Source organism: Chlamydotis macqueenii, chromosome 1, assembly GCF_036417535.1.
Source record: "Chlamydotis macqueenii isolate bChlMac1 chromosome 1, bChlMac1.mat, whole genome shotgun sequence".
NCBI lineage: Eukaryota > Metazoa > Chordata > Aves > Otidiformes > Otididae > Chlamydotis > Chlamydotis macqueenii.
In genome coordinates, this window is record NC_141556.1 from 152,059,184 (window position 1) to 152,130,692 (window position 71,509).

Sequence of the window (71,509 nt, forward strand, 5' to 3'; positions counted from 1 at the left end):
TTTCTAGGGAGCCCCAGCACGTGGCAGAGATGCTGAGATGCTTGTATAGCCCAGTAAAACTGACTGATGGGCTATAACAGAGATTGCTGGAGAGGCTGGGTGGTGTTTAGCAGAAAAAGAGGTCTGTTCTGTTGTGTGACAGAAGTCGGGAGAACCAAAGTTGATTGGCAGAATTGATTTTAAGATAACACAAAAAGCAGTGATCATGCAGGTGTATGAAAATATAAGGATAGTAGAAGGTTGTAAACGGTTTTGTTCTTTTTCTACCTGAGAATAGAGCAAAGAAATATTTGAGAGTGAGACTTTTTTGCAATATTGATGAATGAGAACTAATAATAAATTTGTCCTAAGCTTGTGACTTCACATCATAAAGTTATAAGAACAGCACAGCTGAAAAAAACCTTAAAATCTGAAAAGTCTATTGTAACTGTTCACTTTCAAAGAAATCTTCTCTTTTTCTGGGAGAATCAATGGCCCAGGACTCTTGAATTTCTGATATCTCATAGGAAGCTTGATCTGGGTAGTCTTGTGCTTGCCTACAAAGAAAAGGGGATTCTATTTCCCAGTGAGAAAGCAGAAATTAATTCATCATTCTATCCCCCTATTTGTTAGACCCACTCACTCAGTAATCAACAAGAAACATCCCTGTCTGGCTTGAGGGACTAGTTACTCTGGGAGAGTGGCAAGCAATGAGCAGTGAAGGCACAGCTCCATCGTGCAATAGACTGAAATTGGTTGAAATATGTTCTTGGCAAGTATTTCTCAAATACATATAAATAACAACAAAATACAAAAAATGCCAAACTGTTTCAATCAGTTTGTAAAATAATAATGGCCCGTCATTTGGTGAACATAGTGTTTGCCACCAACAGTTTGTCCGTCGCTCCTGCTGATGGGAGAGAACTCTGGCTGAGTGGACAGATGTTTCTTTCTGCTAACTTTGACAACACTTGGGTCCATAGTTCTTGACCAGAGGAACTAATTAAGCTATAAAATCTGCTCTTTGTAAGACAGGAAGAAAGAAAGGATGGAACCACTGAAGAACTTGAGGCACTGATTAACTCACAAGTGTTTCCTGTATAATGCAAATCACTGATGCTTAATGCTCTCTGAGAGTAGTAAACCAGAATTCTAAGTGTAACAACCACATCACAAATCATGTATGATTCCTACAGGTTCCCAGGACATCTTTCTTTCTTCATGAATTTTTCAATCTCTAAGAAGAATTGTTTTAACTTATTTACTCATCTTTACATTTTGATTCTATACATTGAAACTGAATGTAGCTGGCAGGTTCTTTGTAGCATGAGGAATGGAGAAATAAAATTAGAAAATATCTCTCCTTGAGTACCAAAATGTGGAAAACTTGCCAGAATTAGCACAATACAGACTATGATCAGCCTAATATTAAATGAATACTCACTGTATCTTTCCTCTGCCTATTAAACTACTAATTGATGTGCTACTGATGAATAAAAGGGCTGGTATTTCAGACATGAACTCACTTCACCACTGCAGTTTACTGAAAGCCCCAAGCTGCTGAGCTCATTACAGATCCCTTTGCTGAACTGGCTTTACAGGCAATTTTGTGAAGGGGCAGCATCAGAGCTAGCCCACTGATTGGGACTCCATCGGCTCAGCAGGGCTCCAAGAGTTCAGGGGAGAGAGCACAGCGCTGAGCTAAAAATACGTCTTTGCCTCTGTAGTTCCAAGAAGATTGCCTGGCTGTGCTAATTGGGAGGGACCTAGAGATCTGGGTGGTATTTTAGGCTAATCTCGAGGTGGGACCTCTGCAGCATGTATGCGGCTCTGAATATAATCTCCTTCTGCACTGTCATTTATACCATCGCAAGCATTTACAATCAGAACCATCCCTGATTGACTCGTGGCTGTCGCTGCACCCTAGACTCATCTTGCAGGAGCGAGGGGGGATGAGGGAAGGCAAAATGGCTGTGCACTGAACCAGCTTGTGAAACCTTCTCGCAATTTTAGCGTGGCGTTGAAGTTGTAAAATGGGAGGAATTACGCTGATAGTGCCAGGTCTTAGGGGGACAGCACAAATACCTAGTCCTCCTTCAGAAAAGGACTGCAGAGTCGCACAACAGAGAGAATTTTCTTAACCCCTCCCTTGTCAGTATTTCAGTCCAACCTTCTTTCTCCTTGTAGTCTCATTTTTAATTCTCTGAACAAACACCGTAGCCCTGATCTCAGCCCCTCCCTAGCTCACCTCTATTTAGATCACAAAACCCGCGTGTTCAAAAACCAGGCTGGTCAGAGGAGTCCGTGTTTCTGCTTGTCACAAATGGACTTGGTAAGGCAGAAGGAAATAGGGGAGAGAGAAAAACAGGAGGAGTGTGAGAAACAGTGACAGACTGAAAACCGATAGAAGCGGAAGTCAAAAGCCTAACAGAAAAGGCTAGAAGAAAAACTCAAAAATCGTAGGAAAATTGAACAACTGAGCATTTTTGTTTAAATAACACATCGAATCATTTGTTGGTTTCTTTCTTTCTTTTAATGGATATACAGTTTTACAGGGGTATTGCTTGTGTTACTGATAGGACGTATCTCAGCAAAACAGAGCAAAGGAGAATATTTCACTCCTCCAAATTTGACGGGATTTTATTTTTGTTAGAGCAACTTCATAAAATACCAGTGTGATCGGATGAGAAATGCCAAACGCTCATTGCATGAAATATCTGTGTCACAGACCAGTCTACTGACAGTCAATTATTGGCTGAAATAGCTAAAACAAATTTTATAAGCCTCTCCACATGACGTAGTAGCATTTTCATGAAGCAGTTGCACTGGAGATCTTAGAACAGATATGAATCAAATCAACAGAAATTTCCAAAGAAAATGCAATTATGATAAAGTTTAACATGTTACTTCTGCCACCCAGGCAAGTGCTTTATAAACATTACTGGGGTTGTTGCTTTGCACAGCATCAGTCCTCTGACCGTGTTTCTACAGTCACCTTAGCGTTGGACACAAACATTAGGCAACCTTCCAAGAGCAAGATGAAAAACAATGCCCTCACCCAAAGCAACATGGAAAATTTTGGGATCTTAAACCACATTTACAAATAAATAGAAGAAGCTTTCTAAGTTACGAAATGGCACCTCTCGTCAGGCTCCTACACCTGTATTTAGACACCCAAACAAAGATGCTGATGTTTGTAAGTGAAGGCACAAATACCTTTTCTTTTCCCATTAAGTTCCTGTCCCTAAAGCTCTAACCCTGAAGTACCAGCTGATATGTCACATTTTTTAATACAGCTGTTGCTTTTTATTTCTAATGCCTTTATGACTAACATAATTTTAATAAGAACTTAACTACTACAAGCTACTTAAAATAGTCTTAATTCTGTGTAGCTGCTTGAGAGCATCTTGCTATAAACATAGAGGATGTTGGAAAGATTTCAGAGGAGAGCAAGTAGCATGTTTAAAAGACTGGAAAGCGTTATTGACAGTGTTTGTAGAAGAAAGGGAAGGTACTCAGTCTAGATAAATAATATTAAAGTCTAGATTAAGGGGAGACCTAACCTATACCTTAACCTAGGTTAAGGTATAGGTATGGGGCAACCTTAACTTAGGTTAAGGAGTGACTATAGATACCTAAGTATCTGTACTGGGGCAGAAGGATGTCTGTAGAGGATTCTTTGGTCTAGCAGACAAAGGAATACGTGTTACACTGCACCTGGAAGTTCAGGCTAGACAAATTCTGACTTTAAAAAAAAAGGCCTAAATGGTTAACAGTGATAGCAGCTAACCACTGAAATTGTTTACTGAAGGCTGTGATGGACTTTTTATCCTTGAAAATTCTCCAAATAAAACCTGTTTCTGAAGTACACTCCAGTTTAACCACAGCTTTTTTATTTGAAAGAGGAATTAATTCATGAAAGATCAGAGACATTCGTAGACCTAACACCTATACTACTTGCTACATCAACAAAATGTAATACATAACACAGCAGCGGGCCAATCGTTCCATTTTACTGCTCAGCTAATTCCATCCTGAGAGTCATTGGCAATACTTCATCCAAGGTTTTGCACAAAACCAGCACTGATGCAGAACAACAAAAGAGAGTCGCAGGTATGTCCTGATTTCGGGTCTACGGTAGTCAATAGAGAAGAGCACAGATGACTTCAGTGGGATTCAGTCCAGGGTCTTACTTAGGATTTGAGAAAACAGAAGTGATTTTGTTTTCTGGCTTTATGTGTAAGCAAGTAAAGGCTTAGAATATTTCTAAAGGCTTAGAATCCCTCTAATTACCATGGGTTTTATTGTGCCAGGCAGGTAAATTTTCTGTGGTCTGTCTGGTATAAAGTTGGGATAAACTTACCTTGGGGATTTCAGCAGAAGAGTTTCAGCCCTGTCATCAAAGCTAGAAGATATTTTGTCTCTAGGAAACTATTTCTGGATTAAGTGTAGAAAATGAGTCCTAGAATTTACTTTAAAATGTTAAAAATAATACTGAGTATGGAAATCTTGTCATCATTCTTTACCAAACGAGGTACAGAATGTGCTTCTGCTTCCATTTCTGCTTTCCTGGTCTCATAGGGTGATGCATCAACTTCCAAATTTTGAATATTTTATACTTTTGATTTAATTTTGTCCTGAACTCTAAGTTATTAATAATTAATAATCATAAACTCAAATTTCTAGGCTCTATAAATACATATAATCAATATGTGAAATTAAGGAAAGGAAAAAAAACCACATTTGAAAACAAGATCTCACAAGTTCTTTGATTCCACTGAAACTGTAAACTCTCCTTTTACTGACAAACTCAGAATTTTTTAGATTTCATAGCGTCAACTTTTCTAAGCACAAGAAGACAAGCTGCATTCTTACAGTGAATGACCTGATAAATTCTCTTTAACGTAAAGTCATGCTAAAGTGAGATCTGGACAATAAATGCGAAAGATATCTAGCGTATAGTGGTAGAAAATAGCATCTCGAGTGTATTAGCGTGTACAAAGATCATTTTTTAAAACCAGTTCATTGTCTGCTTATGGGCTCTTGGTGGAATCTAAATGCAAGAAGCATCTTTTATTAATGTTTTCTGGAACAACAAAAAGTATAAAGCTCGATATCTGTTTTACCATCGGGTCCTGCATTTTTCACCCACCTGAAACTTGCATCGCTTATGGAATGCCCAAGAAAGATGGGAAGGAGCCGTAAATATTAAGTCATTGTGTAATGGTGAGCACGCTGCAGTTCATCTGCACAGGTGAAGGCAGGATCTGCACATTAAGTTCCCACTCCTGTGAGTTATGGGTCATTTGCCCATTAGTAAAGTGACTATTCCAGTAGTGAAGAGGATGTATATTGAAAATAAATTGCATTATACTACTGACTGCTGTGATGGATTCTTTATAGGCTCTTTGTGTTATCGTTCAGAGGACCCCTTTTGCCCAACCCTTGGTGTTGCAGCTATGTTATAAGGAATTTTATCAGAGCGAACAGGAGTCTTCGTAAGGCAAGAAACAATGGAACAAGCGGGAAATAAATAATAACTAGATAACCAGGAAACAGCACTAACACAATGGATGTTCAGTCATTAGTTTAAAGTGTCACATTTGTCCTGAAATGATCAGAACAATCACGGTGAAGCTGCAAGAGCTAAGTTTAAAATTAATCCACGCTTATGCATTTTGAAGGCCACTTCAGGAGTGTTAGAGGAATAAATAGGAAAATCAGGGGCTAAACTTGACATTGAAAGTAGATGAGCTGGAAGACATTTTCAAACATTTGCATTCCTTAAAATTTTCAAAGCGCTTACCACTGAAGAGAAACATTACTTCTCTTACCCGTCATTTATGACCTAACATTAATATGATTATCTAGATTGGTTGCTTGATTATGATGGGGTTTCTTCCCCACATATTGTCTTCCCAGATATGCTTTAATGAGGCAAGTCTGTTCTGCCATTTCAGTTCACGTAAGTGGCACAAGGTAGTTTCAACATATGGAAATGTCATTCTGCCATTGTCTAACCACTGCTAAAATTTTACAGATTACAGATAATTTAACCAGACTACATTGATTTTTGATATTATAATTAATAATATTTATGGAAACACTGTAAACTCTGAAAACTAAGGTCATTTAGGACAAGATTTTGTTATCATTCAACCTGTTTGGTGCATACAAGATGAAGAAAACCAATGGGTAGATTCAAGTTGACTTTGTTACCTGTTAACGCTTACTGACACATAAGGCTTTGGCATTATACTTCTAGCATTCTGACTGTTTCTTTTACTTTGATTTCTCTTTTATACCTTTTTTGTTGGAGATGCTTAAAAGCAATTCTACTGGTTTGCAAGTAAAACAACTTCTAATGGTAAGCGACAAAGTTCTGCTTGCTTCGTTTTGCGGCTCTCATAGTTAAAGCTAAGTTTAATTGGCACTAATCTGAGTCATCACCAAAAAAAACCAAACACTTTTTTTTCCACGTACACATCGCCATACAAAGCAGAGAGAGATTTGAGTTTTTAATTGTGGTTGTTTATGACCCTCTTTGCTAAGACTTGCTGAATTTCTAATTACATGCTTAACAACTGGAACAGACTCCATATATTACCACATAAAAAGTCTCCCTTGATCGCTTTCTTCCAGCTTACATAGCAGCCTCCATCAGCGAAGGTGTGGGATTGCTTTCCTGACATTTATTGAATAACGATTATTTAAATTATTTTGCTTGTTTCAATGAATTTGTCATACATTGTATTTCACAAAAGATTCTCTCTTCCCTTGTTATTTACATAAAAATTGCAATCCTGTGTTACCAGAAGTAAGGCAATGAACACACGCACGTAGCAGTAAAGTGTGATTCACCTAAAAATCAAAGATGAGTGGAAATATGCTGGAAAGCGCAAATTTTTATTTTACTATCAATTGTATTTTTAAGAAATATTTCAAACGAAAAGTATTGTCATAGAAAGTAACCTCAAGCATCTCTGTTCAAGCATTTCTAATTCATTCCAAATTTATCTAATTTTACAGGCAAAGAACGACACAGTAAAAATAGCCTTTCTCAGCCTAGCAGCGTGAGGCATAGCGGTGTAGAAGACCTTGATCTGCAGCCCACTTGAAGTCATTACAGTGACATCACTTAGCCTTGGATCAGGGCTTGAGCAAAGGATACCTTGAATTTTAAACAGATGTGAGATGAGAATCTAGCTCAATATACAGATACCGTATCGATTGCACTGAAAAGTCTTCCTCTGTTTTAGCAGGACCAGAGAATGTTTTTTCCACTCTCCATCTGTATCTGTAAAACAACAAGTTGCTTTTCTGAAGAAATCTGAGTAGCTGACAATTTACTCCCAAGCACTATTTTCTTTCACATTTTCATCAAAGCTATCATTCAATTTAGAAAAAAAAAACAACCCAGTCTTTTAAATAGTATTTTTATAGTTTAAAATGGTAGAGAACTCTACTCTGGAAAAAGAAAGAGGAAAAAATGCAATGCTGTATATGCAAACGAAGTGAAAATACCTGAAGGTTTGCTTTTCCGTGGTGTAGACATTACACAATAACCAACGGTAATATAAATTTCCTCATTGTAATGCATTTGTAGGGTTTCTTCAAAAGTTAAGTTGGTAGTTAATTTAAGATTGCTGACTTAGATCACAATACTGTAATTAGACAAAATTAAAGTAAAAATTGAAAGGAAATGAATCAAGTAACACAATACATTGTGTAGTACTTTTTCCACGGGCAACTCCACTGATAATCTCACAGTGCATGAATTGTCAGGGAAGAAAAGCACTTTGATTATACAGGTCTCTTACAAAACTATCTTTGAATTAAGGTAGCAACGCGCTAGGTGCTAGCTTTCACCAAAACGACTATGTATGTTTTTTACATCCCCTCTGCAGACGGATTTTTACATCCCATTTTTAACGTAGCAGTGAAAACAGCAAAGGTCTCCAGGACTGCAGGGTGGCTTGCAGTGCTCTAGTGCTTCGGAGGAGCGTGGTTTCTTACATATCACTTGCTTAAAATATGTCTTACAGTAAAATAATGATCTGAAAGACTAGAACAAATCTTGGGTAAAAAGAGTTAACACAAACATTTTAAAGTAATTCTGTTCCTTATCTGAGCACGATATGAAATGAAATACAGAAGGAGGAAAGGAAGAAACTGTGTTTCAGAAGAAGGGGAGTTCTTGTCCCTTCCTGGCATCACCTCTCTCCTGTAATTTTTAATTTCATGACTGGGGTTTCTGACCATTTTTCATGAGGGTGAATTGCTCAGCTACCCCTTCCACATAATTTTAAGCGGAAACTGGAAGAATAAGAAAAACAAGGCAAAACAAAACCTAAACCCTGTATGCTCCATTTGCTGAATGTATGGTTTTCTTCCCTCCATGTGTGCCTGTGCCAGTTGGCACTAAACTGGGTTGGATGATAATAAACATGAAAAATACAGTCAGTGCACGAGCAGAGATAACTGTGCTTGAATGTACCAGGGCTGGGGCTGGTAGGGGGAAGGGGCAGAAGTTCCAGCTGTAAGAGAAAAGAGAAGTTTAGCTCCTCAAGGGAGGAGCTGCTCTTGTTTCCAATTAGCTCACGCTGGCTGGGGGACGTGGAGCCACTGGGAAAGGAGGTTGGCCCCGGTTATCCCAGTGCCCTGCCAATATTTGGGGGCATTTCCTTCCCAGCAGAGCCCAGTCCATTAACCTGGGGTGATGGGAGCTTGTTTGATTCTGTGGATGGACAGTGGGCCTGAGCGTGGGGTGGCTAACCCGCCTCTGGGCTCTCCATCCCTGGGGTGTGAGGCCAACAGGCTGCTGAGAAGGGGTGAAGTCTTGCTGGCAACATGGGCTGGGAATAGGGCTGCTGGGGGAGAGTGGAGTGTTTGATTAAAGGGCAGTGGGATGATCTTGTAGGCTCCCATCTCCCAGCTGGGGACATGTCTGGGCCCTGGGGACATCATCCATCCCACCATTGAGTGGGAGCTGCAGTTCCTTGCTTTTGCATAGCCCCACGGCAACACCTCAATGGGAGGTGTAAGGAGGAACAGGTCCACTTTGAAAGCCGCTGCCTCCTCCTCCTTCATAACCTCTTTCTGGGAGTACTTCAGCAGAGGTTCAGATGGAGATGCCTCCACTTACAGCAACAAGGCATTTGGCCCCTGCCTGTGTGCATTGCTGGTGTCCTTGTGTAGGCGTTGGCTGCGCAACGCTGCTTTTCCTCTGGGTTTCTGCCTTGAAGTTAGCACATGAGGGGCCCAGAGGGTACCTGAAGCATGCCTGAGACTCCCTGAGATATAGATTTTGGGGGATCCATTTCCCTAGTAGGGAAAACTTTAAGGTGGTGAACTGATAGGGGAAAGAGTCTTGGGGACACCTGTCAGGGAAGGGCACTTACAGCATGCATCGTCTCTGCTGAAATATTTGTGTGAAGCAGGTAATGGTTCGAGTTCCTGCTGCTGTTCGTTTGACCAAGAGGCCGATGTATTTGGAGAGTGGTTTTCTTTTAATGCAGTACTTGTCCTGGGAAAACTCTCTTTGGTGAGGGGGAAAAAACTTCCAGCCAGAAGATGAAATGGCACCTATGCAGTAATTTATTTGCCCCGTTTGCTTCAACCTCTCTTGGCTTTTGTTTGTTACTCTCATCTTTCCCTTCTTACCGAAGGGAAGATCGCATTCTGAAAGGGGCAAACTTAAATTCAGGAAGGTAATCAAATCATAGTGGATAATTATTTAGTTTTAAATAATTCCATCTTTTGCTTCCTTTGTAATTTATGTGGCTTTATTAGGGAATACATCACCCCAGTAAAAGGAAGAGGGCCAGTTTAAGAAGCGGGAAAGAAACACTGAATTATTCTTGGTCCTGCAAAGAATGTCATTAAGAGTTTCTTAGCTCACCTCTCTTAGTCCAATGAAACTTTCTTCTCCATTCCTGCGTGAACGCTAAACATAGCCCGCACTCAAGGGTGACCGCTAAAATGTGTGACCTCTCTGGGTCCGAGCTAGGCAGCATCTGAGGCCGGCTATGGAGTTATCCATCTCTGCAGGCTCATGGTAGTAAGGCTGTTGTTGAAGAAGCAGCTTTGGATTCACTAATTCCTGCAAGAGAAGAGATGAGGAGGAGGGAAAGTTAACCCTCAATATTTTAAGATACAGACCTTTGTTCCTTCAGTGCAGGGTCTTGAGGTGAGGGTGGAAGAGAGGGGAGTTTCCTCTGCTTGCCACATGGTGATCACAAGTGTCACCTGCAGACAAAAGAAAATGAAGAGGAACGATAAGTGAAACACGGGCAATGATTTAGTTGCTTGAAAATGCACATTAATCATCTGACAACCCTCACCTTTGCTGCAACGAAAGTTCATTTCTCATAGCAGGGCTAACTTTGGGACCAGGGCTGGGAAGTGGAGCTGGAGCGGGGCTGGCAGCAGTATTTAGGAGCAGCAACTGCATGAGTGTATTAAGAAACCAAGTATTCCAAAAAACTCCTAACAGACCCGAAAATGTCCAGCTTAGTTGCTGGTTTAATCACTTGCAAAGACACTGCCTGACTCTTTTAAAACTCCACGTATCTGAAGTTTTGGAAGCAGTTGTGAATAATCCTCACAGCAACGTTTCCTCGGCATGAGCTCATTAGAGCACCTGAAAGAGACCCGACAGAAAATAAGTTAAAGGCAATTTAAACAATAATCTGATTCGACTCTAAAAACAAGGAGAAAGGCCAGGCGTTCACCAAACTGTTGCAAAAGGTGTTTGGCATCAGCTGCCCCACAGTTATTAGGAGGGCAGGGAAAGGGACTGAGAGTTGCGAGTGGGCAATGTGGCTAGGGTCCCGGTCCCCAGTTGTTGGCTGAAGGGGGGCTTTTTCCCTTTTCCCCCCCCTTTTTTTTTTTTTTTTCCTAGTGACTCCGAAAGATGTCACGGCCAAGTGAAATCTTTGCGGAGGGCTGCTCAAGCATTCAGACTGTAGAGTTTTCAAAATGTGATGTTTTGCAATGATGACATTAGAGTAGCAACCAAGGGTCCGAGACAGCAACGCCTGCTGCAGCTGGGCTTTGCTTTGAAATGCCCAAAACAATGGGGGCCACTGTTCTCCATCGCTTCGCCTTTCCATTCCATTTGCATAGTCTGTTCTGCCTGATTGACCAGCTTGGGCTGTCCAAGGGACCAGCATTGTTCACAGATCACTTCAAGATGGCACAGATGACAAGATTCAGGTGAGAGATGAAGTGGGATGATTCTCAAATGCCGTAAGAAAAAGCTGCCCTGGGAACTTTTAACGCAAGAGAAACAGCTCGAGAATTGAAGCAGTTAAAGGATTAAAAAAAAAAAAAAAAAAGAAAAAAAGATATATTTTTGTAAGAAACTGATCATATTTGGAAATACGCTGCCTTGACACACAAATTAGTAATAGGAAGTTTGCGTGTTTCATTGCGGTATTTTATCTGGTTTGTGTTTGGCTGTGTTGCAGTTTTTTTGGTTTCCGATTCAGTTTGATTTTTGTTTTCCCCCATTCCCACACCTCACCTTCCCCCGGCTGAGACGGGAGCCGCGCCATCGGAAGCCTTCGCAAATCACAGCTTGCTCACTGAAAAATCATAAGACGACAGTAAATAAATCTCATCACGGAGGCGAGTTTTGAAATTCCTCAGTGCCTGCTCCGTAACTAAGTGCCGGGATTAATTAGTTAATGTTCATAAAGCGCTTTCGACGTGGAAAACCCTCCTAGAAATGCAAAGCGCAAAGAGAGCCGCCAGCCAGCCCCGCACAAGGCGAGGGGAGGCTCGAGCACTCTTCGTTGTCCCCGGAGAAGTTGCAAACTCTCTGCTGGCCCAGATTCCCGACTGAAATGTCATGATTTAGGCTTTTTTCTTTTCTTTTTCTTTTTCTTTTTCTTCTTTCTTTTTTCTTTTTTTTTCTTTTCTTTTTTTTTTTTCCCCAGGTACTAGGGTAAACACACACACTGCAGCGCCCCTAAAATGAATTTCACTTGACACCGGTGTTTTGACTTCATCTCAAAAAGACAAAATCTTTGTCATACAAGTATGTTTTCCCTGGAGGGGTTTCCAGCACAATTTGCTATAATTTCTTTACACCTAACTGATGGGATCTGAGCAGTAAAAAGTATTCCCACAGTAGTTTTCCCTCTCTCGCGCGCTCTCTGTTCCCCTCCTGGGGTTCGGATCACTCTCTGGTATAAATATTGCCAATAATTGTGCTAACGCGGTGATTCTCAGAAGGCGAAGCGGAACTCTCTCCTCCTCGCACCGCAGACCTAAAGCCCTGCCACCTCTGCTTCATCTCCCTCCCGGCTCATCCCTCTCCTAGCAGCTCGCCTTTCCCCTGCAGCCACTAAAACACTTCATCACGCAGGATTTACAAGCATCTCCCCGCAAGGTCCCGGGGGTTGCCAGAGGCCGACCCCCGCCCGGCGAGCAGGGAGAGGTCGGGGGAGTGGTGAGGTGCGAGCCCGACACGGGCGCCTCGAAGGGAAGGAGCGTTGAGCGGGGATCGGCTCTGCAAAATTATCCCAAAATTCAGGCCCTTCTCCACTTCTTCGCACATCCCCCCCCGCCCCCAACCCCTTCATCTTGTGCCCCGCTCTCAGGTCGGTTTGGGTGGGTTGTTTCGGGGTTTTTTTCCCCCTCAAAGAAGGGTGTTAAAAGCTGCCGAGGAAACTCGAGTGGCTGTGGAGTTTGTTTAATTTCCCTCCAGTGTTTACTGATAATTCGGGAGACGCTTATCTCGGGGAATATAACGATTAATACAACCGCAGGTTTCCAGATAAGTGATTGTGATGGAGATTGTTGGCGAGAAAATAGACAATTATCCGCTGTTAGCTTTACATAAAGATCGCATTAACTTGAATTAGTTATCAGACAAAAGAACATCAGAAAGCTGCACCTTTCTGCCAAGGCAACCGCTTGCAGGCGGTGCGCTCCGCGCAAGCGGGGGCACCCCGGCCCCCCACCCCCCCCCGCCACCCCCAGCATCTCGCAAGGATGAAAGGGGTGTGGAGGATCGGGCTGGGAGGGGGGAAGTGGGTCACGGCAGCGACACGCCACGCTCACGCGAAGGCACGGGGATCGCTTTAATATCAGCTGCCCGGCCGGGCCGCTTGCGTTTCCATGGGGTGAAATGAAGAGGGGGGGGGGGGGGCGCGGGCGGTGGACGGGGGCGGGGGTCGGGGGCGAGGGGGACGTGGGGGGAGCAGAGGGCCCGGGGAAGAAGCGGCGTGGCTGATGGCCAGGGAAACCTTCCCCACAGGCAAGGGGAGAGCACGCGGCTAGCAAAACCCACACACAATGATCACATTTAACAAAAAAAATAATAATAAAACCATAATGATAACTGGGAGGCACAGGAAGCCAGCGGCCAGGAGCGCGGCAGTGCCCTCGCCTGCATTATGCGCTCAGGCGTCCGGGGTTGTCGTGTGTGTGTCCCGTGTCATTCCTTCTCCCACGACTGAAAAGCCTCGTGATTATTTCTCCTCTCCCTAGGAAAGGCTGATTCCTCCGTAATTGATAGCGGGGAAGGGCCATAATTAATTTTACGGCCAAGTAAAGTGCGGCTTCTTCTCCCAGGCTAGAGGGGAAGGGCTAAGAAGAGAGGGAGGCGAGGCGAGCAACTCCCCCCCACCCCCGAAAACCCCCAATTAAAGGAAATCACGCCTCATCCTCTCTCCGGCACTGAGCCCCCCTCCTCGCCACCCCCTCGCTTCCCGGGGAGGGTAGGGGCCGTGGGCTCCTTTCAGCGAGTCAGAAAGCATTCCCCAGGCGTGCGTGTCGCGGGAGGTTTCTGTGGGAATCGGGTGGTAATTGGGGGAGGGGGGGGTGCACTCTCGGCTGTTTTCTTGCTGGAATTAAAGGCAGTCTTCAAAATAGGGTGTTTGTTAGAGGACTTCAGTCGGGGGGAAACCTGCCATTTCGGATCAGTGCGTTTTCCGTGCTGGGTTTCCAGACAGACCCCTAAGCACCGTGTTTGTGTGGGGAAGGGAAGATGGGATGGTTGGGGGGGGGGGGGACGGGACACACGAGCTTTCCGTGTCTGGTGGGGCAATACGGGGGGGGGAAACAAAAAACGGCGAGGAACTTCAGGCACCGGGCTGAAGCCTAACAAATGATGGGGGAGAAATCATATCCACAAAGGGAGCAGGGGTGGGGACGCCGGGTGAAGTGGGAAGGCTCCCATCCAGGACCCAGAGCCCCTATTCCCATTCCCATCCCCATTCTCATTCCCGTCCCCATACTCCCCATACTCGTCCCCATACTCATCCCCACCCCCATCCCCATTTCCATCCCCACACCCATCCTCATCCCCAGCCCCATCCCCGGGACGTGCCGCTGGGGTCCCCGCTGAATGGAGCGGATAATGATCCCCAGTTCCCAAGGCAGGCTTGCCGCTGCCTGGTGAGCCTTGGATTTGTGTGGTCCCAGCCTTTCCCAGCTTGTCCCATTCTGTCACCGGGATAAGGGGCTCCCTCGGCTCGTTTGCACCTGCGTCGCTTTTGGCTCCTTCAGGAATGCGCTGAAGCTTGTAATCAGCTTTGTGAAGCCATTGAGTGCACGGCTGAGTGAAACTTCCAAAGCTCGCAGAAAACTGGCCCGCTGAATAGGAGTCAGCATGGGGCTTCTCTCCAAGCCCCTGGCCTGCCAAATTCCAGCAGAGCCCCTCACAATCGGTCCACACAAGCTTTACTGCTCTCCCCGCGCTGAGAGGAGCGAGAAAAGAAAAGCTAAAATACCAGTCACCGAGGTTAGCGGTTTGTTCCCAGATTAACAGCAAACTCCTCTCTCTCCGATGCGGCCTACCAATTCCCTCAGGAGATGTGTTTCTACATATATATGCGTGTGTGTGTATGTATATAGATATACATGCATATGAATCGTGTATAACAAGAAAAGGAAGAAGGAAATAAGGAAGCAGTATTAATTTTTTACTTTATGTGACCGCAAGCATTCAAAGGCTCTTGTGTCATCAACAAACACGTAGCGGGGCTGTCTTGCTGTCTCACAATGTCCCGCTTGTATCATTTCAGTATTTTCTGCAATGGTATGGTTTTAAGGCTCAGGATGAAGGTGACCCTCAACTGCAGTCTGGTTTTTCCATCTGGAGGTGACTGAGTAGCAGGCAAAACTCCACGGGAGAGTAAGAGAAAGGTAACGGGTAGGTTAAAAAAAAATCACCACCACCAGCAAACCCACTTTATAGTATCTCAGAGGGCCCAGGAGTGAAGTTTTCATGCTCTAAGGTACTCACAGGACAGGTTTGCCATATCCAAGGGTCCCAGCTGCCACGCTTCCCCTGAGCTGGGGACTGCCAGGATTCTCCGCTGCTTCCTGAATCACTTCCACCCTGGGGAAAAGCACCCAGGGAAGTTCTCACTCGTGGGAACCCCCTTATTTTGAGCATCTTTAACACTTGTGTCACGTACCACTTCATTGCTATGTTAAAACTTTCCCAGCATCTGATTGCACAGACAGGTGCAACGCTAAGCATCTCCGAGATACGTAGCAAGGTTTCATCATACTTTTCATCTGGGTTCTGAAAGTCTGTACATGGTTGAAGATTCACAGTTATTAGGGGAAACAATTACTTGAGTTGTACAAACACCTTGCTTTCTAAAGCAGTCTTTTCACAGTAATAAACGCTGTAAAATATCCTTAGTTCTGCTAAAACTGTAAGACAAGTGCACTGCAGCATCAAATCTATGAGTATAGATCAACCAACCAAGATTTTATCTTCAGTTCTTGGGACTTTTTATTCCATTTATATTCTCTTTCTTCTGCACATATCTAAAACAATGAAAATGACATTATCATAACGTTAATATTTTTTGCAAATCCCCTTCCTGGGCTAGTATAAGGGGCAAAATGGAGACTTCCAGCACTTCCAGAGATGATGTCTCCTCAAGGGTCTCCTCTTAATTACGTCATGGAAATAATGGGGGTTTGGACATCCACACTGAAATAAAATCGGGAGAACGGACAAAACTAACTCCACAAAGTTAGGTAGATGTTCCTTGTGACTTCTGCAGGATTTTGTCTCACTCTTCTGTCATGCTTTTGACATCTTTGCAATTATCGCCTTTTCGGGAATGTCCCAGAAATCTATGACAGCAGTGGGTGCTTTCACAATTGCTGTCTAACGAGTTTGTAAGGGCTTGGCGGTGACAGTTGAGTGCACAGCAGAGGATCACGTAAGATAGTTTAGCAGTGTCAGCACACCATGTTCTGATCCCCAAGCCCCTCTAAAGGATAACGCAATGCCCAATGGAAAGAGTTAGGGACCAAAAGCGACTGGTGTTGAAGTCTTGACCCTTCAAGCTGTGGCGGCACGAAAACTTGTCCATGTGCCCACAAACGGTTTAAAGCCCCACCTCTCTCTGTCTGTAAAGTTTCTTTTCTGTTTGGAAGCTGGATGTGCTATTTTCGACCGTGTTGCTTCTTCCAACCATTCTCAGTGACAAGTCATGAGGATATGCAGTAATTCAGAAATTAGTGAAATTTTATTCTTGGTGGGGGCGTTGGATTAAGAGGCTGGGAGAGTGTGAAACAAGTCAACGTGTAATTGTATGATAAGGCTCTCACGAGGAATTTATTGGCCAAGTTGCTATTTCTATTCCTTCCTAATCTCGTTTAGCACATTCATTCTCTGCAATCTGTCTCCATAATCTTCTGTGACAGAATGGCAGCCAATAGAAGCATGCATGTTTGGAGAGAAGAGAAAATATGCAGAGGCGTGATAAACTGATGCTAATTATCCATATTTAGGACACCGAGTGCAGAAGATCAAGGTTTACAAATAACAAACCAGAGCCAATGATGATGGCTTCCTAGTGTGGAATATATTGGAGGGGACAAGATAAGGGTTTCACATGCAGAAGAGATTTATTGGTCAAAGGGTTCACCTTCCACTTTTCCACTTTTATATAGCAGTAAATTATTTAGGCTAAATTCACCAGAACATTACTCTTTTATTTGGCAATGTGCCATGACTTGCTCTTTCTTTGTGTCCTTTCAATGCAAATCCTTGTAGTGTAACATCAGTTGATAAGAAACAAATAATTGAAGTAATAGATAATTCCCTTTAAATTGTGCATATAGGACAGTAAGGTAATCATCTCGTGTAGAATGAGACCGGAGCGTAGAGCAGATAGCTGAAAGTGAAACAATATCCACCTCGGCTATTAAATTATGTTTGTATCAGAGAAAAATAACCTGCAGAAGACTTGTGGGTGGGACAAGAGACAACACGAATCTGGTCAGCTTTAGACCATTTTCCTACAGACTTCTCAATTTTCTTTCACTTTAAAAGACAGCTTTTCCTCGTTTTTTCTTGCCTTTTTTTTTTTCTCCAGGAAAACTAACATTTAAATTAGGAATGCTGCATTGTCCTTTTAACAAATGCTGGCTCTGAGAAATAATAAGGGAATTCCGTTTGGCAATATCCATGCAGTATGGTTGAGGGTCAGTGGAGTGATCTTAGTAGTCTGCAGTAATTGTACGGTAAAGTTTCCAAAACGAGGATAATATTTGTCGAGTTTATGTTTATTTACAAGTTCAGAAAGTATTCTGCACAGTGGCAAAATCCTTCCTGTTATTTTCTATTAACATCTGGCTGTCAGGTGGAGACAACCTATTCTTTGGGGAAGTCACTAACTATTAAATTGTATGTCAGTGCTCCTCCTCGCTTCTCTAGCTGTATTTTTCCTGCGTTGGTGGCACGACGATACTCAGCAAAACACAGAACTCTGCTGTTGAAGCAGAAAATACACCTCTCTGGGGCATTTTGTTTAGGAAAACTCTTCAAAATATCTCTCATTGATACAAGGAAATATATTTCTTTAGTGACTACTCATTTAAGATGAGAGAATTTGCTGGCCTTTTGTTTTACTGCAGAATTGCTTTATTTCTAGGATTTATTTCTCTCCCCCGTCCCCCTCTGAACTATTCCTTGAAATTGGTCCATATTTTGCATCTTGTTCATGGGCAAAAAATACTGCTGCCCCAAGCTTAACAGTTTCACAGGTTTCCTAAAAAGGTTTCTAAGAGCAGTCATGCTACTTCAAATTCCCAGAATTAGCTGGCTTCACCCAAAATGACCCAACAAAAAGCATGGCAGGAGGAAGAAGGTAGACAAGCAGACAGGCTTAAACTTAGGTCACAGAAGTTGCCATTCGGTCACCAGTGGACAAAAAAAAAAAAAAAAATAGCGGAATCAGGAGTAAGTCTAGGGCGCACGACAACCTCTGGGGCACAGCTGGATCTAGGGCTGCCAGATGCAGTTGGTGCCAGCTCTGGGCTCCCCGGGGGCCAGATCCCACCCCTACTAAAATCAGCCAGGGACTAGAGCCGTCTCTCCCACTCGGGAAAGTGGGGCGTGGAGGCCCCGGCTGCTACCGGTTCCCTGGCCTGGGCCCGGGGCACGGCTCTGCCCCTCCACCTCCCCCCCGCCTCAGCCTGCCCCCGGAGCGGCTCCCCGGGGATGCGGAGCTCCCCGCCCCGCCTCCCCCTCACTCCCGCACCCCTCCGCATGCCCCTAGCCCGCTGGGGTCCCCCCAGGGTGATAGGGAAAACGCAGCCCTCCTCCACAGCAAACTCGAAAAGTTGGGGGTTTTTTTTGTTTTTTGATGGGGTTTTTTGGGTTTTTTTTTTGTTTGTTTGTTTGTTGGGTTTTTTTTTTTTCTTGTTGTTGTTTTTATAGCGACGTTTACACAGTCCCATTTGTCACCCCTAGAGAGACGCCGGGAACCCCACTAAGACAGGTGTCCCTGCTAACCGGGGCGGGGGCGGGCGGGGGCGGGGGGGGATGTCGAAGTTTCCTCTTCCAGTGTTTTGTGCCTGTGCTGGCTGTATGGTGTCCGATGGGGGACAGTGCTCCATCCCAGATGTTGCCCAGCTGTTTCACAGAATAGGAACAGAGCTTCTGTAGTACATTTTTTGCTCTTTCTTCAAAATTTTTATTATTATTATTATTATGTCTCGTGCCACAAAAGCCAAACCCGATCCTCTGTGAATTTTAGCTCCGATTTTCCCCTTTCGTACCTTCATCCATCCTTCGAATTTCACGTCTGAAGTGAGTCTGCTACCTGTTGGGCAATGGGTACGTGATATTAAAACTAGGAGGTGAGACGAGACCCCTCGGCTTGCCTGTATCTGAACCTGGTGTGTGTGCAGAGAGACATTTGCGTTCTCCAGCAAACGCCAGGGGATTATGATGGGGTGTTCCCAAGTAAATGACACCGTAACTTCTATTTATGAAGCAGTTGCTATCCACACCCTGGTAGATTTCTAATAAATATGAATGGCTTTTCTTTTTGTTTATTTATTTTGTGTTTTGTGTATTAACTTCTGCTGGTTAAAGGAGGTCAGCAAGAGAAGGACCTGAGGAGCAGAGATCGTGTTCAAGGAATTCCGAGTTTGGTCTTTCCCATGAAAATAAGTTTACCTTTCTCTTATTCAACATCTAAGGTTACTCTAAGATAGATGATAAATACAGCCCATGATAAATGGGACCCCGTTGTAACTGTGAATACAAGAACATGTGATTTAGGAATTACAAATAATTTTAAATATGTCTGAAACGCGTGAGCACATTTAGTTTGTCTACCCGGAACCACTCGCTAAATAATACAGCTAAATAGGAAGCTCCCACCAAGTTGTTCCAAGTAGCTCATTTGGTCGCCCAAGGATGTCTTTTGCAATAATGCCATCCCACCACTTCCCTTAGCTTAAACATCTGGATCTGTGGCACTTTTATCATGATGAGGTTGTCCCACTTATCTGGAGGTCTTTGGTCTGTGACTCTTAGAATTGAGAAGATGTCACTATATTTGGGAAAAATCATGCAGGGCTTTTCCCTGTAGCTGCCTAGTCAACACAAAACAATGAGAAGTCTATGGCTCCCTACCTCATGACCCGAAAGTTGGTCTGCTGCATGGGCCTTTTGGATGGAGGGTCAGCAGAAACCTCCTCAGCCTTGCTAGAAAAGTTAGAAAGTGAGAGGGACATTAACAGATAAAGTGCTTTTGGGGGGAGAAATGCCTGTTCTGCTCTCATTTCTTCATTCTTTCATCTGTTCCATAAGACATAGAAGTAATGATGGGACACCAGAGCATGGAAAGCCCCAGAAAATGCATGGCTTCCTCTTCACCCTTATGGCAGTTAGAGACACACTGCTGAGAAGTTCGTTAGGTTAAACTCCACGCTTCCTTTGTTCGGCTCTTCATTTCTTTTTTGTCTTTTTTTTTTTTTTTTCTGAAATTTTCATCTCCCTAAACTGTTTTCTGGAATCTGAGATTAACAGTTCTCCTCCAGACCTCTCCATTCCGAAACACACAGGCTTCAGCTCCCCTACTGCCGTGTATTTTAAAAGGCGTTCCTCACCTAGTTTTCTTTTATTTTTTTTTCCTGCCCTTCAAGGTAGGAAATGAACGAGCTCTCAGCGATACGGTTGTACAAGCATCTTGGTTTTCGCACTATTTTCTACACTCTAACATCGAGGACGGACGGGGGAAACACGCAGCCCTCACCTGCTCTGTGGCTGAAAAGCAATTTAGAGGAAGGTAGGACTGACAATGCACGAAGGCACAGATTATATATATATATATATAAAAACCACAAACAAACAAAAAAAAAACAAACAAAACCCCAAAAAAACCTAAACCAAAACAAACCCCTTTCTGTCTTCTGCTACATACAAGTAAAACGAAAGGTAGTGTGGAAAGCTAATCCGATAGCTTGATCAAGTGATCATTCAGGATTTTTCCAAAATTTGGAGGTATCAACCTGTGTGTAAGGCAGGAGGGTGGGACCAGGGTTGGGGTGCCTGCAGCCCTGAGGCACTACTCTGGGGCTGTTTCAAAGCCCCCGGCTTTCCGCACTGGGTCAGAATTGCCTTTTCATGTGGATATTTCGTTTCTGCCTCCCGTGCCAGGAGTTTTAGGTCTCTCATCCCGTTTTGGGTGTTTGCAGCTCCAAGTTTGCGGAGCCTGTCACCTCGTTGTGCCCATCTGATGAGGACTGAACCGTCCACCCACTGACACTTTTTTTTTTTAGACAGTCTTCCTCTACAGTTTGTTTATTTGTTTGTTTGTTTTTTCTGTCCTGGAATCAGCAGTACTTTGCAAATTCGTGCGAGACAATTTTGGGGTAGGAAATAAACGTCTCCCTACAGTCCCCGCAACCTTTCCGCACCCGCGTGGATAAATTATACTCCCCAAAATGTACGGTGCCTTTGTTCAGCGCCAGGTCCTGGTTGCGATGGAGAGTTTTACGCCTTGGTAAACTATATTTCACCTCCTCCCGGTGGAAGCTACCCTTCTCCTAAATACACACCTTGCGGACTTCGCTCCTTCCCCACCCGCGTCAGCGGACACTTCCTCAGCCCACGCTGGTCTGCCCCGGGTTGGAGCCGCCTTTTCCCCACTCGGCGGAGCTCAGCTCGCCCTCTGGCACTCGCTCAATTGTTTGACCACCGCCAGATGCTCTCCTGCTTCTCCTGGGTTTCATTGTCCCCCCTTTTTTTTTTTTTTTTTCTTTCCTGGAGGATAGTCACTCTATCCGAGAGCCGCAGTTAACCGTGGCACACGTCTTCTCCAAATCCATGAGAGGTGCCCGGGTTGAAAGCGTGGACAATGGGATTTGACCGAGCATGAAGGATATTTACCCCCAAACCCGTCCTGACAGGCCGTGCTAAAGCACTTGAATGACTTTCTTGAAACGAAGATCTTTCTGAAGGCTCCTCCCTCCAGGGAATTGCACCGTCGGGGAAAGAGGGGCATGAAACTGCCCAGGGGCACCCCAAGGTTTTGTAAAGAGGACTCAGGGGGTGTTCTTTGTCGCAAGGCCCCATTGGTGCCTCCAGACTTTTTGACAGCGGTGCTATCTGAGTTCAGCCAGCTCCTGCTGGCTTCTGGCATATCCTGCACAGGCATCGCCAGGGGTGTCTTGATTTTGGGCAGGAGGACTAGGGAAGGTTACCTCGGGCATGGGGCCGTAGGAGCGGGCCCCATACACCGCACCGCCCCGATAGCCTCTGAACTTTGGTGTGCTAATCCTGGCTTTCGCAAAGCTTCCCCCGTCGGCAGAATGTAAAAGGCAAGGGGCTTTCCCTTCGGCCTCTGTTACCGAAAACCTCCCGCTCCAGCCACACCTGCCCGTCGGGAGAAATCCCTGCTTCCCCTCCTGCCGCCCTGGTGCGGGGTTAGAGGCTGGGGGTGGGGGGAGCTGTGTTTTCTGGAAGAGAAGGGGCCAAAATGCCGAGAGGTGGAGGGACGGCTTGCTCCCCCCTCAAAAAAAAAAAAAAAAAAAAAAAAAAAAAAAAAAAAGTTAGCTTGTGTCGTCTACCGCTCCCTGTGCCATGTCTGTGTGAGTGGGCTGTGGGCGGCTGGGCAGAGCCGGTGCCCCCCGGGGCCCCTACTCGTCGCTGCCGGCCCGTCGAAGGGCAGCTCCCCGCTCCCCATCCGCCCCCAGTAGCCGTGCAGCAGATGGTCTGCGGCCCAGGAGGGCGGTCGGTCTGTGCACACACCCCCCCACCCCCCCCAACCCTCCCGCCCGCTGAACGCTTGGCTGGAGCAGGGCTGCGGTGCAGGCGGGAGCCCCGCGGCCCGGGGAGGTCCTGTGTGGAGTTCGAGGGCGGCCTTTCCCGGCTGGCAGCACCGCGCTTGGTTTGCCCAGATATTTCGCCCCGCTACCACCACTTCGTCTCTCACGCCTGCATGCCCCCCTTCCCCCCTGCTCGTCCATGAGGGGCCAGAAAAGGCTGCGGTGGGAGAACGGGGCGCCCCGCAGCATCCTCCCCACAGTACCCACTGTAGCCCCCTGCCCTCCCCGGGACACTTTTTCCCAGCCCCGCTCCCGAAAGGCTCTGGAGTCTCCCTTCTCCCCGGAGTCGGGCCGGGGCCTCCCCCACCAGCCTCCCACTCCGCGGGGGACTCCAGACTCGCTGCCTGCCCGGCCGGCCGCTGCCTTGCAGCGGGAGCCGTCGGTGTTCTGCTGGGTGATTGTAAACGGGTTTGACTGGCCGTTCATCTCGGGGTCAGGACTCTCCTCTCTAATCCCTCGCTCTCCAAACACCGGCCCCCCTCCTCCCTCCCTCGCTCCCTCTCCACCCACCCACCCCCCCCCCCCCGCTCATTTCACCCCCATCTTCCTCTTGCATAATTCATCTGCAGCCCCTCCGATGCCACGAGGTGGGGGCCACCTCGCTTCTTGGGGCTGCAGCTTGCAGATCCCCCCACAGGCCCCGGGGGAGACCCTCTTGCTTAGCGGGGAGGGCTCTTCCCGGAACATCAGCCCCCTGCACACTCACACGGACACGCAGACAGACAGACACACTGGGACGCTGCCCGCCCCCACGGGGCTGCCCCTTCCCGGCGCTCCCCCACGTGTTGCTGAGCGTGGGAGGAAAGGGGAGAGCCGCAGCCTGCCGAGGGGAGCGGGGCAGAAAAGGGCTCGGTGAGTCCCTGCGAAAGGAGTGGGGGGGGGGGGGGGGGGGGGGGCGTAGGCCCCCTGCCCAGGAGCGCGTCTCCTCCGGCGAGCGCGTCAAACCCACGGGCAGCTGCCAGCTCGCGTGTTTCAGCTGCGTTTTACTCTACGGCAGGGCTCAGATGAGCTGTTTGATTTGGTTTATCGGCGTTGCGGAGTGGTGTTTTGTGGAATTTTTAATTTTTTTTTTTCTCCCTTTCGTGACAGTTTACGCGTGATAATAAAAAAAAAAAGCCCCTGCAACCGCGTTTCGCGTTCCGGTCCCTCCGGCCTGATGCTGCCTGCGTGTGGCGCAGCTGGGAAGGAACATCCTCCCCACCCCCATACCTTTCCAAGGGGCATCGAGAGGGGAGGCTTCTTGCCCCGCTGTGGCCCCCCGAGGGCGTTGGGGCTGCATCCTCACGACCCCCTGCTCGGATTTCTAGAGCCGTTCCTGATTTTATCTTCATGGGTAATTTCATGTCTCCCCCTCCTTCTCCGCTCCCAGAGGCCCGGAATCGCGTCCCGTGGATGTCCCACCCCTGTCCCGTCCCCCCCTCCCCGCCCCGGGCTTGCCACGGTGTGACTCCGGTGGAGGGGGCGGAGGAGTGGAGCTGGAGGGAAAGAGGGAAAGGTTTTTCCCCCGGGCCCAGCGGCACTCCTACGAGCTCAGCGAGCCACGCACGGGAAAAGGAGGGAGGTGGGGAAGGAGGAGGGGGAAAAAAAAAAAAAAAAGAAAGAAAAAAAATAAAAGGAAAAGAGTTGTGGAGTTCAGGCCAAGTTTGCGTTTTGGCTCGCAGTTTGGAGCGGGTCAAACCCGTTATCGCCCTGTGCCTCCTGTCCTCCTGGATCCTCCGCCACCGCCCCCCTCCCAGGGCAGGGGGACTCGCCGGTGGAGCGGTGACCGGGGAGAAGGGGGATGGGGAAAGGGGGTCGAACCCGCGGGGGGCCCTGACCCCAAGCGCCCCACGCTACAGCCTAACTCCGCATAGAGGGCACCTGCGCCCCGCTCCCCTTTCCCTTGCTGCCTGGATTTTCCTTCCTTTTCCTGAAAAAGAGATGACTTTTTTTTTTTTTAAATTCTTCCACATAGGTGATTTTAATAGCTCTGTCAATCACATTATAGGGGGAACATTTCACACAATTTTAGATGCAATGTACTTAAACCACAAATCGCTTAAACCTATTCTTAGTTTTGCATATTCAATTATTCTCTTATATATAGCCCGCACAGTAAAAAGCCCGAAAATCGAAATCTTTTACCGTCCCTAAACCCAACAAGCAAACTTGTTTTAACTCTGTTCGCATACCCAAACGCGAAATGCAACTCTACTTAAACTAAACCACCAAACCAGTAAACCACGAACAGCAATAAATTCTACCCTTACGGTGTTTGGGGGGCTGGTTTTTGACGGGTGGTGGGTTTTGGTTTTTGCTTTGTTACATTTTGGGTTGGTTTTTTTTTGTTTGTTTGGGGGGGGGCATTCGCAGAGGGGATTGTATTTATTCGAAAGGTGGGCTGAGAATATGGGAAACTTATTTGAATATAGCCGAGATGGGGTCTGTTTAATCCCCTTGCGCTGGAAGTGCAGGTATTCCTATTATTCTAGGCATAAGGCCATTGAGCCGCTAAATTGTGAGGGGAGGAGGGAAGGCTCGTTAAAAGGAGCTGATTTCCAGAGCCGTAATATTTCTCTTTTAAGCGCTTCCCCCTATAGCATTCCTGTTGTCTGGACGTTGTACAGATGTTTTATTTGCTTTTCTCCCCGGTTCCGCCAGCCGCGTCCAGCGACGCGGGAGCGCCTAGCCGGGATTTTTCTTTTCCCCATTGTCAGTAAATGTGACTTTTTTTTTTTTTTTTCAATAGCTGAGACCCTGAAAGAAAAGCCACGTAACAAGGTTGCATCAGATGTATATGCGTCTGCATGTGCACACGTACACACACACACACTTCCCTTTGGTCCCTATCTATAGCGCATATAGATACGTGCAGGAGCCTATAGACACGATGGATAAAGCATCTCAAACAGGAGTTCAACAGGTACTCAGCTTATTCCGCGGATTTAAAACTACGCCTAGTAATATTTTAAATATTTTAGATGACACATAGGGCCGCGCTTAGCTGGAGGTAGCCGACGGGTGCTGTTTGTACGCTGAGTGTCTCCAAAACCTGCGCACACCTCTCTTTAATAAGAGACTCAAATAGTAAAAAAAATTTTAAAAAAATCATAAAAGAGAAAAAGAGAAGGGGGGATTGTCTTGCCTGGTTTGAAATCAATAGACAGCTTCCGTGAAAATTTGAAAATCTGGCGTTTGCCTTGACCAAGGAGCTATTTACATGAAATTATCGCAATGAGTCCGAAGAGTTACAAACTGGGGGTACAGTGCCGCCCCTGACAGCGGCCGAAGCGGCTCCCCGCTAACCAGCTACGGCCTCCCCGCCCCAGGATGGGTGAAGCACTCACTCCCCAGCGCTAATAAATGGTTTTCAAAAAGCCCTGCAGCCTGCTGCGACCCTGAAAGTTAATTTTTTTTTTTCCTTTTGCTCCAGCAGCTATGACGAATTTCAACATTTATTTGCTACGGTACGATTTTAAAATGCAACGCTAAATGCTGTTATTTCTATCCGACGAAGTTTACAGCAAACTTTTAATTCCAGCATACCGAAAGGTACCGATCAACAGCTAGAGGGGGGGAAAAAAAAAAAAAAAAAAGAAAAAAAAAATTTCAAGCATCGAACGACATTCCGCAAAGAGCAGGCGCACGCACCGCTTTGCCCGGCAGCTTTCGCAGCAGCAGCTGGAACCAGTGCCCCAGTTCGGGTGGAGTGGCAGCGTGGGACGCTGCTCGTCCCCCTGGGACGCTCGGGAGGGCCGGGGCTGCTTTTGGGGCTTGGGGTTTAGAGGTCGCTTTTATTTTCGGGACGCTCGAAGCGCTTTTGGTTTTTCATGGCGTTAATGAGAGGGAGAAGCCGGGCGCTGGCCGTTGCCTCCGCGTCCCCTGAGGAGGGGGCGGGGACCCCCTGGCCGGCGGAGACCCCCGGCGGGGCGCGGAGGGAGGGGGGCAGCCCTCCCTCAACGGCCCCAGCCCCCGACCTCCCCCTCGGGGCGGGGGGGAGGACAGTTAGGGCCCCGGGCGAGGTCCGCACCGCCGACCCAGACGAAAAAGAACCACAAAATGAACGCTGACGGCTGGGCAGAGCGATTCAGCAGGTCGCTAAAATAAATCTGCCCTCACCCCTCCGGATTCACACGCACGATAGAGACATCGACATTTACTGCGGGATTGCTCTGCGTTCTGTCTGCCGCACGTCCTAGGTTTACCTGCCGTATTGGCAGGCACAGCGTGGTGAAAACAGTCCTATCTTCTCCGCTTAGGGTTTTTTTTTTTTCATTAAAAAAAAAAACAGGTGACTTTTTCCGCTTCGAAATTTATTTAACTCAAAATGGAACGCATCCTTAGGATTTCTGTTTAGCAGAAAGGCTTTTTAGTAAACTATATACACAATCTGAATTCCCTCGCAGCGCCTAAATAAAAATTATTTCACAATGCATTTACAAGAAATTATACAAAAAGAAAACAAAACCAAAAAGGAAACGAACCAACAAAAAAAGATCCTGATACAATAAAGTTTTACAAAACCCAGAAAAAAAAAACCAAAACATTGCAGTCACAAAAAAAAAAGTTTTATAAATAAACAAATTAAAAAAAAACAAACAAAAACCTCAAAACGCGAGAACATCTACAAAAAAAAAAAAACAAACCAAAAACTTGAAAGCGTTGGTTTGGATTTGCCTTAGTACATGAGTAATAAATGAGAACTGTTTCCCCATCGACTTGGAGTTAATTAGGCAATAAAAAGCCTTCGCAATAAGCGATCCGTGACCGAAATCGTAGCGGTTCCGCGCGGTATAAAAGTTGGCATCGCCTACAGCTTGGTGTGGTTATTATCGATATTTTTGTTGTTGTTGTTGTCTTTTCGACGTAGTTTGTTTTTGTTTTTGTTTTTGTTTTTTTTTCCCTTTCTCTCCCTCTCTCCTCTTTCGCAAATAAACGCTCTATGTCTCTCGGGTGAACGATAAATACTGTACAAAAAGTCTTGATAAAACACAGAAGTTCAGTCTAAAACTAGTTTCGTAAACTAGTCCTTCTAAAAAAAAAAGGTAAGTAAAGCAACCGTTACCTTTTTTCTCTCTCGTTATTATTATTATTATTTATTATTATTATTATTACAAGAACATCAAAACATTTCTGTACAAAAAGTAAGGAAGAAAGAAACGGAGGGGGAAAAAAAAAGAGAGGCGGGAGAGGGAGGGAGGGAAGGGGAGCGAGGGGCGAAAATAAGAGAGGAGGAAGGCGGGAGCGGGGCAGGAGCGGCGGGCGGCGGCGGGGCGCGCAGTCCTGCGAGGCGGCCCGGGGCCGGGGCCAGGGCCGGTACCGGCGGCGGCAGCCGAGCCGGTGGCGGTGCCCTCGCCCGCGCCTGCCGGTGCCGTCGGGGGCTCAGATGTGCGTCAAGGGGACGGTGCCGTTCACCCCGGTGCTGGCGCTCTGATAGTGCTGGGGCAGGGAGTGGAGCCGGCTCTGGGCGGCGGCGGCGGCCGCCGGGTCCCCGCCTTCCCCCGCCGGTAAGTACATGCTGATCATCTCCCGCAGGTCCCCGGGGCAGGGGGCCCGCGAGTGCGAGGAGACGGGCGGGCTGACGCTGGGCTCCGACTTCACCAGTGAGCCCAGGGCCCCCAGAGCCCCCGAGGAGGCGGCGGCCGCCGCCGCCGCCGCCGCTGCCGCCGCCGCCGAGTTCTGGTGGGGCTGGGAGCCGTAGGGCAGGGCGCCGTAGCCCGAGGGCGAGGCGCTCATGTAGCCCTGCGAGTTGGAGATGGGGCTGTACTGCAGGGCGCCCATGTCGTAGCGGTGCATGGGCTGCGGGTTGTGCGGGTGGTGGGGGTGGTGGGGGTGCGGGTGGTGGGGGTGCCCGCCGCCACCCGGGTGCTGGCCGTAGGCGAGCTGCGCCTCCTGCATCATCGCCGCCGCCGCCGCTGCCGCCGCCACCGAGCCCGGGTAGGCGCCGTTGGCCCAGCCGTTCATGTGCGCGTAGCCGCCGCCGGCCGTGCCGCCGGGGCTCTCCAGCCGCTGCCCGACGCCGCCGCCGGGGCTGACGCCGACCCCCATGCCCACGCCGACGCCGGCCGGGCCGCCCCCGGCCGAGCCGGCGCTCAGCAACCCGCCGGCCAGCGAGTACTTGTCCTTCTTCAGCAGGGTCTTGGTCTTCCGCCGGGGCCGGTATTTATAATCCGGGTGCTCCTTCATGTGCAGCGCCCGCAGCCGCTTCGCCTCGTCGATGAAGGGTCGCTTCTCGGCCTCCGACATGACCTTCCACTCGGCCCCCAGGCGCTTGCTGATCTCCGAGTTGTGCATTTTGGGGTTCTCCTGGGCCATCTTCCGCCGCTGGCCCCGCGACCACACCATGAAGGCGTTCATGGGTCTCTTGACCCGGTCCTGGTTCGCTTTGTTCCCCCCGCCGCCGCCGCCGCCGCCACCTCCTCCTCCGCCGCCGCCGCCGCCTCCCGCTCCGGTTTGCCCCGAGAGGTTCGTGGGAGCCTGGGCTCCGCCGGGGGAGTGCAAGTCCGTCTCCATCATCATGCTGTACATTCAAGTAGCTTTTTTATTTTCCACCGGCGCCAGGCGTGAAAAAAGAAACAAACATAGAGGAGCCCGGGAGGACGGGGAGCGAGCAAGGCAAAACTCGTTTGTATCTCGGTAGCGACCGCCGTGCGAAAAAAAAAAAAAAAAAAAAAAAGAAAAAAAAAAAAAGAGGAGGAGGGAGGAGAAAACCGCGAGGAGAGCAGAGCGATCGGCGACCCCGCCGGCGGAAAAAAAAAAAAAAACCCAAAACCAAAAAACAACAACAACAAAAAAAACTTTCTCCCCTTTTCGCAAAGCACTTGGCCGGGCTCGGCGGCGAGGCGGGGATGCTGCGGGGCTGCTCAAACAGGTGCGCGGCCAAACTTGCGGCGGCAGCTTCTCTTGGCGCGGAGGGAGGAGCGCGCGGAGCCGTCGGCGGTGTCCTCCGCTCCCGGCGCTCCCCGGCAGGCGCGCGCACACCCCTCCGCTCCCGCTCTTATCCGTAACCCAGCTATTTTTTTTTTTTTTTTTTTTGTTCTTTGCTAACTTGGAGAGAGAGAGGGAGGGAGGGAGGGAAGGAAGGAGGGAGCGTGTGTGACTTGCATCCGCCGATCGCAGGTGAACGGAGCAGAAGAGAGAGGAGAACCCACCGCCACGCAAAAAGGAGGCGGAAAAAAAAAAAAAAGTATTTAAACGTTAGCTATCCCCCCCCCCCCCCCAAAAAAAAAAAAAAAAGCGGGAGGAGGATCGGGGGAGGGGGATGGGGGGATGGAACCCAACCACAACCAGCGCCGAGCCGAGCGGCCCGGGGCGCAGCGATGCGCGGGCGGTGCTCTCCCTCACGCGGCCCGGGTGACACCAGGCGTGGACCGGACCGGACAGGATCGGACGGGATGAGGTGGGACGGGATGGGATGGGACCGGACGGGACGGGACGGGCGAGGAGGAGGAGCCGGGCGCGCGGCGCCGCAGCCATACAGGGGGCGCCGGTCCCGCCTTAAATCGCCCGGCGGTGGCCAATGGGGGCGCGCCGGCGGGCGGCGATTTGCATGGCGCGCGGGCTGCGCAGTGACGTCCGGCGGGGCGCGCCGCGCCCGGCGAAAAGTGAAGGCGAACGGCGGGCGGACGAGGGGGGGGAGTCACGGAGGGGGCGGACACGGACGGACGGACGGGACATACCGGCCACCCCCGCCCCGCCGGGCATAGCTGGACGGGAGGCCTCGCGCCGCCGCCTGCCCCCTTCCGCGCCGGACGCGCCCCGGCACTTCGACGGTCGCAGGGGGGGTTTTGGAGGGGAGTGGAGGTGGCCCGGACTGCCCGCCCTTGGCCGGGCAGCCCTCGTGGCTACCTCACCGGTGCGAGCGGCACCTAAACACGCCTGTTCCCCAGGGCTTCATCTGTCCTGGAGATTTCCCTGGGCGGGGGGGTGGGACAGGGGGGGCATTCGGCTCTCCCCACCGTTAAAACTGCTCCCAGGCCTAAACTCTGGCACGAGGCAGGGGCTGGAGGCCGACATTATGCACTTAGTCCTGGGGAAGTCAAAAGCATCTGAGGCTAACGGAGGTACGCAGAAACACGTTATATTTGTACAGAGTAAGCACAGGCGTGTGACTTTTTTTCCCCTGAAAATACTAAAAAACTGTCTTTGTGCCATGGCTGTCTAGTGACGCTGCTCATAGTTGTTTTATAGATGGGAGAAAATGGTCCCTGCTGAAATTCACACTACGATCTTTAATGGCAGCCAGAGGAATGGCCAGTCCGTCGCACAAACCCCCATGTGCGCAAACCACCACCCCCGTCTCTTTCACCAGGCATAGAGAGGGCCACGCAGCATCCTTGCCCTTTCCCCGCTCCGCTGGTGTGAATGTTCCCAACCCTCGTGGCCACCCAAGGCTGGGACCACGCCACCGCTCCCCTGATCCCTGTTATTACCGCCACAAGTTTTCTGTGAGAGGAGCATGCACCACGCACAAAGCCTCAGCCTTTGGCGCTGGGCTAGGATTTGACAACTTTTTTTTTTTTTTCCTATTTTTTCAACAATTTGTCATGAAATAGCGATCTCATCACGATGATCTGGGTTTGCCCGGGAGAGGAAAGCACCTCTCTCTTCATTTCCCATGGCTGAGGCCTCAGCCTGCTTCTGGGCCTTTCGAGCTCAGCCAGGGTGTTGCTGTTGGCTTGTGTGGCGGTGGGCTGGCAGAGATGCTTTCAGGGTGACCGTTCCCTTCCAGTCACCCCTAAGGGTGCAAAAAGCCAGGAATATGGCGGGAAGGCCGGAGACACGGGATCAGGCCCGCGCTGCTCCGGCCAATGTTTTCCCAAGTTGATGGGTTGCTACATCTGTAGGGGCAAAACAAGCAAGGCTGCTGTGGCCACTAGATGATGAAATACATCATTTGTACAAATACAAATACAAATTGTGAAAATTATAATTGTCTGGGGTAGGCAAGGTGGAGGAGGGGAGAGAAGGTGGTGGCAGAAAGGCGCATTTCCACCCGGATGGCCAAAGGAAGATATTAGGAGTAAAAACTGCAAGATAAATGACATGGCTGGCGCATTGTCCACCCGAAGCCCTGGTGGTATTTTTTTTTCTCTGAAATTTGGTATAAAGCTACCTGAAAGCCTCCCAACAAATAAACAGGGCGAACTGGTGCAGGCCAACCTTTTTCAGATGTGCCCCATGCGCCCTTGCCAACCGGCAGACCATATGGGAACACGCTCATCTCTGGGAATTGGGGATACACCCTCCCTTCCTATCCCCCCAGATGCAGGGAAACCACAGCCCATGTTGACCCTGCCCTTTCCAGGTGCGGGGGACAGTCCCCCTCCTGGGCTTTCCCTCGGTGCGGGGCTCTATGTGCCCCTCCCCCCCAGCAAATAAACACTGAGCGCCCCTTCCCTTACCTAAAAGCAGCCGAACCGCCGTGAGCCCTGTCCTTTAGGGAGGATACAGGTGTGCAGGGAGTAGGGGGGCGAGAAGATGCTGCATCCGTGAGCTCCCCCTCTGCCCCTGCCCTGGGCGCATCCTGCTCCCCGACGGCCGGGGGCTGTATATCGACCGGGGAAGGGCGGGGAGGGGGGTGTGAAAAAACCGTCTCGGGAGGCAGACAGGCGCTTTTCTTCCATCGTAAAGGTGGGGTGCAGGTCCCGACTGGCGGGAGGGGGACGAGGTCAAGCACTTTGGCTAGCGCCGTCTGACAGAAGCGACAAGCCAGGGGTGGTCTAGAGGGTTGGGGTGGTGCGGGCGGGGGGCTGCGCCCGAGATCCTCGAAGTGCCCACGGGGGAAAGCGGAGCTGCAAACAATCAGGAGTGAGGACGGGAACGGGGGGGCGGAACACGACACACGAGGGGGTGTGTGCGTGGGTGAAGGCTGCAGGGCATCCAGGGGGGAGGCGATCCTGCACAGGGAGACCCAAAGCTCCGGCAGTAGCCTTTGTCGCCCCCTGGCCCCGGCCACCGTTCCCCCGACGCGGGGGCCGCTCGCGGCGAACTCGGTCGGGTCTATGCCCCTCTGGCCGTGCATGGGCCCCGAGGGCGAGGAAGGGGCAAGGTGGGGCGGCGGGGCCGAGCCGGGAGCCCCGGAGCAGGCGGCGATCGCCGTCTGCTGGCTGCCGCCGCGCCGCCCTCGCCCCGGGCCGGCGAATGGCTAGTGGCGAGGGCCAGCCCCCGCCGGGCAGGTGATGCCATGGGGAGATGCTATGGGGAGATGCCATGGGGAGATGCTGACTGACCCCTCGCCAGCCCCGTCTGGGGTGGGAATCCCTTGCAGCTCCACCGAAATGCGAACGGGGCGTCGTTACCTGGGCCAAAGCGAGGAACCGGGAGGGAGCAGGGAAGGAAGGGAGGGAAGGGGAAGCCCCTTCACGCCTCGGTCAGTTGGCGACTCGGGGATCACGATTTTGAAGACGGACGGGGATGGGATGGAGGGAAAAAGGGCACCTGGATAAAAAACCCGCTCTCTTTCCGAGCACTAACAACGGGAATCCCACAGCCCCGGTCCCAAATCGGCTAGGGGCTCTCTGTGTGTTTTGTTGCCTTTTCCCAGCTTGCTGGTGGGTAAAAGCGTTTGGAGAATCTCTGGAGCTTTTGAGTAGGGGCTCACCCTGTGAACGGTACTCACACATATAATTCAAATTTCACAGCTGACCTGCTCTGAAAACCTCAATCAGCTTCTAATTGAAGGGAAAACAAAATATTGCTTCCCTACAGCAGAGCTAACGATTTAATCATTATATCAGACATTATAGCTTTTAATTAGGCTAATGCTGATACTGTATGGAAAGAGATAATTCAACACAGTTCTTGATGAATTCTGTAATTGGGTTAACGGAGGAGCAGTTGGGGGAAGAGACGTCAATATTCAAGCTGCGTCTATAGCCACCAGGTTTATGAATGAAAGGGAAGGAGGGGGGAAAGGAAAACGGGGCGGGGGGGGGGGGGGTAAGGCGAGGACTAAAATTCCCTGACGAGAAATGTCTCCCCCCCTCGCCCGGGAGAGCTGTGCCAGCCAACGGGAAGCGTGAGGAGGGCGAGGGTTTGTCCTGCCGCCGCCCTGCTCCCGACAGCCCGGGCCATCGCGACATCAGCGCGACCCGAGCGGCGGCCCCGCTGCGGGACCTCCCTGCGGATCCCCAGAGCGGCTCGGGGCGGGGGAGGTGGGGAGGGAAGCTTGTCCCCCAAGGCCATTTTCCCTGTATTTCCCTCCCTTAACCGACGGGTCGCCCACCACCGCGCTGGGAACATGCGTGGACGGGGCGGCCGGCGCTGAGACTGCTCGGCCGGGGTGCACCGGGGGCAGAGGCGGGGAAACACCAAGGGTGGGGACAAGCCGGGGCCGAAAGGTTCCTGAAGTCCCAGTGAGAGGAGACGGGTGACCCCCGCGCTCTGGGCCGGCAGGGGAGCGGGCTCTGGGGAGGGGGCGCGACAGGGACCCCCGGGGTGCGCTCAGGACCAGCCCGCTCCGGAGCAAATCAAAGCGTCCGGAGGGCATCCAGCTGCTCCGTGTGGGCACTTCCACTTATCTATTTATCGTTCCGATAAAGGGACGGCTGAAGCCATTTTTCTAAAGGAATTTTGCATCACCCCCCCCCGCCCCCGCCAGTATCGATAAATCGCCCCTTTCCAAAGAGTTGGTATACCTCAGCGTTTTTGTTTTCGCTCCATCCTTTCCTATTTTCACTGGTTTGGAGAACAGACTTTGTGTTTTCGTTGCCCCTAAATAAAGCGGTATCGAGCTCCCGCCCGTTTCGTCTCCGCGGCAGCCGGCGGCCTCCCTGACCCGACGGCGGGTCCCGGTGGGCGAGTGGGCAGGGGGTATGGAGAGGGTACAGGGGTGGGGGTATCACCTCTGCATGGCTCCCGGGGCCGACACTGCGGGGGGAACGGCGGGGAACACCTCGGTGGGACGGCCAGCCTCAGTCTAAGAAGAGATTCCCCCTACCCACCCACGCCGGACGTACCGAGTGGCCCCTCTTCCCGAAACGGGCCCGATCCTCAGCCCGGTGGGAGTTACCAGCCGGTAGACAAAGCAGAATGGGCCCTATCGAAGTTCTGCCAGCAGAAGCATTTTTCTAAAATGTTTGTTTATGTTACGTATTAGCTCGACTTCCAGCACAATATTGTTCCGAGAGAGGAATATTCTGTATTGTGATCCATCTTTGTCTTATTTTGTCAGTAATTACGGTAAAATTAGACGGGTCATTGATAACATTCCAGTGACACAACCCCCTGTAATTAACAGGCTGAATACACCTTTTTACACTGCACAAAAGTTGTAATTTTCAAGTCTGTTCAGATATTTTTAAAATTATTATTACTAAGGCGCACGCCGCGAATATGTGCTAAAAACATCTTGCGGGAGATTAGGGTTTGCACTGTCTCATTTCCTAGGGTTTGGGTTTTCCATCTAAGGAGACGGCCAGACCTTTGACTTCTTACAAGATGTGTTAATCGAGAGCCCATAGATTTTTATTTATTTATTTATTTAAGAAATCTACCCAGCCATTTACTTTCTACCGCCGGGAAAATATTTTGAAAGTATAGTTGTGTAACGGTAAACTTTTAAAGGAAAAAGAAGAGCTGCGGGAAGGGAGGGCTCGTCGGACGGGTGTGACACGGAAGTTACGACGAAGTTAAGCTTTAAAATTGCGCTGTTGAAATGTCAGTCAAGAAAAAAAAAAAAGCTTCACGAGCCGAAGTGCGGCACCCGGTCTCCAGCGGGGCAACCTGGCTGTTTCTGACTGGGGCTCATCGCTTGGAGAGAAGTGGAAATATTGGAGAAAGGAAATATTTCTGCTGCGCATCCTCGACAGTTATCCCCTGGTTGCAGAGGCATCATTCAGGGCAAGACAGAAGGGATTTGCGTGAAAAAAAATAGACAAGGAAAGAAAGAAACGAAATCATATAGAAGCTTCTTTCTTGCAGGCCATCCTGTTATTGCAAATTAGATTAGCGACACAGGGCTTCAATATAAACATGACATGAGGTTCGCAGGAGAGCGAAAGCATCATCCACTCCAATCTCTCCTTTCATCGAAACATCCCCACAAATTACATCTTCTCCTTTAATACACTTTTCAACGAGATTAAAACATCACTTTGACACGGTTTCAAACCTTTTCGGCCACATCCACTGCTTACTTCAGAAAACAGCAAACAAGGAAGGGTCTGGGGGTGGAGGGAAACTAGACATCTGAATAATCTCGCAGCAGAAATGGAAGGTACCCAGAGGAAAAGCAGCCGTGGGAAGGCGGGTAATGACCCCCAGCCAAACGAGAAGGAAAAAAAAAACCAAAACCCCTTTCCTTTCCCACCAACCCGAGCCGGAGTGGGGGCCCGGTCCTTATTTACCTATTGGGAAAGGGGTGATTTTCACAGAGCCGTTTTGCACCAGAGCACTGACTGACTTTGCCCTCACACAGATTGCAGGGCAGTCACCGTAAGGGGGGGGACTAATAACGGGGCTACTGACGCCTGTAGCAAATAACTCTTACAGCGCGATCACTGAAAAAGGTGCTGGGGCGGGGAGTGTGTGTGCTCATAAACTGTCCTGTTTAGGGAAAAGCAGCGCTTCCAACTTCCTAGGGCTACCGTTCCGCTGCACCCCCAGCCCGCCTTGGCCCCCGCCCCGAGCCCGCCCCCTCCTCCCCAGGCGAGTGTCTCCTTGCCCCCCACTCCCGCCACAGGACCCTTCCCGAGTGGGACGCGTCAACTTCTTTTGCCAGTCGGGCGGCCCAGGGCGGACAGGGGGGCGGCAGGAGCCCCTCTCAACTCGCCTCCGGGCCCAGGGCGACCACTCCACCTCTCGGCGGAGCCGGGCTCGGGAACAGATGGGGCGGAGACCGGGCGAGCTGAGATGCCGGGGCAGCCCGGCTGGGTGGGAAAGCAAACAAGAAAGGGCAGCTTGGCATCTTACTCTCCTGCTCGATACATTTGGGGACAATTTGCAACCCCCTCGCCCCCCCTTCCATTCATCCATCCGTATACACCCCCCCACTTAACAAAGAGGCTTTCAAACCACAACCTTTTATGGCAGCCTGCGGGAATCAATGTGATAAAACGGGTTTTTAATGGGTTAATTGACTGGAGCCACTATCATGTTTAAACACCTGTTTCTGAAAAGAGATTCAGCCAAAACCCGTCCCCTCCCTGATCGATAGATGCACAGCCTTGCTCCATTGCCTGTTGATCGACCCCAAACACGGCCGGTAAATAAAAAAAAAAGGAGAAAAAAATCAATTTCACCTTTTAAGCATCCCGATACTTTATGGCAAAATAGAGGGAAGCTGTACGACCACCTCGGAGCCGGGGACGGAGGGTAAGACCCCGGCTGGGACCGCCCAGGTAGCCCTAACCCTCGGGTTGTGGGGTTTTGTTTTTTCGGGGTTTTTTTTTTTTTTTTTTCCCTCCCCACTGGATTTGACTTTGAGAGGCTGGGCACAGTCTCCCTGCCGGAAGGTCCCGGCAGCTGTCACCTTCACAGGGGACAGGATCCTGGGATCCCCCCTCGGTTCCCTGGGAAGAGGGAGCCGGGCTCAGCCCGGTCGCATTAGCAATGCTAAGAGCCCATGTGAACGTCGGCTCCTAGGGGCAGAGATTAAGCAGGCATTAGTTGTAATAGCCGAGGGCTGCTCTGCCTATTGATTTCCTTTATTTTTATATTTTTTTTTTTTTACCTTTGGCAGTATTAATACAACCAAGCCCGTCGGTCGGTCATACCGAAACTGGTTCTTCGCCCCAAACACCTTTCGTAACCGCGCACCGACACGGTCGTTTTCTGACGCGCACCCCGAGCGAGGGCTGGGCGCTGGGACCCCGCCGCCCCTGGCTCCTCTCCCCGCCCCAGCCCGCCCGCAACTCCCGGCCCCGGCCGCTGCTTCCCTCCCCCCGCCTCAAAACCCAGGAAAAAAAAAAAAAGTGAGGCGTCTTCCCCGGGAAGGCGGAGGGGAGCAGCCCAAAACACTGTCATCCCCCCCCCCTCTCCCCCAAATTCGTGTCACAGCCGATAACCCAGTGACTGGAAACGGCTCTTCCTCTCCTTGTAGCCGAAGTGGGAAGCCCTCCCCTCGCCGCCTTCCCCTCCTCCCTTCCCGAGGCAGGGTGAAGACCCCCCCCCTTCCAAAGTTAGAGGCACACTTACAGTTGCTCTTCCAGCTCCAGCCTCCTCCCCGCATACCAGCTCAAGGGGCAGCCTTATTATTATTATTAATTATTATTATTTTTTGTTTGTTTTTTTTTTTTGTCTGTTTTCCCTCTCTCCCCTAGCCTAGGAGCAGAGGCAGGGCAGGGCGGCCCGGCCGGGGGCGGCGGGGCTGGCGAGCGCTCCTCCTCGCCCCTCGCCCAGTCAGTCGCCAGCTCCCAGGCGGCTGTGCCCGAGCCACGAGTGCCCGGCGACACACGCACACTCACCAGCTGCGCTCCCGCTCGCTCTCCCTCGCTCTCTCTCCCCCACCCCCCCCACCCCCTCTTCGCACACACACACACACGCACACACACACGCACACACTGCACGGGAGAGGGGGAGAGCGGGAGAGAGAGAAGAAAATGAAATTTATTATTGATAGAAAAGGCTCTGAAGACAATTTCAAGTTATTGTTTCGCTCCTCAGAGAAAAGGGGAAAAAAAAAAAAAGAAAGGGAGGAAAAAGAAAAAAAAAAAGGAGAGGGGCTTTTCTCTCCACCCCAACATAATGAAACGCCTTTTGTGTGGCACCGAACAATACCAAACAAGTATTCTAATAAATAGCCACTTTTTTGTTCCGCCGCGGCGGTGAATGGAGCCGGGCGGTTGGATCGAGAGCAGCTGGAGCGCCGAGCAGCGTGGGGAGGTGGAGCCCGGCGCCTTCCTCCTCGTCTCCCTCTTTCCCTTGCCCCCTCTGGCAGGCACTTTCTCCTCTCACCTTCCCTTCCTCCCCTCTCCCCCTCTCTCTCTCCCCTGCCCCTTCCTCCGGGGCAGGGAAAGAGCCACCTCCCGCCCTCCATCCCCGGGTGCTGCATCCCGCATCCGGGCGGCTCCGCCACCCCCCCCGGTGCGCTCCTCACCCCCCCGCCCCGTCCTCCGCAGGAACTCCTCCGTGCCCCAGCACGCTCCCAGCCCGGCCAGACCCCTCCGTTGTTGATAATAAACTTGGATTTCCCCGGGAGGGCTCAGACACCTTCCCCCTCCGCTCCCCCTCGCTGCCCCCGGGGGTGCAGCCGGGCTTTGCCATCCCCGCTTTTGCCCTTCCCGCGGAAGGTCCGCACCTTCTCCACCCCGCATCGCTCACTTGAGGTGACCTCCCCTTTCCTAGGCAGCGCCTCTAGTTTCCTTCCTGCATTCCCCCTTAACACCCCCCCCCTTCCCCTTAGTGCTCCTTTTTCCCGTCCCTGTCCATCACCACGACTGCCGCCCTAGGCAAGGCAGGCGGTAGAGGTGATTAAAACGGCCAGAAATCAGCTAAAGATTTCCAGGTAAAGCTGAGAGAAACCCGTTTTCCCTTCGGCTCTGGCTGCGGGAGGGTGTGTGTGTACCGGGAGGAGGGAAGGGAGCGCTTAGGCGGGGGGGAGGGGGGGAGGAGGGGGTTGCCCGCTGCCGGGAGCGCCTGGACGGGACTTGGGACCGGAGCATCCGGAACGGACGCGGGGGTCGGAGCCCTGCCCGTCGTCGCCGTGCCGTCTTCTTTTACTGGAGTGGTCCTCACCAAACAAACAAACAAACAAACAAAAAACCCCAAAACAAAAAAACAACCAAAAAACCCCCACACAGACAACATTAGCCTCGCTGGACAGCTAGAGCCCCGCTCGTCTCGCCAAGGCTGCGGGAAGCGCCCGAGGTTCCAACAAACCCCGGCAACTGGGGTGTGAAGACTTCTTAACCCGAGAGTCCTACTCAGTCACGTAGGATCGTTAGAGAGCTTGGAATAAAAAAGGATGTGAAGTTAAAAGCACTCTTGGCATTTACAGACTCGTAGATTTGGAGGGGGAGCGGACGGGCAGGTAGCAGGGACCCGAATTATCAGGGACACCCCCTCCCCTCCGCCCCCAGCAGCGGGGCTAGAAGCTGGAGCGACCTTGGCCGAGGCAGAGCGCTCGCCCTCCAACCGTGGCTCCCACTTCCAGAGCTGCCCCGGGATGGCGAATTCCCAGAGAGATCCCTGGAGATGGGGGTAGGAAGGGAGACACCTCCCCTCCCCATCCCCGGGGTGCAAGAATGCCCCCCACCGGGACCTGGAGCGGTGCCCGGGTGAGCTCCTCCGCCTGCGCGGAAACATTTGAGCTCCTCCCCGCCCTGCGCTCCTTCTTTTTTTTTTTTTTTTCCCCTTCCTCCCCCCCAACCCTTTTTTTCCCCCTTCCCCTTTCTTTTTAAGTGGGTTTTTTTTTTTTTCCCCCCTCTCACTTCAATAACGTGCTGGTTCTAATTAGCCACAATATTAAGAAACGCTGGTAAATGACAGTTTTATCGGGTCTGTGCAGATAGGAGGAACGCAGAGACCCGGCGCAGCACCCACCCAGCGCGTTCGGGGCTGGACCCCTGCCAGCAACCGCCGCTCTGGGGGGAAAAAAAAAACAACCGGCAACATTTCGGCTTTTAAAACTTTGACTTCTATTTCGCATGCTAAATAACGGGGTGGAACGGCGGCAGCGTTACAGAAAGCTTCCAAACCCTGCAAATATTTGAATGGGGCTTTTTTTTTTTTTTTTTTTTTTGTAAAGTAGAGCAGCTGTCAGTCAGCTGGCTTTGACAGCCTGCCACAATTTTGTCATTTAATAGTGGGTGTTAGGCTAAGTGCAAAACACTCTGGCAAACAGATGTCAAACCTACATCTCGTGTAAGTGGGGGTTGTAAAATTGAGTTTTAACCCACATATAGGGTTTTAAAAAGCGGTGCCAGCGTGTAAACTATACAAAATAGAGATCCTGACAGTCTCCCGTGTGGGCTCGTTATTTGAAGCGGGCTTATTTGGAAATCTGACCTCCAAATTATGCTAAATCTTCCTGCATTTCAAACAGCAGAATACGAGAGCAGCGCTTGGCAAAGTCGAAATTAAGGACAAATATGACGGCTCATCGAAAGGGGCTGATTGCCACATATACTGAAAAAAAAAAAAAAACAACAACAAACAAAACCTGGGGCTCTTAATTTCCTTAACTCGTCGTCACTCTTCCAAATCTGAAGTGCTTAGAGGGAGGAAGGAAGAAAGGAATGAAGGAAAGGAATGAAGGAAGAAAGGAAAGGAAGAAGGAAAGAAGGAAGAAGGAAAGAAGGAAAGAAGGAAAGAAGGAAAGAAGGAAAGAAGGAAAGAAGGAAAGAAGGAAGAAGGAAAGAAGGAAGAAGGAAAGAAGGAAGAAGGAAAGAAGGAAGAAGGAAGAAGGAAAGGAAAGGAAAGGAAAGGAAAGGAAAGGAAATGAAAGGAAAGGAAAGGAAAGGAAAGGAAAGGAAAGGAAAGGAAAGGAAAGGAAAGGAAAGGAAAGGAAAGGAAAGGAAAGGAAAGGAAAGGAAAGGGGGAGGGAGGAAGGAAGGAAGGAGGGAAGGGAGAAAGGACGGAAGGAGGGAAGGAAGGAAGGAAAGGAAGGGAAGGAGGGAAGGAAGGAAGGGAAGGAAGGGAAGGAGGGAAAGCCGAGCTCGTCAGGGTCCGAGGTTGCAGGGACTGCTTTCCACAGGGGGACCCGAGGGGTTTCGTTTAGGAGAAGGCGGCGCGGGAGAGAAGGACCACAGAGGCAGGGAACAGGCTCAGCACAGGCTCAGCCCCCGCAGGGCGAGTCCAGGTCCACGCAGGAAGGCGACCGCTCCTTGCCGCACCGGCTGGCGGGCACCCGCCTCGGGCACGGGGGGGAAAAGGAGCGGCGGCAGGAAAAAAGACCCAAAACACTGGCAGCCGTTAATTTATTCTCAAGTTGCCATTCGAAAGACGAGCTGCTTTTCTGCTTGAGCTCACATTTTCAAGACTCATCTTTACGCCGGGAGGTGGCTTTCCACCGTGCTCCGAGGGACCACCCCCACCCCCCGACAAATTTCCTTTGAACATTTAAAAAAAGTCATAAATATTTATACCAAAAATTGTTCGTTGCCTCAGCTGGCTAGAACGAAGAAAAGATGGTAATTCATGGCACGAATTATATCATACGGACGATATAAAATTCCCTAGAATAAGCTGCACCCACATTACCGTTTTGGAAGCTAAACATGTAGCTTCTTAAACAAGACGACAAGAGGGGATTAAAGGAAACATTTAATTGAAAAGAATGGTTCATGTTAATAATTAGCCGCAGTTTAAACACACGCTCAGCTGATTTCCTCGCCGAGTGCTCAGTTACAGTATCAGCACGGTCCTCGCTGATGCTAAACGGGAGAGGAACGCACAGGGAACGCTTATTGAGCACACGCAGGTACCGCTGGCCGCTTCCCCTAAGCCCCATTCGATCTGAACTCTCCCCCCAAATCTCTGCCCTTCCATTCCAGCATTCTCCTCCTCGCAGGTTTTTTGTTCGGTTGTCGCTTTGCAGGGGCTTTCAGCTTTGACTTTTTGAAAAAAAAAAAAAAAAAAAAAAAAAAAGGACGACGCACGCCCGGGACGCCAGCTAACCCTGCCTCGGGTCTCGGGGGAACACGGGGAGCCGGGAATGTTCGCGGCGGGGGGGTTCACTCCCGCGCTTCGTGGGAGTGAGCAGGGGGGAGCTCCCCCAGCCTCTCGGGAAGGGGCTCAGAGCCTCCTCCCGCCCCGACTTGGGTCAGCAGAGCAGACACACTGCTTTCGGGACTGACCTGAAAGTTGCTGCTTCTTTTTGGTCAGAAAGCCCAGATTTTTTTAAAAAAAAGTCTGTTAAAAAAAAAAAAAAGGCGCCCAGTGGTGCCAGGAGCGCTCCAGGCTGAGTTCCCGGGGACTCCTGGGGTCACAAGCACCAGCCCCGAGGGAGGTTTTTTTCCATGCCTTGACAACGCGAACTACAGCCTAGCACCAGGTAAAACTGCCGAAAAAGAAATCAGGTTTTATTCTGGAACTGATTGTTCTCGGTCAATGGTAGCTGCAGCTCTGGTGCTCAGCAGGTGGTTAAAATACCCAGGCTGGTCCTGTGGCCGGTCCCTGGCTCCAGAGTGGAGCTGGGCACAGTATTTATTCCATTCCCTCACGCAAAAAGATGCCCGTAGCTATCATCCATTTGCCTGCAAAGAAAGGCTGTGGTAAAACCATGACCCTTATTTTCAAACAAGAAACTAATCAACATATCGGAAATAAATATTTCTTGACAGCCTTGATAGATAAGAAAAAACTCCTCTTGCTACCTAAAAATGGACATCCCGTTACCTCTAATGCAAATGCTTTGTTTTTTGTTTTTTGTTTTTTTTTTTACCAATAAACCTGTATGAGTATTTTATTACTTTCCAACACAGCTGTCCCCCTTTCAGCACACTGCCGTGAAACAGTTCTGAACCTCAGAAGTAAAAACACAATTGACATTGATAAACAGTTTTTCTCAAATATAGCAGTTTATTAAGTCCTGAAATTAAGCCGAGTGACAACCTGACTGTCCTAAAATGACTCTGAAATACAGATCTGCACCCTCTTTGGCTGCAGTGTTATCAGAAATCCAGGCACTCAGCTAAACTCAATTTTCCCCCCATACTTCAAATGTTAATATGAGTATGTTTTCAGGGTGGAAGCATTATGGCACTCATTCAGATGATAGAGCTGCAAAACTGACTCTAAAATAACATGGGAAATGGAAATAAAGATGACTATGATTTTACTGTTTAAGGATTACATGGGGCTTGTGCTGTAGATGGGAAACAGAGTGAATGCTAAAATTGTGTCTTCCATGGGCTCGGTTCCTGTGACTGCAGTGCAGTTGTGCCTGATCCATGCAGGAAGGAAATTGGAGGGAAGCTGCAAGACCTGCAACACGGAGGCTGCAAGCTGTAAAAATCAACAGGTGAAATCTAATTGCATTGCTGCGCAGAACTCAGTATTTACACTGTTTGTGTTGATTCTCTCATTTCGTTTTAGAGCAGTAGATTGTCATTGAATTGTTTTCCTAGCAGGTTTTTTTTTAGGTCTTAGCTTTGCCTCCCCTTTGAATAGGGTCTGAAGTCTGAACCATTCAAGTGCAGAATATACATTCCAAGACGGGGCGCAAATCACTTTTTCAAGTGGCTTGTAAGTAGAAAGTACAGGGTGGGGACTAGGTCATCCCACTGCAACATGACCCGATCATTTGAGGAAATCATCAAACTTGAAGGTAGTGCTGTAAAATGGAGCGTGGCTTAGCATCAGGCCTCGTGGCTTATCAAAGAGACTCAGGAAAACTAACACTCCACATTGATGAATGAAGCATTTAGAGACTCTGTCATCACTGTCCTGAGCCCACTAGAACATGTTATGGCTTTCAGAAGTCAGTTTCTTTCTAAGATTCCAAGCACACGTACCAAAATGTCTAACTTTTACTGCAATGGCAAAAACATTTGCATGTATTTTATACACATTTAACATTATATATTTGTATATCCCAGAGGAGGTGATAGCGCATTGTCCATTTGATGGTCTAGCTATATATGCAAATAGAGGGTATGTATTTTGTTCTATTAACTCTATATATGTTCCAGTGCTGGAGAAGTGACTTCTGGGGTCATTGGGATCAGAAGACAATACTGAGGCATAGTTTGCTGAGACAGCGACTGCTATGAAACTGTTCAAGCCTTTTAACTCCTCTTCCAGTGAAGATGATTCACTTTTTCTGGGCTCCTCTGCTATATTACCAGGACTGCCACTGATTCAGCCAGTGGGTTAAATTGCTTTTCTGTTCCATTAGGTCCAGCTGTGCTGCCAATTTTTTGACTCAAGCTTCACCCAAGCATCCTGATGCCCTGATCATCCCCACTGCAGAAATCCTGGGCTTTTGGCTGGGATGGAATTCTCTGTGAGGAAACCTGGAGGAAGGACAGAGGACGATTTGCTCCCCAGCACTCTCCTTATGAGCAATACGGACATGAACCGATCTGAGCTGGGAGCCAGGGACTCATTCCCTGCTGCAGACCACAAAAGCAGGTCATGCTGTGCAATCAACTGGATGTTAACAACGACTAAGAAACAGCCTGAGGCCCTTGGGTAAGTCCTTTAGACTTCAATATTTGTAGGGATCCAGGTCATTTACACACAAAATTCTCACTGAAACGAACAGAAGCTCTGCACCTAAAGCCTCGGACTTAAGTCTCCTTGAGCTGAAGATTTGATATATCTGACTTAATCTCCCCAAGCCTTCACTGAACCATGGATACACCAGCTACCATAATACACAGGAATGTCACAGAGGAATTATGAGTATAGACTTGCTAATAGTTTTAAAGAGAGATAAAGAGGTAACAAATGTGCTAAGGATCATTATTGCTATTTACCACCACGACGCTCACTGGGATGGGAAAGCAAGAAATAATGTTCAGAATATCTGAGGAATGTTGCCTTGTTTGAAAATATCTCTGCTACTAATGTGATGACTGTCTAGTGGAGCTGTGGTTGCTGGGAATTCACACACTGATTTTATGGAGAGATAAAAGAGTGGAGTTTATATGGAATAAACCCCTTTTGAATAAAACAATCTGCATAAATGCTTTAAGAAAGCCTATAATTATGATAAAAATGTTGCTCAGAGTTAAAATTATGAAGCAATCAAAATTTATAAACAGTCTGTCATCGACTTTTAATCATACTTTCTCATATACAAACTGTAGAAAACATATAGCAGCAATATATAACAATATATATTTTATTTTCAGTAATTTAGGGCCCCATCCCATGCTCTTTAATCAGACAAAGCTCAGCTTGTCAAGCTCTGCAGGACCACTCCTAAATGTCAAAAACTGTATAAAGGCCACTAATTTTATATATGTTTAGCTGAGGCTTTATCCCAGTAGCAGCTGAACACCTCTGGAGAGGTGCTGTGCACTCTCCGGGCTAGGTGGAAAGCTTTCCGCAGTCATATTCCCACGGAGAAACTCTGGATCAGGGCCTCTACTCTCACTGCCTCCTCCAGAGATGCGCGCTGAGCGTAACACAGGATCCGACCCACACCTTCCATGAAATTCCGTTGTAGACATTGCTCTTCAGTTGCGATTCATTAAGGGGAACGCTTAAATTGTATGCATCGTGTAGGACTTGGATGGCGAGAGATATTCAAAGGAAGGAATATTTGTAACGGGAAGCGTGCCAATTTGAACGGTAGCCTACCATGTCTATAAGCTCCATTGTTCCCTTTGAACTGAACTAGCTGAACACATTCAGGACGCGTTCTGATAGCAACATGCCTCCCTTGGCAAGTAGCAAAATTCACTGGTATTATTGTGTCATGAAAAATGTTATCACGGATGGGTCAAATTAATGAAATATTTGCTTCAAATGATTTTGTTGTGTGTGTGTTTTTTTTTTTTTAAATGCAGTATTACTAGATTCTTTTCTGAAACAGAACAGCATGCAGAGTCTTCCACCTGAATTCCTTATGAAAACGAGATCTTCCATTGAATTGACTGGCACAGCTCTTATTGATAGGCTAGCTGTTTGACTCTCCTTAATTACCAGAGTAAACTGCCTTTTCTGCTAAAACATTGATTCAAATGCTGCTTTCAGTGAGATATATTAATAAGGAATAACTGTACTGAGTTTCACACCTTTCCAATGGAGTGTGAAATAACACCCATAAATACATTCTTTCAATGCTCTCAAGAGGAGAGACTCTTGCATGACTCCCTACTGATTCCAGCTATCTTCAGGTCCTTGGGAGCTCACCCACCTTTCCCTGACCAAAAGCCTGAACTGAAAATTCCCAAGAGGGTAGGTGGCAAGGAGGAGGAACTGGAGAAGCCTCCCTCTGCAGCCGGTGGAGCAGACTCTAGGAGATGCTCGTCCTTTTTGTTCGTGGAGCAATATGAATACTTTGTGGCTCTTTCGAAGAAAGAGTGCTGTATTTTGTGTCAGTTCTGCATGCTTGAAGGGGAAACATATTTTGGGGTCCAGAAAGTGAAACCTCAGCCTGATCCACTGCTGGATGATTTAGATGGCAGTTTTTAAAGGACAGAGAAGCACCCTGCATGCCGTTTGATGTGTGTTCTCAGGTAGCATTGGACTGTTAGGTAATGGCATTCCTGGATGTGCTCCTATCCATGCCTCAAACCCAAGCACTGTGGGACTTCCCTTTCCAGAAAAATAAAAAATTGTGATTTTGGGACTTTGTGATTTTGTGACAGAGAGGCAGATTCCCCCTCCTCCCCCCGCCCCTTCTTTTTACAGATCAGTTTTCTCACTCTTGGCTCTTGTAGGGGTTTGCCTACAGAAGAATGGGTAGAAGTTATTTTCTGTGATTAATACGACACCCAATTTAACGCACTTCTTTGCTACGAAATCTCTGTATTTATCAGTCTGTAATCACTGAGTACAGACATAAAGCCTCATTTTGTATCATATGTAGGCCTAAAAATGTGATGCTATTTCCCAGAACAGCTGAGACAGATGAATGTCATGAGTGCTCTGTGTAGGATGGAGGGCAAAAACACTACAACAAAACCTAAACAAACCTAAAGCATGAAACCAAACATTCTCTATGCTTACATTAAAATCATATTGAAAATTGGGAGCATGAACTACCAAACTAGGCTTCTTTCTGTTTTACAAACTGCAACTTTTGTTTTAAAAAATATAAAGCGTAATTGCAAATTCAAATTTCCTCCCTATTCTTACATCCACATTTGTGTTTTTCTCTTAACATTTCCTACATGTTAATGCAGCAGCTCCCTGGCCCTCTTGTTATATATCGCATTCAATGTAACCGTTTAGCAAATTCTCCAATTGTGTTGGTGTTTGCTTTCACAGACATGGGGAGTAATTTGATGTGTCCTTTTAATGAGTCACTTTCATGCAAGGAGGAAAACAGTGGTTGGGGAAGTTATTAAAGCTTTCTGCTCATTGATTTTAAGACTTTGTACTGAATCTATGTTGCTTGTTTTGTTAGAAGAGCTATTCAAGCCATCTTTCCTTCTAAATCCTCAGTTTGAAGAATTGCATCTTCCTTTCACTCCTTTGCAGGGGTTGCAGATTTGTCACTGAACTGACTCTGCCACAGAACTGTGCGGTGAAATCCAAGATTTCTTTTAAAAAGTTTTTAACCCTTGGGTTGCTGCTGATAACTGTCCAAATGTGAAGAGGATGCAAAACCATCTGTGAATTGTAGGGCAGATAGATAGAAGTTGAGCAGGGGCAGGAGTTCTCTTCATTGGTAGCAGGCATCGACTCTAAACTGTAATAGCGACAATAAATGTCACTTTTTTTTTTAAGCTGTGCTCCTGTTGATCATTTCAGTGATGAACCCACTTAACTTGGTTGAATGCTGAGATGGACACATGGTAGTAAGCCTGAGAGAAAGCCAGATGCAATGGATGGTTTCTTCAGAGGAACAAAGAACTTGGTGCCCAACAAAACGACTGTGAGAAGAGCATATCTGCCAGATCTCCTACACCAGCCACTGAAGTCACTCCAGTAGTCATCATAACCCTACCTATGGTCACATACAGTTCTGTACCAGGGTTCTTTTGGGTTTTCACTTACCTGACAAGGTTCCGAGAGATGGCACATACTGAGCTTGCAGGCAGTAATAAGGGGGTGCCCAATCTTTCAGCTACAGCTGAAAGGACATAGGTGTGCTTTCCTAGCCCTTTGGTCTGCAGAGACAGTCCAGACATGGCCTATACCTCCATGACAGAGATGGACCGAGGCACACAGCATCCTGTCCCTGTGCTCAGCTTTTCATCAGATGCACTGGCAAAGAGCCGCGGCGCGTGCGCCAGTGGGTTCCCTGATATAAATTATTTAGAGTAACGGCTGTTGGGTGTGCTGCTGCGGAGGTGCCCCCTACAAGAAAGGATACAGTCACGCTCACCCAAGGTGATGGGAGAACATTTGACAAAAAAAAAAAACATGAAGAAAGAGGGTCCCCGTACCACATTGCAGATGGGCATAGCGCACACACACATTCTCACATACACATGGCATTTGGCAGGGGCTGTGTGCAGTGTGTGCACGCAAGGGATGCACTTTGGATCATGTTGTCGGAGCAGGAGAGTGTGCTGAGGCCCTTGGCAAAGAAGGCTACAGGATAGAAACTGCCAGAGAAATTAATCAGACTACAGCTGCCTCCCTGGGGCAAGCTGGGGGAGCGGGTCACAGGGAAGATGCTACGGGTATGAATGAATGTTTTTCTGGACTGGATCTTAACTGCTGGACACATGCTAAGCACATTGGTACAACTCAGTCTGGCAAAAGCAAATTTTGTTGGAATAAGGGACTGGTACAAAGCAAAACCTATAGACTCACGTGAGTCCATTTAAGAGCAAAAATGTAGCTCAAATATCTTTTTTTAAAAAAAAACTAAAGAAGAGTTTTCTAAAGGCACTGATGGCTTATAATTTAGTTGAGGTGCAGGTGAAATTGGTAGCTGAAGCTACTGGCAAAAATAATTTATGAAGGGGAGGCTTAAGAATATTTTTTTTCCAAAATACAGAAATAAAATACCAATTATTTATTAAAAATCCAAATTCAGTAAAACGTTTTAAGTCTCTTTTTGGGTAAAATGACATTGGCTGTACTTAAAGGCTATATGTTAGAATGACACAGGTCACTATGAAATCTTAAAAGTCTTACCAAATAGTGAAACCACTGCAGTATGTGTCGAACTACCTAAACCAGCTACAAACTGTCTAAACAAAATAATTTGATACTGGCTGTTTTCCACATTTTAATTAGCCAGAGCAGACGGCTGTTGCATAATCCTATTTAATGTCTGTGCTTGATACCTCATGAATAGCTCAGCGATTAAGTTCATACCTTAGTGCGGATAAATGCATTAGCTGAAAGAACACCGCTGACACTAAGATTCACTTTCTGACACAGATGTAATGCAAGTGCGTGTCCTTTTTCTACTGACTTAACAGAGAAAAAGCTCTATTAACTTACAGCCTGTTGGTTGCACAGATGCCCTGAGGTATTTTGTATAAATGCATATTGATGTCTTAGGCGAGTTTTTCCTCCCCAGCAGAGTTTCTTTGTAGCAGAGATCACAGTGCCCCCATTAGATAATCAGCACTCTCAACAACATGCAACCTAATCGTGCAATTGATCACACTAAATCAGAGATTTGGGAATTCTCCAAACAGCTGCCTGCAGCTAACCCTTTCCGAGCAATGGGCTGCGCTGACCCCGTGTCCCCCAAAGGTGGATTTGCAAAATGGGAAGGGAGGGCAGATGTTGAGCCTGCAGCCCACCTGCCTGCAGTGCTGGGTCCCCACGCAGAGCAAGGGCTGTGGCATCTCTCTTCCTCCCTCCTCCTCCCCATCTCCGGTGCTGCCGCATTGGACTGTTATCGACCACAGAGCAACAAGCTCTCCAGTTCTATACATCACGATGGCTAACAAGCTACTCACATACCTATCTGCAACATGAAAAATACAAATTCAGCTCTCATCAGTTAAGACTTACAATCACAAACAGTGATAGCTGTATCCTGAGTACCTATTGGTAACCTTTCTTTATGGTGGTTTCTTTTTTTTTTTTTTTTTTTTTTTTTTCTCCCCTCCACACAGCCCTGCTATTTTCATCAAGGTTATGAAATACAAACTACAGAGTTGGCACCTCACTCCTGCTTCCTTATTTGAGTCTCAGTGTTTAAAGAATATTTTGTCTGGTGTCCATGTAAAAGGACAGTGCTTTATGGGTGTGCTTTACCACATTAGGATATATATTTTTAGATGCTTAACTGTTTCTTCACATGAGAAAAGCAACTTGCCATTTGCTCAGCAGCGGCCTGAGCATTATTGGCAGAGAACTTTTATACATTTCCTTGGACAAATAAGAATTTACATAAACATAGTTTTAAAGTGTTTTGAAAACTGAAGAGTAAAAATGAGCATGTGCTATGGTAAAAAAAAAATAACCTAAGTGATTACACAAGATTTTGAGAGTTTTACTATCCCAGCTCAACTGCTCTCTCTCTAAAAAAAACCACATCAACAATCCACCACAGATAAAACTAATTATGTTGTATTTTATCTCTCCTGGAATATATTTTATTACAAAACTCTAGAACATCTATCGTGTAGCTTTCTGCACATTTTAATAACATACTTAAAAACTTTTAAAGGAAGGATATGTATTTCTGTTTATTGTAGTATTTTATTGGATGACAGAATGTATGGATCTGTGAGATGTGTACCTACGTTTTTAAAAGAAAATGGCAGTGGATACTTTATGGCAGGTTTGTCTTAAAGCAAAAGAGGTTCTTGGCTTGATTAACCTCTTTTCACCACTGGGCTCTGCAAGTTCTGACTTCCCAGTGATAAAGACCTATGAACTGGGAATTTTTTTGTAGAATGTAAATATTTCTGGAACCAGCTCTTCTGAGCTTTGCTGTATAAAGACTCCACGTGCTGACACTGGGGCTCCTCCTTGCTATTTGTACGATTCCTGTACTTTGCAAATGAAATACAATTTCACAGGTGAGGCCCAGGTGGAAGCACTTTCATCTGGAGCCTACACCGGCTCTCCTTAGGAGCAAGGGACAACATTCTATTTCTTGTCAGTGGTGGAAGAACAGACATGTAATTTCATACTTGATTTCTATACAGAAGTCAGTTTTGTGAATGTAGCCGCTATGGTTTAGTAGTAAAAGCAAGCATCAACATAGTTTTGTATCAACGTTGACGTTGTTTGCTGAACCAAGACCACAAACAAACTCACCAAAATTTCATTGCTACTGTACTGTAAATCAAGGAGAACCTATTTCTTTCTGAAGGCCAGCAATGATAACTGCTAGACAGATGATCGATGTAACTGAACTTCTTAACAAGTCCAAGAGGTATTCTCCATAATCTCAGGACACCACCTCCACCGTAAATACCACCTCTGGCTGTGCCTGTAAAACGTTGCTGCTGCCAGTTTCTCTAAGTCTGGCTTTCGCCCAAGAGGCAGAGAGAAACACAAATTAAGCCCCCAAAAATGCTTGTGGACAGGACCTGAGACAGACATCTCAGAAAAAAAAAAGTTACCTCCCAGATCCTAAAATGGATTTTACAGTTCTGATTCACCAGTCACCACAGAGCTCCTACTGGAACCAAAACAGAGTTCAATGGGAGAAAACAACTGCAGGAGTGGATGACGTGGAGTATACTAGAATACATCTAGAATTAAGTCAATGCTCTCTTGAGAAGAAGGTGAAAACCAGTACTAGAGATAGTGTCATACACTGTATGTCCACGAGAAGTTTTTTAGACTTTTTTTTTTTGTCTTTATGCATTTCTGTTTGAGTGCTTTATTTCAGGAAAAATCCATGCAGAAATTTATAAAGATCCCCTTATTCCATCTATGTCCAACAAATAGCAGGCAAAAAAAATACAAATGCATGCAAGGATATTTGATTAATTATGGGGAACACTGTGGTTGTTAATGATTTTCACTATATTTATTTAGAGTAAAAACACGGAAATAAATCATAAGGCTCTTTGTATTGTACTTCTCTGACGTCCTTGTGATAAAAAAAACAATTGTGACTCTGAGCAGCCAGAAGTGGTTAATCTGAGACGTCTGATATCCAGTACAGAGAACAGAATCTTATTCAAAATACTGCTACTGTTAACCTCCACCTCCATGACTACTTTTTCCATCTCTCTCTCCACTCCCAAGGACAGTTTATGTGTTAAGCTCTGCATCTCAAAGTGAAACTAAGTATTTCCTGGAGAATCTTTAGGAATTCAGAGTCCCTCACACTGAAGGCTGTTTTTTTTTTTTTTTTTCTGACAGACTGGCTTGGAAATAAAAGCTGAAAAGTTATCTTATGGGAATCAATGGTATATCTCAGAGAACACTGAAAAAAACCCCACAGTCCAAGTAATGAATGGAACAACTTTAATTATGTTTGGTTTGGGTGGATGGACTCAGTAAATCTCACTTATACAAATGTGTTTTAAAGGTAATCATCTACTATAATTTTCATCTAAACATATTAAAGGGACATTTTTTTTTTCATTCTTAGTCTCCTGTGAAGTCATTTGAGCGTCCAAATGATTGAGCTCTGGCATAAAACTGTTGACATTAAAAGAAGGTGTAATAAAGAGAACAGGGTAATTGCTAGAAGGTCAATGAAGAGAAAAGGAAGCAGCTGGGCTTAATTTAACAGCACTGCAAGCAATGCTGGGAAGTGAAATAGCTGCCAAAGGATGGCTATTTGGATGACCTGCGTTGAAGAAAAGGAAAAATGACATACCATTTTCTTATTTTTAGATAATCAGAACTGAGTTGCAGATGGTGCTGTGATTGAAAATACATGCAGACAAACTGAGCGGGATGCACCTTGCCAAAAGTCTATGTTCTCAAAGTCTGTATCTGAGCTGGTGATCTGGACACTCTGTAAAGTCAGTGGAAAGAAAGAGTTTTTTTTTTTCAAGGGCATGATAGATTTCTTCCTAAAGTACGTATCTAAAATGTAGTTCTCTAGAACTACACCTGTTTTTTTCCACTGGATATGAAGAAACCTGCAGGTAACAAGTTCAGAAATGGACATCTAAAATTAGATGACATAAATCTCACCAAAGGAGTCTCTGATGCTGGAAAGTCATCTGCAGTGTAGGTGGAACAAGGGAAGACCAGGGAGTAACAGCCTTCAACACCTGTCAGCTGCTGTCACACCGGGTCATTAGCGGGAACTTCAAGAGTGACCAGCGACACTACATAAACTTAGCAATTGTGCCAGTTCTTGGTTTTGTAGACTATACACAGGGTATATACTGTGGTTCCAAAGTTAGAAAGAGGACCTTTGTTTCATCATCTGCATCTTTCTCCTACTCAGTTTGCTCTTGCAATGGATATTAAAGGGCAATTAATTTCCTTATGTTTACTTTAAAATTAATTCATTTAGCAGCTGACTGTTTCTCCAAATTGAGTGCAATATTTCTTCTCATTGTGGACAAGTCTTACAAAGTATTTGGAGCAAGCAAAGGATGTCTTGAGCCAGATGGGAAAGGATACTGGTGTTCAAGTAGGGTTGGCAATTTTGTCTCATAAATACAATTAAAAATTAGTTTCCTTCCTCCTTAGTATTTCTCCTCCCCTCTGTTTGAATTCAGTTGTCAATTGTGGTTACAAAGAAAAATTAACAACTAACTAAGAACATTCAGTTCCTAAAGTCAAGTTCATCCAGTGGCTAATGCCAAAACTTCAGCCACACTATTAGAACACACCTTCTCTTTCCCTGCAGCACTTAGTTATTAACTTTTCAAGTGAAATTTGTTCAAATTCCCGTATTCTTTTAAAACTGCAGTAGTGCTTGCTGCTGTTATTGGTGTACTGCATAACTCTTTGGAAGATTTCTGCCATCTATTGACTTGGCTGAGAGGAGAAACAGAAATCTAAGCTTCAAATACAGTATCCAAGAAGACCAAGTTCTTTTCCTTCTTTGGGTCCATTTCTTCTGCCACTCAGAGCACCTTGACAGCAGCCCAGCCACCAGTGAAGGTGGACTATGGCCCAATGAACTGTTCTAAGAGGTTATTCTGAATCACCTGCTGGGAATGGCAAGTGCTCAGAAACACCTCACTCACATCTTATATTGCAGGCAGCACTCGTGCATAGACACCTATCAATGGTCTCTAATCTAAACCTGTCATCCAGAGAGTTTCTCTAATTAATAGCGTGAAATAGTCTTCTCCCAACAGTGAGACTAGAAAGTCATCTGTATCAGGTGGGATGAACCACCATTTGGAGATGGCTGTTGCTCTCCACTAACTATTGAAAGTGCCTAACCAGGATTACAGGCTTAACTTTAGGAAGGCTGAAGTCCTGTGACTTGTACCTAGATCAAACCTGCTGTATGAACTACTAAATTGGCAGTATACATCAAAGTAGTCTTGAAAGGAGAAACCCTCAGGAAGCACTGTGCTCTTACACTGCTTAGTGATGCACAAAGCAACCAGAGCAGGACCACAGATCTTTAACCCTAAGAAGCCTTAGACTTACTTTTATTGTCGACTCAAAGATATATACGGAGATGAAGCTATTATCTGTAGCTGGTGAGAGGCTTCTTTGAACAGAAATCTACTTCGCAGACTCCCAAACACATTCAGTGCCTTTAAGCTAGGTTTTGTAGGTGTTTATTTAAAAGTGTCTATGTCCTGTTTCTCCTGTTGATTTGGGGAATGTTGTGCTTTGTAATCTGCACTATTACCAAAATATTTTTTCTACTGTGATTTTCAGCTATTCGGACATTTTAAATGTTCATGTTTGCAGTCACAATTCAATTCTGGGGACTAGCCTGTTTTCCTGGACTATGGCCATCAGCAAACAGGTAGCTGAAAGCACAAGTGTTTGGATATACATTAATGTATTTATTCTGTGATCATAAATTTGAAAAGGCTCTTTTGCAAGTACAAAATAGAAGGCTAGGCCTCTCTTCAGCTGAACAACATATCTCATCCTCCTCCCTTCCAGTACCTCTTTCTTTTCTACATACTTCTTGCTAATGTAAATCTCTAATACTCTGTAATGGCATATCAATTACAGAAAGCAACCCATCAAACCACCAACATTCATGAGACTTTGATCTCCAGCATGCAGTAAAATCCAACTCCTACCTTTTTTTTTCTGCCAATTTATTCTCCAGAGCTATCTTGGGACATGAATATATTGTATTTTTTATTTTCTCTAGTGAACAAATGCTTAGAAATGTCATACTTTTTTATGCTGACAGTCATGTCAGTTTACATAAGTGAAGTTTCCCCTTCTTTGCTGCTACTTAAGTACATGGAGTAGGTTCAGATTTGGGCTATGTCTCACTTGTATTATGCTATCTTAACTATATGTCATGGTGGAAGATATCTAGGAGTCTTTTGGGAAGCCTAAAGCCCAGCTCTTGAATCATTTTTCATCTAGCTCATTTATTGTCTAACTCAGTTAATTCATTACCATCATCACACACTACTGCTGTTGCATGATCTAACGCCACAGAATGGTTCCAATAAAGTGTCCTGGTACAGATGAGTTTTTGCAATGCTGGTTTCAGTCGCACAGAAATAGCAGTACTTCTGTGACACGCTATGCAGGCCATGGATCTCCTTCAACGTCTAGATTTGCAGACAGAGCAGGTGTCTTCAGCTCTTAGGTATAGATCGATACTAAGACATACAGAAAGGCAGAAACCTAGGAATTAGGGTCATATTATCAAACACGGATGCTGTAGGCCTCCAGGCAGTTTTCTCTGACAGTTGTTTGCACAGGACCATATAAATGGGATGGCACCGATGTCGAGGTCCCCACTTCAGGGGAGAAAGTGGTAGAAAGAGAACATAACTATATTTTTCAGGTATTTGGGCTTCTCTTTACATGACACCACTTGTACAACAAGTGTAGATTTTTGCCTAACCAAAATGAAACCAGATTACTGGCTTGGAAAACTAATTATAATGGGTGTTTACTTAAACCAGGAGCGGGAAGAAACAGGTGCTGAGAAGCACTGAGGTCCTATGAAGATATCTGTTGGAGATTCAAAGGTAACTGCACTTTTTACAATTGCTAATACCCAAGGATAAAAGCTGTAACAGTTATAGATAGATCGACGAATACAAAAGTAACTGTCTAAAGCTCACACAACAACTGAAGTGCATGTGATGTGCATAGGATCACAGAGAGAAGGTTGTATAAAAATAACAGTATCAAATAAAGGAGCTAAATAAACACGGGTACGTAGATGAAGATAAAATTTCTGTAAATGTCTATGCAGCATTACAGGAGGCCTAAAAACAAAAACCAGCTTGCCAGCATTGGAAGAGAACATATAATCTGCATTACCAAAGCACGGTGGAGTCATAAAACAATGGGACATGGTTTGTCATGCACATAGCTACACGGAGAGAACAGACTGTGACAGAACAGGTGTGGGAGTGACCTTGCACCTGAAAAAACTCCATAGATTACAATAAGCCAAAATTTCTGAAATAGGAAGGACGACGGGGCAGATGCTGCCTGAGTACAGACACTGCTGTGTGGAAGCCACCTCAGCTTTTATATTAGGAGAAAGACTTTAGATGAAACCCCAACACCAACGAGCACACCAGTGGCTTTAGGATTTTACTGCATTAATGGTGATCCTGAGGCTGCCAGCATAGTCCTACCCGCTCTCCGATTTCTGAACCTACAAGCGCAGCCTTTGGCACAGCGGGAGCAAGCTCTCGGTGCTGCGCAGCATCCTCCTTGCCAGAGCGCACTCTGTACCCAGACAGGAACCACGTCCCCGCTGGCGTCCCCGGGCTATGTGTGGACCCGTTGTATGGATAAAAAGCTGGCAGGAGGTCCATTGCTGTATGCTTACAGCTGGCTCAGGACACCTTAGGGTAGTGCAGGCAGAGACACTGAGTTTTATGGGATCGGAAGAGCAAAGCTTATTCACAGAGACACAAGAGGTAACGACACCTAAGTATACTAAAGAAAGCAGTAGAAAGCAACTGTAGTGATTAACAATGACAGTAGCAGCAATAATAATAAAGATGAAACCACAGACTGAATTAGCACACAGATTATTACATTATTGATAACTTCAGTACACTTTTTTTTTGGAATAGCTATTTTTAGAGAGAGAAAGAGTCTCTTCCTGAATTGATCCTATCAGTTAAAACATAATCTTTTCAGCTCTCCACGCAGAAGGTGATTGCTAATTACCACACAATGCTAGGGAAATAATCCGAAAATTTGTAACAGGAAACAAGAACTGCTAAATGATATGAAACATTCCCATAACACACTGGCACAACAAAACAATGAGAAGGGAAACTGACAGAATTCATAGGCAAAATCACCCCTACCAGTATGGGAGATCTCAAATAAGAGGAAAGCTGTGCCCTGGGAGGAAATTCCCCATTTAGACTAGCATTCAGCTGGCACCTTTGCTGCTTCTCTATCTGAGTTTTCTGGCAAGGCTGCTAGATTTAACCTGAATAATTGTTCAAACTTACATTTTAATTAGATAGTACAGGAGGGAACACATTGAGCCTAGTTTTTTACTGTCATAGCTTTGAAGGGTTTTAAAGGTAACATAGAAGAGGGAGGAAGTTGAAGGAAAATCAAAGAGAAGGTCTGTGTTTTCTTTATCCATAACAAGAGGTATCTGTGTTATAGATTAAATAAGTACACCCTTGCTTCTTCCCTAGTACTTCCTCTCCAATCAGTGTCACTTATTTTTGGAATAAAGTCAACCGATACAGTGAAATGAGCAGGCCAACACCGTTGCCATGGCTCTTGAACTGATCAGCAAAAAGGATGGCTCACCTTCAAGCCCTGTGAATGTTTTGGGGGAAGATATACAGTCAGTCATCTCACCTAAATGTTACAAAGGTATATATGATCCTAGGAAGATTTGTTGAAAGCACATTTCCTAAATTCCATAGGCACTAGAATGAAAAAAACCCTCAAATTTAGTGTTCAGACTGTAGTAAAAGTGCTGGTACTTGGCAGATTACCCACAGGGAGATGGTAGCTGTGTTGTAACCATTTCCTCCAGAAGTTTCCCTGGGACAGTTAGGTTATGCACGGTTTACTCTGGATGACGGGATCATTATGGTTGTGAAAGCTGGTGATGAACACGTGGAGACCACGAGAGAACTCAAGACACATGACCTTTATACGGTTCTCACTAACAAGTTAACATCCCCTTTGAATGAGAAAGGTGCAAAACACTGCACAGAGAGACACAATGGCTGACGAGTAATTTCTGTGACGTTATTACTGAAGCTTTTCCCAGAAAAAAAATGGCAACCCTTCTCACTGCCTCTACTAGTTTGCTGAAGCTGGCTAATGCCAATTTAATATGGTCTTCAGCATCAACCACAATTTCCTCTACAATTGTTATTTCCTCTGTTATTTAGGAAAAAGAAAAAAACCTGTACATAGCCAGAGTTTCCATTCAGCTTCACTGGTGGAAGGACAGGGCAATTAAACCAGTGGTAAGGACAGAAGACATCTGTATGATTTAGAAAAGTCTTTTGTTTGGGACAGTGTGTAGTTACATTTATTCTGGATTACAGTTACAAAATGTTGTTCCTCTACTCAAAGCTCCTAAAAGGCACATCTCAGAAAACATGAAAATAATTTATAGTGGCCTAATTTTGGTTTTGCTGTCACTACTATTACAACAATGACATGAGGCCCCAGCCAGAAACAAGGACTTTTGGAAGCATATAGGAAGATGCAGTGTCTGCCACAAAAGACCTTATGTTCCCAGAACTATCCATAGGGCCCCGTCTGTAATACAGATATCCCTTTGAAATACCTGCACCTGAGGGTATCTTTCCTCTACGGTACTCTACAGTTTATACTCTCACAGCAATAAGTTTCTTCCTCTCTGGTATTGGCAACCTTTCTTAAATAAGCACATTAATAATACGATGTTTGTTTCTTCTACACCATAAAATATTCAAAATAAGTAAGACAGAACCTAAAAGGGGATTTCTGCAGACAGGGCCTGATCACCTGGTTGTCCTGTATGTGCCATGTGATGGCACTCGGGATGATCTGCTCCACAACTTTCCTCTGCACCGAGGTCAAGCTGACAGGCCTGTAGCTCCCTGCATCCTCCTTCCTGCCCTTCTTGTAGATGAGCATCACATTTGCTACCTTTCAGTCAACCGAAATCTCCCCGGTGAGCCAGGATTGCTGGTAAATTATGGAAAGTGGCTTGGTTAGCACTTCTGCCAGCTCCCTCAGTACACTTAGGTGGATCCCATCTGGCACTGTAGACGTGTGTGTGTCTAAGTGGTCCACAGGGACAGGTCGCTAACCATTTCCCTTTGGATTAAGGGAGCTTAATTTTGCTCCCTGTCCCTGTCTTCCAGCTCAGGGGGCTGGGTACCCAGAGAACAACTGGTTTTACTATTAAAGACTGAAGCAAAGAAGGCATTAAGTACCTCGGCCTTTTCCTCATCCCTTGTCACAATGTTTCGCCATGCATCCAATAAAGGATGGAGAATCTCCTTAGCCCTCCTTTTGTTGCTAATGTATTTGTAGAAACATTTTTTTACTGTCTTTTATAGCAGTAGCCAGATTGAGTTCTAGTTGGGCTCTGGCCCTTCTAGTTTTCTGCCTGCTTAACCTCACAACTTCCTTTTAGTCACCTTGAGTTACCTGCTCCTTCTTCCAAAGATCATAAACTCCCATTTTTTCCCCTGAGTTCTCTTTTTTTTTTTTCCCTTGAGTTCCAAGGCTCTCTGTTTAGCCAGGCTGGTAATCTTCCACACCAGCTCGTCTTTGGGCACATGGGGATGGCCTGCTCCTGTGCCTTTAAGATTTCCTTCTTGAATAATGTTCAGCCTTCCTGGACTCCTTTGCCCTTCAGGACTGCATTAACTGATATAAAAGTAGGCAGATCAGTTGACCGACATTACCTTTCAGGACTGACTATGCAATGTATCTTTCCAATGGTATCCGTTCTTGGTGTGCTTGTTTCTTGAAAGACTGAGGACTCTACTGGGCCCAAATTCCCTGGGTCAAAGGGAAGGTTAAAAACCTCCCACACTTCACCCTGAAAGGCTGGTGCTAGGTAGCACTCCTGGCACTTAGGTTGTGTCTAGACAATCCCACTGTATCCTTCTTCCGAGGTGCAATCCACTCTGAGGTGGGCACAAAGGAAACTGACAGCAATAAACTGCAAAACATTTGGAGAAAGAAATTATATTCCTGTTATTTGGACACGCTAAATTCAACTGAGAGGCTTATTTGGGGAACATCCTAGGCTCCCTTTGTAATCAACAGAGGAGAACAGGCTCTTACAGAATGTGATTCAGATGAAGAATGGACTCACTTTTCCTCCAGAGGTATCCTTTCTCTCTCAACCTCCTTCACAGAAGGCCTTGAACAACTCTGCGCCTAATGAGGGAACCATGCTAGTTAGTCGCTTATCATTGGGTGTGCTAAGTTCAGGGCTCAGGGCAGTATCTGGTTCACATGTTTTTGGTGCTTAATACAAATTCAGGCAGAATTAAACACTACAGTCTGTACAGTCTGTCAACCGTGGCTGCTTGACTGTATGAGTGCCTGTATTAAAAATTAACAGTAAAGAACACTTAAACAGCAGTTACAGCTGGGACCAAGCCTCAGGACTCTCTCATGCCTGCCCTCACCAATGGGCTGCAAAATCAAGCTCCCTCTTACCTATTCTTTCTCTGCTCCGTGGCCTCACATAGTGAGCAGAATGAAGAACTTCTCTAGCTTGATGGGTAGGATAAGCTCTGAGGAAAAGGGAATTGTGGTTCAAACCCCTTCAGTCTGAGAAAGGCTTAAAATCCATGTTTCCCACTTCTTGTAAGAGTGTTCAAACAATGAAGTTATTCTGAAGTGGCTGCTGCCTCTTCCTCCTCCATCATTAGCTGCTTGCTATCAAGAGAGGACTCAGTGCTCTGGATTTCAAGTGGATGAAGGTGACTGAGGTTCAACACTTGTTCAGATCTAAACTGAGAGGTTTCCCAGGTGACTGGTAGGTGGGAGTTTCAGTGACCTGCTCAGGCAGTGGAGAGAGGAGGAGGCAGTGGAGGCACTGGAGGCAGTGGAGAGTCCCAGCCGCTTTGAGTGATTTCAGAGGTGGCCACCTTTCCCCACCCACTGTATTTGGAATTGAGATGTCTACCTCAGATGCACTGAATCATCCTGCTGGGCCAGGGGCTGCCTGGAAGCACAGCAGCATCCAAGTTGAGCAGTTCCCACTGCCAGTCTGAATACTGCCTTCATTTCATTCCACAGTTCTTAGCCATTTCCCTTTGGCAGGTACTGAAGAAGTGATGCTTCTGTGACAAACATCCCTCACCTTCTACGGTCTGTCACAGCAGCCTGGATCACAGGAAAGGCTCCTTTAAGCAAAAGACCTCCGAAACATACTCAAGGAGATGAAGATTTTTTTTTTTCATGTATCAAGACTTCCCTTCTGTAAAGAGTCAGTACATCTGTGATCATACTACTGGAGAGCCCACTGGGGAACTGGGAAACATATATTCAGCACATACGTGTGCTGAATGTTTGCCAGCCTAGGCATGACATACTGTAGTCCATCCTTCAGCATAGCAATGAGCATACCAGGTAGAGAAAGTGTGTTCACTCCACTATAAATAGCTAGGCGCATTAAGTATAACATTTACATCTGCTTGTAGTTGTCTGAATTCAGAACCAAATTCGATGCACTGCACTCATGCCAGTAGATCCTCTCTCCTCCCCTACCCCCACTTAATTGCACTCTTTTTTGCTAGCTACTTTTCCTCTTTCAGTCCTCAGCATGCAAATTATGCCCACTTTCACATATTTTCTGACCAATTTAGACCTAAAATTTATGCTGCCGTTCACGTCACTGCCGAAATTGGCTCAGAGCTTTCCAAGGGAGTTGCACTTGTTGACAGCAGGTATGAATATATTTCTTGGGTTTGAATGCCTTCGTGTGAAAAAAAATTGCAGAGCACTGTCAAAGCTGTGGCTGATATACTGCATAAATGTATAAAGTAAATAACCATACTTACCATGATGAATTCTAGTCTTAGACCCTAATAACCACCTTTTGCGGGTAATAAAGTTGCTGATCTTTTATGTATAAAATATAAGCCTGGCACCCTAACATTTATGTACAAAAAAGCAAAGGCTGGTTATTAATGTGCTCACTTAAATCACAAAATTCAGTATATGGATAGGTGGTTAAAAGATTACCAATTACTGCAATATCATGATGGGCTCCTCCAGCGGGAACACGAAGAAAGAAATCCCCCAGGACAGCCTGAGCCTGAGAAGTTCTATTTTAGACACTTTTTTAGGCAGAAGGTGCTAGCCTCCTTTCACAGGATATTGATTTGGAGCTTTGTATGATACATTGACTGGCCCGATATTGACCTTTTTCTGAACTGCAGTTGAACAGGTTTCAAAGCATCTGCTTACCAGAATGAAAGCAAACTGCAAAAGCATATTAGATACAAAGCACTGACCTCTCTAGACTGTTTTTTTCCCCCCTTTGTTTGCTATTTAAACATGAATTTGTAGTCTGAAAGGCAGCTTACTCAGGCTAACAAATTCTCTGAATGAAATGTTAATGTTTTGGTCATATCATATAACTTTTTAAAGAAATTTTACTCTTTAAAAATTGTAGAGACTTTCTACTTTGCTAGCAAATCATGTAAGAAAATATTTGTGCTATACAAGAATTTGGCAAAGACCCAAAGCCTATACCATTGCAACTTTTTTTGAATGAAATGTTCAGCACTTTGAGAGGTAAATACTAGGGATAAGAAATCAGTATAAACACCAGCAAGTGCACATGGCACTTGGACACCCTGGTAGAGTACCAGGTGAAATAAGGAGATGTAGTTACTGTCATCATTTTTTGAAAGCAGATAGTGTACAGTAGCCTGAAACCATGTGATTCTTCCTGTTACTTCATATTTTTTAATAAACATTCAGCTCTGATCCAACAAAGCACTTAATAATGAACATGGCTTAAAAAAATCTGATGGCTCTTCAGGGCTGTGGCCACACTGCATGTGAGGAAATTGTGCCAAGGAACGCTCTCAGCATTGCTTTGGGAGCAAGGTCTGCGGTCAGCACTGCCACAGTAGGAAGCTTGCGGTTGGACTGGCCCAGAAGCTCCGCTCTGGGTGTTGAGAGCATGGCTACGGGAAGGCAGAATTCGGACTGCTACACACACAAACACAACAAACTGGCCCTAAGAGCGACGAAGATCTAGTAACCTGGTTTGCAATACAGGGTAATCGTCCAAGTGAAAAGCACAGTCCTGAGCAGCTGCAGCCAGTGCGGCTGCACCTTGGCTGCTGTGGGCACATGAGCTAGACAGCTTAAAGACTCCATCTCAACTCTGAGAGACGTAACTTTAAGACAAAAAGCCTGCCTGTGCCTTCTCTGAAGCAGCACCTTAGACTTTCAGCAAGACGTTGATGCTGAGTCTGTACGGAGCGTCTGCATGGTACCCTCACTCAAGGCCTGCTCCAAAAGGAAGCTCTGGGCTTAGGTGGAGTCAGCAAGACTACTCTTGGAGCATCTTCAAAAACATAACTAAATATTTCAAAATGTCCAGTTCTTCCTCCTGAAACTGCTTATGTGGGGGTCTGATAGAACTTGCTATCACTTTAAAGAGACAACTAGAAAGGAGTGTAGAAATGTTTGAAATTATAAAAAAGATTCCCTTAAATGTGAGTTTCGCTTAAACTGACAGTTTTCATAGGAAAAATAAATAATATTTGAATTTAGAAAGAATGAAATTAAAAAGGAATTTCAAAATAGGAAAATACTCCCTGGAAATAGGAAAAGGGAAAAATTTTAGAGATAATCCAAATTTCTCATTAAAACTCTACTCTGGAGAAAAGACCTTTTCAGTGAAACACTGAAATACACATCCTTGTGAAAACACAATTGAAAAATCCCAGCAATGAACAGGTTTCACCCAGTCATTGTTTTCCAGCAGGTTTTGACAGCCGCCGAGCTGAACGAGCATCTAGAAGGCCCTGGATCCACTCTAGCAGACAGCAGTAACTGTACCCATGGTAAACAGGTATGAGTAAGCACATACATATGGCTAAAGCCACAGCCCTGCTCATTATTTTCTAGTAGGTAGGAAAAAAAAAATATTGAAGCAGCTGAAGGCTGGTGCCAGAGCCGGCGTTCAAAGGCTTGCAGCACTCTTGTCTCCCTGTGCCTTGTGCTCAGTCTGTTTGATTCCTGATTGCTCTTTTTGTATTAAGGTTTTTCCTCCGAGTAGTCAGAGAGCACAATGAACATACTGAACGTCGAGGTCAGAAGCAGGCTTAGAAAAGACCAAGGATCTTTGCACTTGTCACTGGGCAGAACAACCTCCCAGAGCCACAAACGATCGCCCCAGCTCCCAGGAAATAATACAGAGACTTCCAGCTGCAGGTTTAAGAGGCTCTAAGGCCAATGAGTAACCTGTGGTCTTTAGGAAAAACATACCCCACACTTCAGCAAACAACCCAGCTGTTTGTTCACCTGAGTAGCTGGTTTCCATTCTTATTGAGAAGAGTCAGAGTCAGAAAATGGGCTGGGGTGAGGGAAGAGGAGGAGAGATGAACTTAGAGCTAGTATTCAAGGCCACTCAATGTGGGCATGGTGAGGTACAGAGGTCTTTACAGGGAAGGTGCTGCTGCTGAGGAGGAAGCAGAGCACCCACAAAAGTGTACAGGGGATAAACTGGTCAGACCACTCAGGTCCAAAAGTGATGCCAATGCCAAGCACAGCAGACGGCCCCTGGAGAGCTGAGAGGTTTGTGGGTTACACCCTCTAGCGTTCACTTGATGCAGAGGGAGGAGGGTACAACGCAGGAAGAGGGTACCCAAAGTTTCATGTGCTTTTGAGAAGAGTTATGCAGAATTATGCAGTGATGCCATATGTAGTGCCCCAGACACCCGGAATAACAGAGACCTTGCTGAACCTGAACAAATGCATAAGTAAGCTGTTCAGGTGCACATTGGTCCCATCAATGCAGCTGTGGGCATCAAGACAAACACTGAGTAAGTAACATTCGATATCGAGATGAGACTCCCGAAGAATATTGCTGAGGTAGGCCAGTTTCCTTACTCAGTCTTTGCAGAAGGTGAGGACTCAGTGCACGACAAAGTAATGGGCTAATAGCACATGTATAAACTAAACTGAAACCTGAAAAAGGCAGCAGTACAAGTGAGTATGGGTCAGCAAAACTTAGCTGCAAGAAGCCAGCAATTTCTTTGTCCAGGTCTCTGACCTCTGTGACACTGATGCATACACAAGATGCAAAAAGAGATGTGCCTTTGCGTTCAGTTCATTGCGGTTAGCCTCTCATTAGCACGAGCGTGAGTAGGAACTTGCTGTGGAGTCTCATCACAACAAGTCTTCGAAGGCGTCTTAAAAAAAAAAAAATTCCTCAGCACAGCACCATAGAGACTGACAGCTCACCTGCAGAGGTATGATACCACGTCATATGACACAGAACAGAAAATGACAAAATGAGCACCGATCCATTAAATAGATTGTTCCTGACAGGGCATGACATTATGGCAGAGTCTTTTAAAGAGCAAATTCATGTAATCGTGTCTAATTAATTGGTCTGAAACAAGAGACTGACAAAACTTACAGTTGCAGCTAAGCAAGATACTCGGTTATCCACACTATCAGAATCTATTGTTAATTGTTGGTCAGACAAGAGCAAGAGCACCACTTTGGAGAGAACAAATCAAGGATAATATCTAAGAAATTAGTACCTGGAGCCAGTGTTTCAAGTGACACACATATTCTGTGATGACAGGGACATGACAGCAAGGATCACCCATTTACAATATAGAGGAACAAGGAAGCGTCACATCAGGGAACCACAGAAGCAGTTAAATCCCAGATGTGCTTCCTTATAATTGTGGACATTTCTCTCCTAAAATGAAGCATATCCTCCGTCAATCATTTCACATGTTCTCAGGGCCACATTCAGGACATCCACTTTGAGAAGGTTATTTAAGCATCAAAACGCCAGATCCTAGGAAGGTGGTTCAGGGGGACAGGTAGGCATCTTCAATGATCAAGCAGTGCCCCAGCCTGTGAGGCGAGTAGCAGCTCTCTGAGAAAAAGTGCAGTGGATTGGTCCTGAGTGGGAGCACTGTGGCCCGATTCGGAGCTGCATGTGTAGAGAGGGCAGAAATTCCACCGGCAAATCTATGCCAGCTGTTTTCCTGCTGGCATAGGGTGTTTTCAGAAATGCCAAGCTAGGAAATAACCTGGAGGGAATTCAGGCCATCTTAATCCAGATCTCTAACGTGCAGCCTTGTGTCAGGCACCTATGCTGTGAATTTGATGCGATCCAGGGACAGAAACAAAGAAGAGGCACGAACTGTTGAGGCTGGCAGGGAGTTACTTTCATCTCGCCTGGTGCAAGCAACATGAAAACTGTATATGTAAGAAGAAAGTATTCAAAGAGCCAGAGGAGCAATGCATTGGCAAAGCTCCCGCGGGAGGGAGCGAAAGAGATGGCAACGATTAAGGGAGCTGTGGTGGCAGGAGTAGGCAGCAGATTTGTCTTGACAATTTAGGAGACAAAGGAGATGGGGAGGTATTTATAGAGGCAAGCAGGGTTGGAGAAGGTATTTTCAAAATAGAGGTTGCAAGAACAAGGTTACTGTGCTTGTGTCTCCGCCACTGAGTCATTGCGACAATTTCCCCATCTGTAAAACTGAGATAATAATACTTACCTATCTTACAGAGGGAGGGGAGTGTGTTGTGAGGATTAATTAGCTAAGGTTTGTACAGCACTTTGAATATGTAGAGAGCGATATAAGTGCTTGGCACTAAGATTATTATTAATATGGAAGGAATAAGCCAAGGTGGGGGTGGAGAGCGAGTGAGCAAGCTTTTAAAAGATAAGAGAAAGGAAGTAACAAGAGGATGACAGAGAATAGGAAGGGATGGGATTAAGGGACAGTTTCTTAAATTAGAGGTAAACACAGGGAGACTTTACTGGAAGCTTAAAGGAAGGCAGACAGCATCAGGAGCAGAGCTGTTAGAACCGGAGGCCTACGAGCTCTGATATTATTCTCCTCTCATTGTCTCTTGTTTTGTCAGCTTTATACCACATTGTGGGATTTTTTTTGTCTTCCCAGAAGTCTTTATCTGGAACACTGACTGCAAGTAAAATAAATGCAAATTGTCAAACTCAAGGTTTAGCTCTGGCACTACAACTCCCACTAAATCAATGAGTTGTTGGTCTGAAATAAGAGCCAAAAAAAAAAAGTAGCTTCCTATTTGTGCTATTTATGCAACCCTGTCTCCCCTCCCCCTAGTAAAACCAGAATAAAGAAAATCAACCTCTGTCCCAACACTACTGTTAAAGATAGAAAATCCCGGTATTTTTAGCAGGTCTACAAAACACAAAACTAAGTCATTTTTCTTCTCCTTCTCTCAATGAGGCAAAGCAGATGAGGATATCCTGTCTGCCAAGGGATTGTGACCGGTTGTCCAAGACATTCTGTGATCTCCTTCTCCAAGGCAGTGAGCAACTGCAGTTGTCACTCTGTTATCTACAAATTTATAATGGCAAACTGTATTTCCCTCTGCCAAATTCCCGGCTTCTATTTTGTGAGAGACAAATTACAAAATAACTTAAATTGTTCTGAATTTTACCAGAATATTCAGACAATGAAGTTGGGGATACACCCTCTGCTCACCCAACAAAGGAGATACAGTGCAAAAACTTTTTACTAAGACACGCAAAAGAGACTTCAAAGTCATTGTAGCTTACAGAGCTTATTTCAGCCTAAATAAAAGCAACATTATTGAAATAGATGATTTTTCTTGCAGACCAGTGCGTCGTCAGGCCTTCTTGGGGGATCATGGATTGAAGCTAGTGTGGTTCTAGGTGTATCTTTTGATTCTTTTGGTAGCAACAGCACTGTAAGTGACCTTTTAGTTTATAATCAAGTTCATTACTTTATATAGCTGACTCTATGCATATGACCCTATTGATAAACATAAGGAGACACAATTTCAAAGGAGGAGCTCATTTTTCTGCTGTGCCCAGGTCCACAGAAATATTTAGTGGATCAGGATAGGGTAAGTGGTCACTAACACAATAAACCTTTGCTTACCAAGGGGGCTGGCTGAAGCAGAGAGAGTCTTTTTTTTATAAGACTAAGTATTTCTGAAAAATAAGTCTAAAAGCCCAAATATGGCTTCCATTTGCAGTGACACATGACGCTGGTAGCTCTAGGTGAGCTGTCCGAAAGAGCCTACTGCAGTGAAATCCCTTGAAGGCTCTCAAGCTGTTTGTCTCCAGTACAAAGGTGGTTCCCATTTGAAAATACGGTCCTAGTGTAACAGAACACATCAGAGCACTATGTTGGAGCAGATGCACATTTGTCCTCGGAATGTAACGAAATCCAGTAAAGCAGAAAAAAGGGAGGCACTTAGTTGCCTTCCCAAGAATATTGTGAAAACATTTTGTACAGTTGTACTGACAGGGTTATACGAGCATTTACTCTAGTTTATTCTTCCACGGTTAATCATATATTTAAAATTATATATGCTTCTAGCAAGGTCATGTTCTGTCTTTCTTATACTAATAGAAAAAAACACTCACACTATTTAAGTATTCAAGTGAACAAAAAGCAGCAACAAGGAGATGAGGGTGCCGCAGCTGTATAGCATAAATGAATGCAGAGATAAATGAAACAGTTTGTATGCACTCCTAGAAAGATGCCCTCTTCCAATAACCCCAGTCATAGCCTACCACTACCCAAGTCAAACTTACTCATCTGGACAAGTACATCAATATTGCCAGTCTCTTAGCCAGTGGTTTGCATGAGAGACAATTTATCCCTTCATGGGTGGACTGTGCACTGCTTCCCTGTCTGGGAGAACAGTAGATCTCTGCGTAGATAAAAGCGTGGTAATGTGGTGCTCTCCTATTTCTTCTCTTCCTTCCCTTTGGGTTGAGGAAGGCATTAACGCAATGCTTCTTACACAAGCCATAAAGTTTTTTTCCAAGGAACTGCCAGTCTGGTGATCCAAGCATCACTTCAGCCTTCAGACCCCCATTCTTAACTTACACCTCCATTTTGCTCTTGCATACCCCTTACTCTGTTACTTTAATGGGCCTAATGCCTAAAGAGCGATTAGTAGCCATATCAATTTTTGCAAAGGGGACTTGCTGTTATTATTAATGCTGTCAGGTCTACCCATCCATCTCAGGGGTTTATAATGCCTGCACAGCATTTCAATGACAAAATGCAACCCAGAGAGTGTTTTCCGGACATTACAAAATCGGTGCAGTTCTTCAAAGACATTGTGATGTCTGGGAGAGACTTCACAGCTCTTCCAACACTTGAAGTTTTAAAAAGCAATAAATTTTTAAAAAGAGGCCAGGAATTCGTGCAGGTAATCCAGAATAAGAATTCTTGGTGAGATCTTGCAAGTAAAAAATTGAAGGTTTGTCCATGTGAGGAAATTAACTGGCAGAACTATGGCAGTATAATTATAATGCTGCAGCAGCTACTCCTTGTGTAACTCTCTGCGCTCCTCCACAGACACTATTCTGGAATAAAAGTCTTTTTTTTTTTTTTTTTTTTGTCGGTAGACCTTACACTGCTTTGGAACTGACATAAACTCTTTCTGCCTCATAATCACTCGGCCCCCTACTACTGAAATCAGCCTTCCATTTTCTCCTTTGTGCAAATGCCCCTTCACCAAATTACACTTTTCCAGCACAACCAATGACTACAGAAAATGTCTGCAACTACTAATTATAGGCAAAAAAACCGCAACAAACCCAACAAAGAACCTGACATGGTAAGAGAGTGTGTGCAAAAGAGTGACAGAAGGCCAGAGCCAAGGCTACCACATGTAATGTACGGTAGCAAGGGGAACAGTAAGGTGATCTCTGAGCAAGAACAGAATTTCTGAGCTTCATCAGATGATCTCAATTTCCTTTCCTTACTTTTCTGGGCTTTGCTTGTTTATTGTGTGTAGCACTCACAGATGAGCCCTAACAAAGTTTGGTGCAGTGATTGAAAAGAAAAGCAACACATGGTTTAGAGAGAAAGCGGCGGCAGCTCACGACAACGCCTTTAGCGAGTGAATTTCAATTGGCTTTCAACTCAGTATTTCAGGAAACTTTAAGAGAAAATGGATTGAAGTATTTAAAGTGCATATAAATCACAATAAAAATGAGAACACTTTTTCAGTTATCTACTTGATGAATAGTAAGAAGGAACAATATTAAGCTGGAAGCTTAAAAATTTAATATGGGATAATGCGGAAGCAGGTTTGGTTCAACTGAGAATCTGATATTGTAATAACCAAACAAAAATGGAGCTTGAGTGGTTTATATGTGTTATCAGAACTCTTCAGGTGAATGGAGGTCTTAGTAAGAGGATATACTTTTTATGTAAACTGTACAGTCTTCTGATAAATGTTTAATATTAAACTTATCTAAAATTCTAATAAAATAAAACATACAAGGACAACATCTACATGAAGTAGTTCAATTCGCTTTTACTGTGGCCCTAAGCAACAGTTTATATTGTGTTGGATATCACAGAACGCTATTTAACAAAAAAAATAGGAGTTGTAGTCACATAAATAAAAAAATGGGAGTCAGTGCCACATAAATAAAAGATTCTGACTCACTAGACGAAACTGGCCACAACACACTGTGCAGACTGGTCCATCAGTGCCTGTAAAGCACACCAGACTGTGGGCTCTGTCCGACAGGTATTGCTTTAACAGAAAGCTTTTCTCATTTCAAAGTCTGCAGTCTCAAACTTTGTATACTTGCCAGCAATGGGATAATAATGGAAACTAAACACCATATCTAGAGAAGATGCCCACAAATATTAATGATTTAAGCAATCTTCCTTTTTATGTGTTTTTAGGCTCATATACTTTTTCTTCTAAAAATGCTCGAACCATTAAGTTTATCGGTAAGAATACTAACCAACAGGACTGTTTAAATATATATTGCAGAATATTCACTGGAAAAGAGTTCTTAGTAAGTGGAAGTTCACCTCTTCCTAAATCCTTCCTTCTTCCTATCCGGAGACAGAAACATAGTACATGAACCATGTACTGGAACACAGAAATTTGCATTCTGATTAGAAAAGGGCCCAAGCAAAACTCCAAAGAATAAATGGTAACTCCAAAAATAAATGGTAACATCTAGTTACACTTTCTGTCTTATGATCTCCCTCTTCTTGTCTGGAGAAAACAAGCAGGACTGAGGCTGGTAGTGAAGTGACTTGCCAGACTGGTAGAAAAACAAGGATTAAGAGTCCCAGATTCCCACTCAAACATCATCTGCAGTGAGCTGCATTCCCTGCTCACTCCTATAGACTTTGTTCAACTCAGAGAAGACCCGTAACTGAATTATCTCAGTTAAACAATGTCAAATAATTCC

At 46.4% G+C, this 71,509-nt stretch overlaps 1 protein-coding gene and 2 long non-coding RNA genes across 3 annotated transcripts; 1 reads left to right on the forward strand and 2 right to left on the reverse strand.

Annotated features, from left to right (window-relative positions):
* Positions 1–9,271: 9,271 nt before the first annotated feature.
* LOC147602319 (uncharacterized) lies at positions 9,272–37,888 on the reverse strand. The gene is made up of 3 exons (XR_015257729.1): positions 37,705–37,888; positions 11,507–11,567; positions 9,272–10,081 (listed from the first exon to the last, which is right to left on the reverse strand). It is a non-coding gene; the product is annotated as an uncharacterized LOC147602319 (long non-coding RNA).
* Positions 27,134–29,925, reverse strand: SOX1 (SRY-box transcription factor 1). The gene has a single exon (XM_086741143.1). The coding sequence runs from the start codon at positions 29,092–29,094 to the stop codon at positions 27,949–27,951; it is 1,146 nt and encodes a 381-aa protein (XP_086597269.1). The 5' UTR covers positions 29,095–29,925; the 3' UTR covers positions 27,134–27,948.
* A 1,007-nt stretch (positions 37,889–38,895) lies between the features above and the next one.
* LOC147602321 (uncharacterized) lies at positions 38,896–45,931 on the forward strand. The gene is made up of 3 exons (XR_015257728.1): positions 38,896–39,013; positions 43,383–43,471; positions 44,348–45,931. It is a non-coding gene; the product is annotated as an uncharacterized LOC147602321 (long non-coding RNA).
* The last annotated feature ends 25,578 nt before the right edge of the window (positions 45,932–71,509 follow it).

Bases quoted from the DNA above. Each gene is read 5' to 3' on its own strand.
- SOX1 (XM_086741143.1), bottom strand. From the start codon at position 29,094: ATGTACAGCATGATGATGGAGACGGACTTGCACTCCCCCGGCGGAGCC.